We start from the raw sequence: 72,089 nt of genomic DNA on the forward strand, positions 1-72,089 counted from the left end.
GTAGTCCACACACAACCTCATAGTACCTTCTTTCTTCTTAACCAATAACACTGGTGCACCCCACGGTGACACACTCGGACGAATAAATTTCTTATCCAACAGATCTTCCAACTGACTCTTCAATTCAGCTAACTCAACAGCAGACATACGATACGGCGCCATCGATATCGGTCTAGTACCAGGTACCAAATCAATCGAGAACTCAACTTCACGCTCTGGTGGCAATTCATTCACTTCTTCCGGAAACACATCAGGAAAATCACACGCCACGGCTAGATCGCAAATCACCAGTTTATCTTTAGCCTCCAAAGTCGCTGACAGCATAAACAACTCTGCCCCATCTGCTACTGCCTCATTCACCTGCCTTGCTGATAGAAACAAACTCCTTCCTTCTTCAATCTCAGGAAATATCACAGTCTTATCAAAACAGTTGATAGAAACTCGGTTAAACACCAACCAGTTCATACCCAAGATAACATCAATCTGCACTAGTGGAAGACACACTAGGTCCATCCCAAAGTCTCTACCAAAAATACTCAAAGGACAATTTAAACAAACTGAAGTAGTAGTCACTGAACCCTTCGCAGGAGTATCAATCACCAAACTACCATGCATCTCAGATATCTCTAACTTAAGTTTCACAGTACAATCCAAAGATATAAAGGAATGAGTAGCACCGGTGTCAATAATAGCTACAAGAGGAAAGCCATTAATATAACACGTACCTCGGATCAAACGATCATCTGCAGAAGTCTCAGAACTCGATAAGGCAAAGACCTTGCCTCCTGACTGATTCTCTTTCTTCGGCTTAGGACACTGTGGACTGATATGACCCACCTCTCCACAGTTGAAACAAGTCACAGTCTTCAACCGGCAATCTGCAGCCAAATGACCACCTTTTCCACATTTGAAACACTTCTTCTCATTACTGGTGCACTCATGGATACGATGTCTAGCCTGACCACATCTGAAACACTTAGCAGGAGCACTAGAGTCTCCCCCACTAGGCCTCTTCATCCCACTCTGTCTCTGAAAACCTTTGCCAGCTGCATACGGTTTCCCACGATCATTCTGATTCTTGCCTTTTCTATCAACCCTCTGCTGATAGCTCTCCGCTCTGGCTTTGGAATCCTGTTCAAAAATCCTGCAACAGTCAACCAAGTCAGAAAACACTCTGATCCGCTGATATCCAATAGCCTGCTTGATCTCGGGACGTAACCCGTTCTCAAACTTCACGCATTTTGAAAATTCTCCAGCAGCCTCATTATAGGGAGTGTAATACTTTGACAGCTCTGTGAACTTAGCAGCATACTCCGTAACAGACCTGTTACCCTGCTTCAATTCCAAGAACTCTATCTCTTTCTTTCCTCTGACATCCTCTGGAAAGTACTTCCTCAGAAATCTCTCTCTGAACACCGCCCAAGTGATCTCAGCATTCTCAGCAGATTCCAACTCAGTGCGGGTAGCAACCCACCAATCATCAGCTTCCTCTGACAGCATATGCGTACCGAACCTGACCTTCTGGTTATCGGCACACTCAGTCACTCGGAAGATCCTCTCGATCTCCTTCAACCACTTCTGAGCACCATCTGGATCGTATGCTCCCTTGAACATTGGAGGATTGTTCTTCTGGAACTCACTCAGTTGACGAGCAGCTCCCATTCCTACAACATTCGGATTTCCTCCAAGTACTCCAGCTAGCATACCCAGAGCCTCAGCAATCGCAGCATCGTCTCTACCTCTTCCAGCCATCTCTATTCTGAAAACCCAACAAGCTAAAACAATCAGTACTGATAGGGTTACACAACACCTATCCCGTACAGGGAAACAGAATAATTACGACTCGACTCGACCCACTATGCTCTGATACCACTAATGTAACACCCTTCTAAAATACCCCAATTATTTAATTAAAATATCACAAATCAGAGTAATTATGCCCTTCAAGGGTGTCACACAACACTTCACACCGTTTTCCAAAATAACAGTCATGCTCTTTATTTCATCAAATAAACATTTGCATAAATCGCAGCGGATATAAATCAAATCAATCAAAACAGGTAACACATTACATGTAAAATGGTTCACAACCAACAGTAAAACATTTAAAACATCCCTTCCCGATGTTACATCTATCAGAGCATGACCCACTAAGGAACTACTCTAGACTCCAAGTACTAGCTCCTACTCAATCACTGCTCGTTACCTGAAAAACAGTTGTAAGGGTGAGTTCCTCAATCGATATAATAAGCATTATAAAATATCATGTCATGTTAAGTAATTTAACACACTTCATCACCCTAATCAAACATATATTCAGTAACAACACATCAACTCAACATAATACTCAACACCAACACAAACACACGTATAATATTGGAATACATCCATTCATATTATACGCCATACATATATTATGCAATGAGACTCCATGCATGCGGTACCGACTATTTGTGAACATACAGTTCAACCTCACCGTCCAAATCCAGGCACGGCTACCAAGCTCACTAGTCCCACTCATTTGAGACATAGTGACTCACTCACTAATTCCTCACCATGGGAATTAGCTACCACCCCAAGGGCTATGCTATGCACGCTAATCACCTAGCATGCAAACATCAACAACAATCAAAATGATTTACTCACTAATTCCTCACCATGGGAATTAGCTACCACCGTAAAGGCCACAATATGCATGCTAATCACCTAGCAATGCAACAACAACAACAATTCAAGAATAGACTTATGCTCACACTCTAAGCCGTAAAACAGTCTATTCACGAATGCATACATAACTGATACATTCACAGCATCATGCATACCATCACACATCATCAACACATTTTATCACAAAAGCATATCATATCATACCACATGATCAAACACAGTATTAGCACACTCTACTAATACCTATACTACCCAAAACAACGGGAAATGATCCCTACTACATCATACGTCAGCTAAGTTACATCACTCAGCCTAAACAACCAAAAACTGCACAACAACAGTTCTGAAAAACCACCAGTCTGCCCATACGCGTATTGCCTATGCCCATACGCGTATTGCCCATTCCTGACCAAGTCCATACGCGTATTGCCCACGCCCATACGCGTATGCTACGCGTACCACATCCTCATACGCGTACCAACAGAGACAATTTCACGTTCAAAACATCATCTTCCTCATTCATACGCGTATTGCCTAGTGCCATACGCGTACCAGACCATCTCATACGCGTATTGCCTAGTGCCATACGCGTATGACCAGAAACCAGAACTTCCAGATCTGCAATGGCTTTCTCTGCTACGAACCTATCCAAATTCAACCTTCCACAATCCAATTTTATACAATAATCGTTCATATCATCTAACACGAATCATATCTTATTCAATCTCACAAATCCTAACACTATTGCATCAAATTCCTACGAATTTCCTTCAATTTTAATCCAGATTCGTTCATCCCAAAAGTTCACAATTTTCAGCATAATTATTCCAATCAGAGGTAAATCAATGGTCTATCACTACCCATGACATATTATCCCATAATACCCGTTAAACGATGATAAACCCCCCTTACCTGAGTTAATCCGGCAAATCTCTGAGCTCCAAGCTTTTCCTTCCTTCAACCCTCGTTCTCTGGCTCTTTGCCCTTTTCCCTTTTCCACTTTTCTGTCTCTTTTTCCTTTTCACGTGAAAAATAACTCTTTTTACTCAATGGGACCTTTTTACTGATTTCTACTTTTATTCCAATTATAATAATAAAAATAATCCAATAATAATAATCCCAATAATATTCCAATAATTATTATTCCAATAATAATTCAAATTATTATTTAATTAAATTAATAAATATACTATTAACTTAATTTAAATAATTACTTTATTTTATCGGGGTGTTACACTTATCGCACTCTTTGATTAATTGTTGAGCATCTTTGAAAAGTGTAGGCCAGTATAAGCCTGATTGGAGGACTTTCGCTGCGGTTCTATCACCACTAAAGTGTCCACCATAGTCAGAGTCATGGCATACTTTTTGGACATCTCTCTATTCTTCTTCGGGCACACATCTTCTAACCAACCCGTCTACTCCTTTCTTATACAAGAATGGGTCATCCCACAAGTAAAACTTGCAATCATGCACAAACTTTTTCTTTTTGTTAGAGTCAAATTCGCTAGGGATCACCCCACCTACTAGATAGTTCGCGTAGTCTGTGAACCATGACATTCCAATAATAGCAAGGATGTGTTCGTCAGCAAACTCATCCTTTATTGGACGCTTTTCCTCATTCTCCTCTATAGGGGACATCCGAGAGAGGTGATCGGCCATAGTATTTTCACACCCTCTTTTGTCACGAATTTCCACATCAAACTCTTGGAGGAGTAAGATCCATCTCAATAGTCTTTGCTTAGAGTCCTGCTTAGCAAATAAATACTTCAAAGCAGCATGGTCAGTATAAACAATGACTCTAGAACCCAACAGATATTGCCTGAATTTATCAAAGGCATAAACCACCGCTAGCAACTCCTTCTCGGTAGTAGCATAGTTCATCTGTGCAGGGTTTAAAACATGACTAGCATAATATATGACATGCAACAGTTTATCTCTACGTTGCCCAAGAACTGCTCCCACTGCAATGTCACTCGCATCACACATGATCTCAAAAGGTAGAGACCAATCTGGGGCAATGACAATTGGTGCCGTCACCAATTTATTTTTTATAGTTTCAAATGCAACGGCACACTCTTTATCAAAAATAAATGCCTTGTCCTTAACCAAAAGGGTAGTTAAAGGTTTAGCTATCTTAGAAAAGTCTCTTATGAACCTGTGGTAGAAACCCGCATGCCCTAAGAAACTTCTTATACCTTTTTCGTTTATTGGAGGGGGCAGCTTTGCTATTACCTCGATCTTGGCTTGTGACCCAAGAATATGCCTTCGCGCACCATGAAGTGGCACTTCTCCCAGTTGAGAATCAAATTGGTCTGTTGGCATCTTTCTAAGACAAGGGAGAGGTTAGTCAAACAATTATCGAAAGAGAAACCAAATACCGAGAAGTCATCCATGAAGACCTCCATATGCTTTTCAAGCATGTCAGCAAAAATGGAAGTCATGCATCTTTGAAATGTGGCTGGCACATTACATAACCCAAATGGCATTCTTCTGTAAGAAAAAACACCATAGGGGCATGTAAAAGTTGTCTTCTCTTGATCTTCTGGTGCAACCGCTATCTGATTATATCCAGAGTAGCCATCAAGGAAACAATAGTAGTCATGACCAGCCAACCTTTCCAACATCTGATCGGTAAATGGTAAAGGAAAGTGATCCCTTCTTGTCGCCAAGTTCAACCTTCTGTAAACACGTCACCCTGTGACTGTCCTTGTAGGGAGAAACTCATTTTTTTCATTCTTTACCTCGATCTTGGCTTGGTCCACTTCTATTCCCTTGTGGGAAATTTTGTGACCCAAGACTATGCCTTCGCGCACCATGAAGTGGCACTTCTCCCAGTTGAGAATCAAATTGGTCTGTTGGCATCTTTCTAAGACAAGGGAGAGGTTAGTCAAACAATTATCAAAAGAGAAACCAAATACCGAGAAGTCATCCATGAAGACCTCCATATGCTTTTCAAGCATGTCAGCAAAAATGGAAGTCGTGCATCTTTGAAATGTGGCTGGCGCATTACATAACCCAAATGGCATTCTTCTGTAAGCAAAAACACCATAGGGGCATGTAAAAGTTGTCTTCTCTTGATCTTCTGGTGCAACCGCTATCTGATTATATCTAGAGTAGCCATCAAGGAAACAATAGTAGTCATTGTAACACCCTTCAAAAATACCCCAATAATTAATTAAAATAACAAAATATAAATCAGAGTAGATATGCAATTAAGGGTGTCACACTTGACACTTCACACCATTCACCAAAATAGTTTGTCATGCTCATTTATTAATCAGAATAAAATATTGCACAATTCGCAGCGGATGTAAATCTAACAACATGCAAATCCATGTAACACATTACATGTAAACTTGTTCAACAACCAACAATGAAAACAAGTAAAACATCCCGTCCCGATGTTACATATACCAGAGCATGACCCACTAAGGAACTACACTAGACTCCAAGTACTAGCTTCTACTCAATCACTGCTCGTTACCTGAAACATAGTTGTAAGGGTGAGTTCCTCAATCGATATAATAAGCATTATAAAATATCATGTAATGCTAAGTAAATTAACACCTTTCATCACCCTAGTCAGATCACACATTCAGTAACGGCAACACCAACTCATAATCACAATCATACTCAACACAAACACAAAACACACGTATAATATTGGAATACATCCATTCATATTATACGCCATACATACATTATGCAATGAGACTCCATGCATGCGGTACCGACTATTCGTGAACATATAGTTCAACCTCACCGATCAAACCCAGATACGGCTACCAAGCTCACTAGTCCCACTCATTTGAGACCTAGTGACTCACTCACTAATTCCTCACCATGGGAATTAGCTACCGCCCTAAAGGCTATGCTATGCACGCTAAATCACCTAGCATGCAAACATCAACAACAACCCACAACAACTCACTCACTAATTCCTCACCATGGGAATTAGCTACCACCATAAAGGCCATATTATGCACGCTAAATCACCTAGCATGAAAACATCAATAACAATCCACAATGGACATATGCTCACACTCTAAGCCATAAACAGTCCATCATACATCATACATACATAACACTCCAATCCACAATAGATATATTCACAGCATTATGCATACCATCATACATCATCAGCATATTTATCACAGAAGCATATCATGTCATGCCAATTAATAAATCACAATATTAGCACACTCTACTACTAATACCTATACTGCTCAAAACAACGGGAAATGATCCCTACTATATCATACACCAATATAGGCCAATCCTCAATTGTACACAATAATTAAATATCACTTTTTCCCTTTTCAAACAGTGTTAACCGGTTAACGCAACACAGAACACGCTTCCTGGCACATTTTAACAGTGTTAACCGGTTAACGCCCTGGGTTAACCAGTTAACGCAAGACAGACAGCAATTTTTCATAATTCATAACAGTGTTAACCGGTTAACACCCTGGGTTAACCGGTTAACGTAAGACAGAAAGCTGTTCCTGCGCTAACACGAACAGAATGCAGAATTCTCCGCATTTTTCACCGTTTGGAGGACTTCCGGACCTCCGATTCCAATTCCGTAAAAAGCTACACGTTCGGAAAATCACAACTCACCCAAACATAGATTCAATTACAGCTCTAACATAACTTATTCATCACAATTTTTCAGCACTCATCATCCCAATTAGGGTCAATTCAATGGCTTATTACTACCAATTACATGTTAACCCATAATACCCATTAAACGACGATAAACCCCCCTTACCTGAGTTAATCCGGCGAATCTTTTAGCTTCAAGCTCTTCCTTCTTCAACCTTCTTCTCCCGCTCTTCCTCTTTGCCCTTCTCTCACTTTTCTGTCGCTTCTCTGTTTTCACGTGAAAACCCTTTCTTTACCAAATGGAACTCTTTATATATATTCCAACTTTATTATTCCAATAATAATAATCCAATAATAATCCAATTATTTAATTAAATTAATAAATATACTATTAACTTAAATTAAATAATTATCATATTTTATCGGGGTGTTACAACTCTCCCCCACTAAAAGAGTTTTCGTCCTCGAAAACATACCTCAAGCGAATAACTCAGGATAAGACTCCTTCATCTGACTCTCAAGTTCCCAAGTCACATTGCCACCTGCTGGTCCTCCCCAAGCCACCTTTACCAAAGCAATCTCTTTACCCCGCAACTGCTTCAACTCTCGATACTCGATCCTCATAGGTGATGTTTCAACAGTCAGGTTATCTCTCATCTCTACATCATCTACTTGGACCACATGCGACGGATCAGGAATGTACCTCCTCAACTGAGACACATGAAAAACCTCATGCAAATTCGCAAGTGACGGCGGTAAAGCGATACGATAGGCTACCTCCCCTATCCTCTCCAAAATCTGATAAGGACCAATAAATCGAGGTGTCAACTTTTTCGACTTCAAAGCTCGACCAACCCCAGTTATCGGAGTAACACGAAGAAACACATGATCTCCCTCTTGAAACTCAAGTGACTTCCTCCTCTTGTCGTGATAACTCTTCTGACGACTCTGAGCAATTCTCATCTTATCCTGAATCATCTTAATCTTTTCCGTAGTCTGTTGAACAATTTCCGGTCCAACCACAACACTCTCGCCGGACTCATACCAACATAAAGGTGTCCGACATCTCCTACCATACAAAGCTTCAAACGGTGCCATACCAATGCTCGAATGAAAACTATTGTTGTAGGTAAACTCAATCAAAGGTAAATAACAATCCCAAGCACCTCCCTTTTCCAAAACACAAGCCCTCAAAAGATCCTCCAGTGACTGAATCGTCCTCTCAGTCTGACCATCAGTCTGCGGATGATATGCAGAACTCAATCTCAGCTTAGTTCCCAAAGCCCTCTGCAAACCTTCCCAGAACTTCGATGTAAATCTAGGATCTCTGTCCGAAACAATACTCGATGGAATACCATGCAAACTTACAATTTTCTCAATATACAACTCAGCTAATCTCTCTAACGGATAATCCATTCTGATCGGAATGAAATGAGCCGATTTTGTCAATCTGTCAACAATCACCCAAATAGCTTCAAAATTCTTAATTGTCCTCGGTAAACCAGAAACAAAATCCATACTGATACTATCCCACTTCCACTCTGGAATAGCCAACGGTTGCATTAGCCCAGACGGCTTCTGATGCTCAATCTTTGACTTCTGACAAGTCAAACAAGAATAAACAAAACTCGCAATTTCTCTTTTCATTCCCGGCCACCATAATAACTTTTTCAAATCATGATACATCTTCGTAGCCCCAGGATGAATACTCAGGCCACTACGATGTCCTTCCTCAAGAATACTCTTCTTAAGTTCGGTAACATCCGGAATACACACCCGATTACCAAATTTCAAAACACCATTCTCATCAACTCTGAATTCACCACCTTGACCTTGATTCACTAGAGTCAACTTATCAACCAAAAGCACATCGGATTTCTGACCCTCTCTAATCTCATCCAGAATACCACTCGTTAACTTCAACATTCCCAATTTAACACTATTGTGAGTACTCTCACACACCAAACTCAAGTCTCTAAACTGCTCAATTAAACCCAATTCCTTAATCATTAACATAGACATATGCAATGATTTCCGACTCAATGCATCATCCACTATGTTTGCTTTACCCGGATGGTAATTCAAACCAAAGTCATAATCCTTCAGAAACTCTAACCATCTCCTCTGTCTCATATTCAGCTCTTTCTGATCAAACAAATACTTTAAACTCTTATGGTCACTAAAAACCTCAAATCTTGACCCGTACAAGTAATGCCTCCATAACTTCAGAACAAATACCACAGCTGCCAACTCTAAATCGTGTGTCGGATAGTTCCTCTCATGAACCTTCAGTTGTCTCGAAGCATAAGCTACAACCTGCTTATTCTGCATCAAAACACCACCCAAACCCAACAATGAAGCATCACAGTAAACCTCAAATGGTTCCGACGGACTTGGTAATATCAGAATAGGAGCAGTAGTTAACCTTCTCTTTAACTCTTGGAAACCTTCTTCACATTTTGAGTCCCAAACAAACGCTTGCCCCTTTCTAGTCAACATCGTCAACGGTAACGCCAACTTAGAAAATCCCTCAATGAATTTCCTATAATAACCTGCAAGTCCAAGAAAACTCCTTATCTCAGAAACTGACTTCGGAGCTTCCCACTTAGATACCGCTTCTATCTTAGAAGGATCAACAGCAACACCACCTCTTGAAATCACATGACCAAGAAAACTAACCTCTTCTAACCAAAATTTACACTTGGACAGTTTAGCAAATAACTTCTTTTCTCGTAGAACCCCTAAAACCACTCTCAAATGTTCAGCATGCTCTTCTTCAGATTTCGAATACACCAAAATATCGTCAATAAACACCACAACAAACTTGTCTAGGTACGGATGGAAAATCCTATTCATATACTCCATAAATACCCCAGGCGCATTAGTCACACCAAAAGGCATTACAGAATACTCATAATGTCCATACCTTGTTCTGAAAGCAGTCTTCTGAATATCCTCAGTTTTCACACGTATCTGATGATACCCCGATCTCAAATCTATTTTGCTGAACACACTCGCACCAACCAACTGATCTATCAAATCATCAATCCTCGGCAAAGGATACCGATTCTTGATCGTCACTTTATCCAGTTGCCTGTAGTCCACACACAACCTCATAGTACCTTCTTTCTTCTTAACCAATAACACTGGTGCGCCCCACGATGACACACTCGGACGAATAAATTTCTTATCCAACAGATCTTCCAGTTGACTCTTCAATTCAGTTAACTCAACAGCAGACATACGGTACGGAGCCATCGATATCGGCCTAGTACGAGGTACCAAATCAATCGAGAACTCAACTTCACGTTCTGGCGGTAATTCATTCACTTCCTCAGGAAACACATCAGGAAAATCACACACCACGGCTAGATCGCAAATCACCAGTTTATCTTTAGCCTCTAAGGTTGCTAACAGCATAAACAACTCTGCCCCATCTGCTACTGCTTCATTCACCTGCCTTGCTGATAGAAACAAACTCTTTCCTTCCTCCATCTCAGGAAAGATCACAGTCTTATCAAAACAGTTGATAGAAACTCGGTTAAACACCAACCAGTTCATACCTAGGATAACATCAATCTGCACTAGTGGAAAACACACGAGGTCCATCCCAAAGTCTCTACCAAAAATACTCAAAGGACAATTTAAACAAACTGAAGTAGTAGTCACTGAACCCTTCGCAGGAGTATCAATCACCATACTTCTATGCATCTCAGATATCTCTAATTTAAGTTTCACAGCACAATCCAAAGATATAAAGGAATGAGTCGCACCTGTGTCAATAATAGCTACAAGAGGAAAGCCATTAATATAACACGTACCTCGGATCAAACGATCATCTGCAGAAGTCTCAGAACCCGATAAAGCAAAGACCTTACCTCCCGACTGGTTCTCCTTCTTCGGCTTAGGACACTGTGGACTGATATGACCCATCTCTCCACAGTTGAAACAAGTCACAGTCTTCAACCGGCACTCTGCAGCCAAGTGACCACCTTTTCCACACTTGAAACACTTCTTCTCAGTACTGGTACACTCATGGATACGATGTCCAGCCTGACCACATCTGTAACACTTAACAGGGGCACTGGAGTCTCCCCCACTAGGTCTCCTCATCCCACTCTGTCTCTGGAAACCCTTGCCAGCTGCATACGGTTTCCCACGATCATTCTGATTCTTGCCTTTCCTATCAACCCTCTGCTGATAGCTCTCTGCTCTGGCCTTGGTATCCTGTTCAAAAATTCTGCAACAGTCAACCAAGTCGGAAAACACTCTGATCCGCTGATACCCAATAGCCTGCTTGATCTCGGGACGTAACCCGTTCTCAAACTTCACACATTTTGAAAATTCCCCAGTAGCCTCATCATAGGGAGTGTAATACTTCGACAGCTCTGTGAACTTAGCAGCATACTCAGTAACAGACCGGTTGCCCTGCTTCAGTTCTAAGAACTCTATCTCTTTCTTTCCTCTGACATCCTCTGGAAAGTACTTCCTCAGGAATCTCTCTCTGAACACCGCCCAAGTGATCTCAGCACTCCCAGCAGCTTCCAACTCAGTGCGGGCAGCAACCCACCAATCATCTGCTTCCTCTGACAGCATATGCGTACCGAACCTGACCTTCTGGTTATCGGCACACTCAGTCACTCGGAAGATCCTCTCGATCTCCTTCAACCACTTCTGAGCACCATCTGGATCGTATGCTCCCTTGAACATTGGAGGATTGTTCTTCTGGAACTCACTCAGTTGACGAGCAGCTCCCAATCCCACAACATTCGGATTCCCTCCAAGTACTCCAGCTAGCATACCCAGAGCCTCAGCAATCGCAGCATCGTCTCTACCTCTTCTAGCCATCTCTATTCTGAGTTAATCCAACAAGCTAAAATAATAAGTACTGATAGGGTTACACAACACCTATCACATACCGGGAAACAGAATAATTACGACTCGACTCGACCGACTATGCTCTGATACCACTAATCTAACACCCTTCTAAAATACCCCAATAATTAATTAAAATAACAAAATATAAATCAGAGTAGATATGCAATTAAGGGTGTCACACTTGACACTTCACACCATTCACCAAAATAGTTTGTCATGCTCATTTATTAATCAGAATAAAATATTGCACAATTCGCAGCGGATGTAAATCTAACAACATGCAAATCCATGTAACACATTACATGTAAACTTGTTCAACAACCAACAATGAAAACAAGTAAAACATCCCGTCCCGATGTTACATATACCAGAGCATGACCCACTAAGGAACTACACTAGACTCCAAGCACTAGCTTCTACTCAATCATTGCGCGTTACCTGAAACATAGTTGTAAGGGTGAGTTCCTCAATCGATATAATAAGCATTATAAAATATCATGTAATGCTAAGTAAATTAACACCTTTCATCACCCTAGTCAGATCACACATTCAGTAACGGCAACACCAACTCATAATCACAATCATACTCAACACAAACACAAAACACACGTATAATATTGGAATACATCCATTCATATTATACGCCATACATACATTATGCAATGAGACTCCATGCATGCGGTACCGACTATTCGTGAACATATAGTTCAACCTCACCGATCAAACCCAGATACGGCTACCAAGCTCACTAGTCCCACTCATTTGAGACCTAGTGACTCACTCACTAATTCCTCACCATGGGAATTAGCTACCGCCCTAAAGGCTATGTTATGCACGCTAAATCACCTAGCATGCAAACATCAACAACAACCCACAACAACTCACTCACTAATTCCTCACCATGGGAATTAGCTACCACCATAAAGGCCATATTATGCACGCTAAATCACCTAGCATGCAAACATCAACAACAATCCACAATGGACATATGCTCACACTCTAAGCCATAAACAGTCCATCATACATCATACATACATAACACTCCAATCCACAATAGATATATTCACAGCATTATGCATACCATCATACATCATCAGCATATTTATCACAGAAGCATATCATGTCATGCCAATTAATAAATCACAGTATTAGCACACTCTACTACTAATACCTATACTGCTCAAAACAACGGGAAATGATCCCTACTATATCATACACCAATATAGGCCAATCCTCAATTGTACACAATAATTAAATATCACTTTTTCACTTTTCAAACAGTGTTAACCGGTTAACGCCCTGGGTTAACCGGTTAACGCAACACAGAACACGCTTCCTGGCACATTTTAACAGTGTTAACCGGTTAACGCCCTGGGTTAACCGGTTAACGCAAGACAGACAGCAATTTTTTCATAATTCATAACAGTGTTAACCGGTTTACACCCTGGGTTAACCGGTTAACGCAAGACAGAAAGCTGTTCCTGCGCTAACACGAACAGAATGCAGAATTCTCCGCATTTTTCACCGTTTGGAGGACTTCCGGACCTCCGATTCCAATTCCGTAAAAAGCTACACGTTCGGAAAATCACAACTCACCCAAACATAGATTCAATTACAGCTCTAACATAACTTCTTCATCACAATTTTTCAGCACTCATCATCCCAATTAGGGTCAATTCAATGGCTTATTACTAACCCATTACATGTTAACCCATAATACCCATTAAACGACGATAAACCCCCCTTACCTGAGTTAATCCGGCGAATCTTTTAGCTTCAAGCTCTTCCTTCTTCAACCTTCTTCTCCCGCTCTTCCTCTTTGCCCTTCTCTCACTTTTCTGTCGCTTCTCTGTTTTCACGTGAAAACCCTTTCTTTACCAAATGGAACTCTTTATATATATTCCAACTTTATTATTCCAATAATAATAATCCAATAATAATCCAATTATTTAATTAAATTAATAAATATACTATTAACTTAAATTAAATAATTATCATATTTTATCGGGGTGTTACAGTCATGACCAGCCAACCTTTCCAACATCTGATCGGTGAATGGTAAAGGAAAGTGATCCCTTCTTGTCGCCAAGTTCAACCTTCTGTAATCGATGCAAACACGTCACCCCGTGACTGTCCTTGTAGGGAGAAACTCATTTTTCTCATTCTTTATCACGATAGTCCCTCCTTTATTTGGAACCACATGAACATGACTTAACCAAGAGCTATCGAATATGGGATAAATTAACCCCGCATCTAATAGTTTAACAACCTCTTTCCTAACCACTTCCTTCATTGCAGGATTTAGTCTCCTTTGGGGTTGCACCACTGGTTTGTGACCATCCTCCATGAGAATTTTATGCATACATACCGTAGGACTAATCCCCTTCAAGTCTTCTATGGCCCATCCCATTGCACTTTTTTGCTTCTTCAGAACCTTGACGAGCTTGTCTTCTTGGGAACCTTCTAAATTAGAGCTTATACTAGTCGAGCATCTCCTTTCAGAATCTAGAAAAACATACTTGAGATTTTCAGGCAGTTGTTTTAGTTCAGCTACTTTCTTGGTCTTATCTTTCTTTTCCTCCAACTGAGGCTCCCTCAAGTTTTCCCACCGGAGTGATCGGGATCCTTTAAAGGGTGGTTGTGTTTCCATCATAGCTAACACTTCCCTCTCCTTTTCATCAACTTCTTGAGTGTCTTTAGAAATTGATAGACTTAGAACTCTCTCCAAGGGCAATTGTGGTTCACCTAAAGGATTTTCTTGCAGAACCACTTGATCAATCACCTCTATGTGTTGACTAGTGGCCACATCATCTTTGTATCTCATGGTGTTTCGCACATCAATTTTCAACTCTTCATCGTAAACTTTTAGAGTCATGGTGCCTTCTTCTATATCTATCAAACATCTTCCTATCTCCAAAAATGGTCTACCAAGAATGAGCGGTATCTCTTCATCTTCCGGCATTTCTAAGATGACAAAGTCCACCGAAAACACAAACTTATCAATATTCACAAGAATATCATCCACTACTCCATAGGGTCTCTTCACATAGTGGTCAGCAAATTGAAGTGTCATTCTGGTATCTTGCACTTTTCCGATCCCCAACCTCTTGTAAATGGATAACAGCATGAGACTCACACTTGCCCCCAAGTCTATAAGGGCCTTTTTGAAAGATCTATCCCCAATACTGCAAGGGATAGTTACCGAGCCTCGATCTTTCTTCTTCACCGGTATCTTCATACTGTCGCAACCTGAAAAATAAAGTGTGCGAAAAAACAACCGGCGAAAGAAAATGAATGAAGAGTCGCCACCGTGCGTTATTTATCGCAAAGGAAAGAAAGGAAACGCTCGAAGTAAACCTGAAAAGAGGAAAGGAAAAGACAAGGTCTCGCAACCAAATCTTGGGTTCGGGAATCGGTTACGCGAAGGGAAGGTATTAGCACCCCTACGCATCCGTAGTACTCTACGGGATCCACTTTTGTAGTTCTTGTCTAAAGGGTGTGAGTTTATCTTGTGCTGTTTACTAAAAAAGGGGTTAAATGAAAATGACTCGCACGGATGTCGCATCCACTACATACGTATCTCATTTGAATATGAGAATCAGAGTCTTCGTAGCTCGGCTACCTAGGGGTTAAGGGCAATTGTGCTCGCTAAGACATCGCGTCTTATGCCTACGTATCTCATCTGGAATGAGAATCAGAGCAAGCCGTAGTTCGGCTAACTACGGGGTTATGGATTGGGTTTTGGACGAACGACGTTACTACGCAATCTACCGGATGCTCGACCTTTGGAGACTTACTCGCCTGTAGTAGAAAGAGTAAACGTGTGTTTAGGAGAAGAAAAATCAATGAAGGGTTAGGGTTTGGGATGCTCATGCAAAAAGGCAATCCTTTACGAAGGAACCTATAAAAAAAATAAACACACAAAAACATTGCCTCCTATCGAGGTCTTCCAGCTAGGAAAGCAGTAAAATGCGGGAAAAATGTAAAAGTACCACGCGGATAAAGATCCGAAGTAACAACAATTAGAGGAATGGGAAACCCAAGGATCCTTCCAAGCTAAACACCATCAAAGAAAGTGAGTCAGTACAGGTAATCGGAATTAAACCTCCAGGCGGTATCTGTAACACCCTTCTAAATACCCCAAATTATTTAATTAAAATAATAATAAATCAATCAGAGTAATTATGCCCCGAAGGGTGTCACACAATCATTTCACAACCATCATCAGAATATCCTGTCATGCTCATTTATTTAATCCAAATTATAAAGTATCTGCATAATACGCAGCGGATAAAATCAATTCAATTATTCACATCATGTAACATATTACATGCAAAATGGTTCACAACCAATCAATAAAATATTCAAACAACCCATCCCGATGTTACATCTATCAGAGCATGACCCACTAGGAGACTACACTAGACTCCAAGCACTAGCTCCTACTCAACTCACTGCTCGTTACCTGAAAAATAGGTGTAAGGGTGAGTTCCTCAATCAATATAATAAGCATTATACAACATTATGTAATGTGAAGTAAATAACGCATCAAATCACCCTAACCAGACTACACACTCAATAACGGCAGCATCAATTCAAATATCATACTCAACCATAACATATCACATATGTATAATCTCCAACCATACTCAACATCAACAACACAACACACAACACACATATAATACTGGAATACATCCAATCATATTATATGCCATACATTCATTTATGCAATGAGACTCAACATATGCGGTACCGACTCTTCTCGAACATACAGTTCAAGCTCACCGATCCCTCCAGATACGGCTACTAAGCTCACTAGTCCCACTCATTGAGATCTAATGACTCACTCACTAATTCCTCACCGTGGGAATTAGCTACAGCCCCGAAGGCTAGACTATGCACACGACTCATCTAGTATGCAAACATCAACAACAATTCAACAAGAATTCACTCACTAATTCCTCACCATGGGAATTAGCTACAGCCCCACAGGCTATGCCATGCATGCTAATCATCTAGCAATGCAACATCAACAACAACTCAAGAATAGACAATATGCTCACACTATAAGTCATACAACAGTCTATTCACAATGCATGCATAACTGATACATTCACAGTATAATACACACCATCACATATCATCACATTTTATCACAAAAGCAACTCATATCATGCCATATAATCAATCATAGTATTAGCACACCTTACTAATACCTATGCCACTCAAAACAACGGGAAATGATCCCTATTACATCAGTCCCCAGCTAAGTCACATCACTCAGCCTAAACAGCCAAAAACTGCACCACCATAACACAGGAAATCACAATTTAATATCCACTTCTGCACAGCACAGTTCGCGCCGCGCAGCAGGGTTCGCGCCGCGAACGGTGTGTTACAGAACCCTTCTGGAATTGACAGTTCGCGCCGCGAACGGGGCTTCGCGCCGCGAATCGCGCGCGAACAGAACCCTCTGCTACAGAAAACAGATTTCAGGTCTACAATGGTTTTCCCTATTACGAAACCTATCCGATCCAACCTTCCACAGTCCAATTTACATCAATTAATCGTCCTCATTGTCAACACAATTCGTATCTTATTTGATTACACCAAACCTAACACGTTTACATCAAATTCCTACGAATTTCCTCTCGATTCTTCCCCAATTTCATTCATCCCAAAAGTTCACAATTTCACCCTAATCATCCAATTCGGAGGTAATTCAAAGGTCTATCACTACCCATGACATATTATCATATAATACCCGTTAAATCAACGATAAACCCCCCTTACCTGAGTTAATCCGGCAAATTCTGCAGCTTCAAGCTCTTCCTCTTCTCTTGTTCTGCCTTTTGCCCTTTTTCTCTTTCAGCCGCTTCTCTTTTCCTTTTCACGTGAAAACCCTTGTTCCAAAATTGGGACTTTTTATTCCAACTTATATATTCCAATAAATAATTATTCCAATAATTATTATTCCCAAAATAATAATAATAATCCAAAATTCCAATTATTCAATTAAATTAATAAATAAAATATTAATTTAAATTAAATAATTATCTTATTTTAATTGGGGTGTTACAACTCTCCCCCACTAAAAGAGTTTTCGTCCTCGAAAACATACCTCAAGCGAACAACTCTGGATAAGACTCCTTCATCTGACTCTCCAGTTCCCAAGTCACATTGCCACCTGCTGGTCCTCCCCAAGCTACCTTCACCAAGGCAATCTCTTTACCCCGCAACTGCTTCAACTCTCGATCCTCGATCCTCATAGGTGATGTTTCAACAGTCAGGTTATCTCTCACCTGTACATCATCTACTTGGACAACATGCGACGGATCATGAATGTATCTCCTCAACTGAGACACATGAAAAACATCATGCAAATTCGCAAGCGACGGCGGTAAAGCGATACGATAGGCTACCTCCCCTATCCTCTTCAAAATCTGATAAGGACCAATAAATCGAGGAGTCAACTTCTTTGACTTCAAAGCTCGACCAACACCAGTTATCGGAGTAACACGAAGAAACACATGATCTCCCTCTTGGAACTCAAGTGACTTCCTCCTCTTATCATGATAACTCTTCTGACGACTCTGAGCAATTCTCATCTTATCCTGAATCATCTTAATCTTTTCCGTAGTCTGTTGAACAATTTCCGGTCCAACCACAGCACTCTCGCCGGACTCATACCAACATAAAGGTGTCCGACATCTCCTACCATACAAAGCTTCAAACGGTGCCATACCAATGCTCGAATGAAAACTATTGTTGTAGGTAAACTCAACCAAAGGTAAATAACAATCCCAAGCACCTCCTTTTTCCAAAACACAAGCTCTCAAAAGATCCTCTAATGACTGAATCGTCCTCTCAGTCTGACCATCAGTCTGCGGATGATATGCAGAACTCAATCTCAACTTAGTTCCCAAAGCCTTCTGTAAACCTTCCCAGAACTTCGATGTAAATCTAGGATCTCTGTCCGAAACAATACTCAACGGAATACCATGCAAACTCACAATCTTCTCAATATACAACTCAGCTAATCTCTCCAACGGATAATCCATTCTGATCGGAATGAAATGAGCTGATTTCGTCAATCTATCAACAATCACCCAAATAGCCTCAAAATTCTTAACTGTTCTCGGTAAACCCGAAACAAAATCCATACTGATACTGTCCCACTTCCACTCTGGAATAGCCAACGGTTGCATTAGCCCAGACGGCTTCTGATGCTCAATCTTCGACTTCTGACAAGTCAAACAGGAATAAACAAAACTCGCAATTTCTCTTTTCATTCCCGGCCACCAAAACAACTTTTTCAAATCATGATACATCTTCGTAGCTCCAGGATGAATACTCAAACCACTACGATGTCCTTCCTCAATAATACTCTTCTTAAGTTCTGTGACATCCGGAACGCACGCCCGATTACCAAATCTCAAAATACCATTCCCATCAACTCTGAATTCACCACCCTGACCTTGATTTACTAAGGTCAACTTATCAACCAAAAGCATATCGGATTTCTGACCCTCTCTGATCTCATCCAAAATACCACTTGTTAGTTTCAACATTCCCAATTTAACACTATTGTGAGTACTCTCACACACCAAACTCAAGTCTCTAAACTGCTCAATTAACTCCAATTCCTTGACCATTAACATAGACATATGTAATGATTTCCGACTCAAAGCATCGGCCACTACATTTGCTTTACCCGGATGATAATTCAAACCAAAATCATAATCCTTCAAAAATTCTAACCATCTTCTGTGTCTCATATTCAACTCTTTCTGATCAAACAAATACTTTAAACTCTTATGGTCACTGAAAACTTCAAATCTTGACCCATATAAGTAATGCCTCCATAACTTAAGAACAAATACCACAGCTGCCAACTCTAAATCATGCGTCGGATAGTTCCTCTCATGAACCCTTAACTGTCTTGAAGCATAAGCTATAACCTGCTTATTCTGCATTAACACACCACCTAAACCCAACAATGAAGCATCACAATAAACCTCAAATAATTCCGACGAACTCGGTAATATCAGAATAGGAGCAGTAGTCAACCTTCTCTTCAACTCTTGGAAACCTTCTTCACATTTTGAGTCCCAAACAAACGCTTGCCCCTTTCTAGTCAACATCGTCAATGGTAACGCCAACTTAGAAAATCCCTCAATAAACTTCCTATAATAACCTGCAAGTCCCAGAAAACTCCTTATCTCAGAAACTGACTTCGGAGCTTCCCACATAGATACCGCTTCTATCTTAGAAGGATCAACAGCAATACCATCTCTGGAAATCACATGACCAAGAAAACTAACCTCTTCTAACCAAAATTCACACTTGGATAGTTTAGCGAATAACTTCTTTTCTCGTAGAACTCCCAAAACCACTCTCAAATGCTCAGCATGCTCTTCTTCAGATTTCGAATACACCAAAATATCATCAATAAACACCACAACAAATTGATCTAGGTACGGATGGAAAATCCTATTCATATACTCCATAAACACTCCAGGCGCATTAGTCACACCAAAAGGCATTACAGAATACTCATAATGTCCATACCTTGTTCTGAAAGCAGTCTTCTGAATATCCTCAGTCTTCACACGTATCTGATGATACCCAGATCTCAAATCTATTTTGCTGAACACGCTTGCACCAACCAACTGGTCCATCAAGTCATCAATCCTCGGTAACGGATACCGATTCTTGATCGTCACTTTATTCAGTTGCCTGTAGTCCACACACAACCTCATAGTACCTTCTTTCTTCTTAACCAATAACACTGGTGCACCCCACGGTGACACACTAGGACGAATAAATTTCTTATCCAACAAATCTTCCAACTGACTCTTCAATTCAGTTAACTCAACAGCAGACATACGATAAGGAGCCATCGATATCGGTCTAGTACCAGGTACCAATTCAATTGAGAACTCAACTTCACGCTCTGGCGGTAATTCATTCACTTCTTCAGGAAACACATCAGGAAAATCACACACCACGGCTAAGTCGCCAATCGCCAGTTTACCTTTAGCCTCCAAAGTCGCTAATAGCATAAACAGCTCTGCCCCATCAGCTACTTCCTCATTCACTTGCCTTGCTGATAAAAACAAACTCTTTTCTTCCTCAACTTCAGGAAATACCACAGTCTTATCAAAACAATTGATAGAAACTCGGTTAAACACCAACCAATTCATACCCAAGATAACATCAATTTGCACTAACGGGAGACACACAAGGTCTATCTCGATTTCTCTACCAAAAATACTCAAGGGACAACTTAAACAAACAGAAGTAGTAGTCACTGAACCCTTCGCAGGAGTATCAATCACCATACTACCAAACATCTCAGATATCTCTAACTTAAGTTTCACGGCACAATCCAAAGATATAAAAGAATGAGTCGCACCTGTGTCAATAATAGCTACAAGAGGAAAGCCATTAATACAACACGTACCTCGGATCAAACGATCATCTGCAGAAGTCTCAGAACCTGATAAAGCAAAAACCTTGCCTCCTGACTGATTCTCTTTCTTTGGCTTTGGACACTGTGGACTGATATGACCCGACTCTCCACAGTTGAAACAAGTCACAGTCTTCAACCGGCACTCTGCAGCCAAATGACCACCTTTTCCACACTTGAAACATTTCATCTCAGCACTGGTACACTCATGAACACGATGTCCAACTCGACCACATCTGTAACACTTAACAGGAGCACTAGAATCTCCCCCACTAGGCCTCTTCATCCCACTCTGCCTCTGAAAACCCTTGCCAGCTGCATACGGTTTTCAACGATCAATCTGATTCTTGCCCTTCCTATCGACTCTCTGCTGGTAGCTCTCAGCTCTGGCCTTGGAATCCTGTTCAAAAATCCTGCAACAGTCGACTAAATCAGAAAACACTCTAATCCTTTGATACCCAATCGCCTGCTTGATCTCGGGACGCAACCCGTTCTCAAACTTCACACACTTAGAAAATTCCCCAGCAGCCTCAGCATAGGGAGTGTAGTACTTCGACAGCTCTGTGAACTTAGCCGCATACTCCGTAACAGACCTGTTACCCTGCTTCAATTCCAAGAACTCTATCTCCTTCTTTCCTCTGACATCCTCGGGAAAATACTTCCTCAGAAATCTCTCTCTGAACACAGCCCAAGAAATCTCAGCATCTCCAGCAGCCTCCAACTCAGTGCGGGTAGCAACCCACCAATCATCGGCTTCTTCTGATAGCATATGCGTACCGAACCTGACCTTCTGGTTATCAGCACACTCAGTTACTCGGAAAATTCTCTCTATCTCTTTCAACCACTTCTGAGCACCATCTGGGTCGTATGCTCCCTTAAACATTGGAGGATTGTTCTTTTGGAACTCACTCAACTGACGAGCAGCTCCCATTCCCACAACATTCGGATTTCCTCCAAGTACTCCAGCCAGCATACCCAGAGCCTCAGCAATCGCAGCATCATCTCTACCTCTTCCAGCCATCTCTATTCTGAAAACCCAACAAGCCAAAACAATAAGTACTGATAGGGTCACACAACACCTATCCCGTACAGGGAAAACAGAATAATTACGACTCGACACGACCGACGATGCTCTGATACCACTAATGTAACACCCTTCTAAATACCCCAAATTATTTAATTAAAATAATAATAAATCAATCAGAGTAATTATGCCCCGAAGGGTGTCACACAATCATTTCACAACCATCATCAGAATATCCTGTCATGCTCATTTATTTAATCCAAATTATAAAGTATCTGCATAATACGCAGCGGATAAAATCAATTCAATTATTCACATCATGTAACATATTACATGCAAAATGGTTCACAACCAATCAATAAAATATTCAAACAACCCATCCCGATGTTACATCTATCAGAGCATGACCCACTAGGAGACTACACTAGACTCCAAGCACTAGCTCCTACTCAACTCACTGCTCGTTACCTGAAAAATAGGTGTAAGGGTGAGTTCCTCAATCAATATAATAAGCATTATACAACATTATGTAATGTTAAGTAAATAACGCATCAAATCACCCTAACCAGACTACACACTCAATAACGGCAGCATCAATTCAAATATCATACTCAACCATAACATATCACATATGTATAATCTCCAACCATACTCAACATCAACAACACAACACACAACACACATATAATACTGGAATACACCCAATCATATTATATGCCATACATTCATTTATGCAATGAGACTCAACATATGCGGTACCGACTCTTCTCGAACATACAGTTCAAGCTCACCAATCCCTCCAGATACGGCTACTAAGCTCACTAGTCCCACTCATTGAGATCTAATGACTCACTCACTAATTCCTCACCGTGGGAATTAGCTACAGCCCCGAAGGCTAGACTATGCACACGACTCATCTAGTATGCAAACATCAACAACAATTCAACAAGAATTCACTCACTAATTCCTCACCATGGGAATTAGCTACAGCCCCACAGGCTATGCCATGCATGCTAATCATCTAGCAATGCAACATCAACAACAACTCAAGAATAGACAATATGCTCACACTATAAGTCATACAACAGTCTATTCACAATGCATGCATAACTGATACATTCACAGTATAATACACACCATCACATATCATCACATTTTATCACAAAAGCAACTCATATCATGCCATATAATCAATCATAGTATTAGCACACCTTACTAATACCTATGCCACTCAAAACAACGGGAAATGATCCCTATTACATCAGTCCCCAGCTAAGTCACATCACTCAGCCTAAACAGCCAAAAACTGCACCACCATAACACAGGAAATCACAATTTAATATCCACTTCTGCACAGCACAGTTCGCGCCGCGCAGCAGGGTTCGCGCCGCGAACGGTGTGTTACAGAACCCTTCTGGAATTGACAGTTCGCGCCGCGAACGGGGCTTCGCGCCGCGAATCGCGCGCGAACAGAACCCTCTGCTACAGAAAACAGATTTCAGGTCTACAATGGTTTTCCCTATTACGAAACCTATCCGATCCAACCTTCCACAGTCCAATTTACATCAATTAATCGTCCTCATTGTCAACATAATTCGTATCTTATTTGATTACACCAAACCTAACACGTTTACATCAAATTCCTACGAATTTCCTCTCGATTCTTCCCCAATTTCATTCATCCCAAAAGTTCACAATTTCACCCTAATCATCCAATTCAGAGGCAATTCAAAGGTCTATCACTACCCATGACATATTATCATATAATACCCGTTAAATCAACGATAAACCCCCCTTACCTGAGTTAATCCGGCAAATTCTGCAGCTTCAAGCTCTTCCTCTTCTCTTGTTCTGCCTTTTGCCCTTTTTCTCTTTCAGCCGCTTCTCTTTTCCTTTTCACGTGAAAACCCTTGTTCCAAAATTGGGACTTTTTATTCCAACTTATATATTCCAATAAATAATTATTCCAATAATTATTATTCCCAAAATAATAATAATAATCCAAAATTCCAATTATTCAATTAAATTAATAAATAAAATATTAATTTAAATTAAATAATTATCTTATTTTAATTGGGGTGTTACAGTATCCCACAAATAAAGTGGAAAACCACACAAGTTATCCCTGCAAAAGTCATGTGAGCCCTCACAAAAACTCAACAAACAGGTTAGAGACCAAAAAAAAAGGTAATCAAGGGTTGCCCCCAAATCAAAATGTAACCACATGAATCATGCCATTAAAATTCACAAAAAAGACATGCATCAAAAGGGTATTAAATTCCCCCATAATACCTCAAACATTCAGAGTATTCAAATTCAAAGCTCAAAGGTAATGGGAATAAGGGCAAACCTGATTGGAGAGCTTGATTGAAATTGAGTTGCACCCGTGAGGTTTACAAAACAATCTTTAGGGTTTATGTGAGCCATAGGTGATTATGTGCAGTTGAGTTCCCTTCAGGGTTTGGAGGCTGCTCTGAACTCTGTTAGAAACTCTGAATTTATAACCTGATTTTTGTGGACCTGTGGGCTCAAATGAGAGAGGTCCAAGTCCAAGATTTTTTCTTTTATTTATTTATTTATTTATTTATTTTATTATTATTTTTATTATTATTTTATTTTTTTCGTTTTCCGTTTTTTTTTTCGCTTTTTTTTTTCGTTTTCGTTTTCCATTTTTTTTTTTCGAAAAAATATTCCGATTGCCGTGATGAAATGCAAATGCTAAATGACCTAAAAATGAATGCATGCATGAGGTGTAAAGCGTATGCTTCCAGGAAAAATGAAGGGTAAATTTTGGGGTATTACAGTTGCCCCTATTCAATCAACTGGAGACCTGGAAAGAAGATAGCAGCGACTTTCATGCTTTCGAGGTATCAAGGGATTGAATACAATAAAAGCCCGAAAATTTGCACTGAAGTGAAGTGAAGTAACAATGCCTGTCAGAATCGGCAAAGAGGTGGTCTTGAAAGAAGAATCCGTCTGGTACGGTGAGAGTCAGTCTGAATACCGAAAAAGAATGTTAACCTGGATACCAAAATAAATGGTAACACAGAAATAACCATGGCCTGAATGCCGCTCATCAGTCTGAATACTGGAAATAACTTCGATCTGAACATCGGGAGATATGAGATTATTAATATCGGTATGAACACCGAGGGGCTGGCCTGAATGCCACAAGTTGAGTCGACCTGAACGTCGGAAACTTCTTCGATCTGAACATCGGAAAATTGGCCTGGATGCCACAAGTTGCATCGACCTGAACGTCGGAAACTTCTTCGATCTGAACATCGGAAAACTGGCCTGAACGCCACAAGTTGCATCGACCTGAACGTCAGAAACTTCTTCGATCTGAACATCGGAAAACTGGCCTGAACGCCACAAGTTGCATCGACCTGAACGTCGGAAACTTCTTCGATCTGAACATCGAAAAACTGGCCTGAACGCCACAAGTTGCATCGACCTGAACGTCAGAAACTTCTTCGATCTGAACATCGGAAAACTGGCCTGAACGCCACAAGTTGCATCGACCTGAACGTCAGAAACTTCTTCGATCTGAACATCGGAAAACTGGCCTGAACGCCACAAGTTGCATCGACCTGAACGTCGGAAACTTCTTCGATCTGAACATCGAAAAACTGGCCTGAACGCCACAAGTTGCATCGACCTGAACGTCAGAAACTTCTTCGATCTGAACATCGGAAAACTGGCCTGAACGCCACAAGTTGCATCGACCTGAACGTCGGAAACTTCTTCGATCTGAACATCGGAAAACTGGCCTGAACGCCACTTCGGTCTGAATACCGGAAACTTCATGCCTGTCGGCATCAGCAGAAATAGGGAACGATAATAGAGGCGGCGCATGGGCCAATGACACTTGCTGGGGATAACAAAGGTAAGTCATGAACAATCTTCAGTCTGAGTACTGGAAACGACTTTTGGCTTATCACTTGGGATACCGAGAATGTTTTATACTTACATGCGTATGTTTGAATTTTTCAATGGTGTAATGCTCCATGAAAATGGAAATGCTACGCGATTTGCAATGCAATATGATTCTACATGCAGAGATGCGAAATGCTGGGTAGAATGCCAAGCTGAGGCAAGGGGATCTGCTGGGGAAATGATCACCATCTTCTGGACCCTGGCAAGGCTGTTGGAGATGCACAGCGCAAAGAATTCTGTGGGAAAATGACCCGCCACACGGTGTTCTAGCAATGACGAAATACCGAGATTCTGACTGGGGAGAGAACGACACTGAAAACCTACTGTTGGGGAAAGCGATAGTGGTTCTGGCAACCACGATCTGCGAGAGATGACTCAGCAGGGGAAGAAAACACCGATACGGTACCGAGGTTCTGCTTCAAGGAAAGAAACCATGGATCTGCCATCGAGATCATCGATCTGGCATCGAACCCTGAGGAGCAGTCGCTTCTGCTGGGAAGATACAGTCTGGCACTGTCAACTCCGTTGGGGGTATATAGTCTGACACTGTCAACTCTACTGGGGAGTGTATAATCTAAAACCACCGCTTGGGGGGGAGGTACAGTGGTGAGAACCTGCTGGGGATTGAAGAATCCAGCGCTCTGATCAGCTCTGCAGGGATAAGATACTGAATTCGTCTGTTGGCGACTTCACTGGGGAAAACATTCACGATCATCTGCAGGGGATTTTGAGGAAATGCCCCGAGGGTACCTGTTCTGACTAGACGATCCAAAGCACTTAAAATTTACAGCAATTTTAAATGTTTATTAAGCATGTACCTGTAAAGCTCTTATGTGTCATGATGCAATGTTTATCAAAAATTTGGACGTCATTTTTGCAAACAAAACAGAAAAATGAAAATGAAAACAGAGATATACTGAATAACATGATTTTATTGATTGAACGGCCTCTGAATAGGCATTTACATCAGGAAGCAATCCCTGGAAAGAGGTAATCGCACAACAGATAAAAACAGACATTAATCTAATGGCAATGTGAAATGGATTTCTATTGGGTTCCAATTCTGCTATGACTTGCTCGTCTTCAAGATCCTCCAGATGATCAGCTTTCTGAAAGAGTGATTGGACTGTTTCCTATCCTTCAAAAGTTTCCAGTCATTGACACGAGATGAGATTCAGAACTACTCAGAACGCAGTTATTCGCTTAATCCCTAACTTTTGCCTGGATCGCCCTTTTCGGGTTTTCAATCCACTGGGATACCCATTTTTGCCTAAGTTGCCTTTTCAGGTTTTCAACTTACCGGGTGTACGATCTTTTCATTTTTAATCCCTAATTTTTGCCCGAACCTTTTTCATTTTCTTGGTTCGCCGGGATGCCCATTTTTGCCTGGACTACTCTTTTTATTGTCCAGCGGGTCTATTTCATGCGAAGTATTTTTTAACTGCGTCTGAGTTCACGGGGGAAGTGAAGTTTTCACCATCCATCGTTGCAAGCATTAAGGCCCCACCATCAAAAACCTTGGTGACAATATACGGTCCATCATAGTTAGGAGTCCACTTGCCCCTGTGATCTGTCTGAGGAGGAAAGATCCTTTTCAACACCAAATCTCCGACCTGGAAGCATCGAGGACGCACTTTCTGATCAAAGGCTCTATTCATCCGACTTTGATACAACTACCCATGACAAATGGATTCCATTCGCTTCTCTTCGATAAGACTCAACTCATTGAACCTTGTTCGAATCCGTTCAGCTTCGTCTAACTTGACATCCAACAGGACTCTTAGAGAAGGAATCTCCACTTCAACAAGTAGGACTGCTTCCATACCATACACAAGGGAGTAAGGGGTTGCCCCGGTCGATGTAGGTACTGAAGTAAGGTACCCATGCAAGGCGAAGGGTAGCATCTCATGCCAATCTCTTTACGTAACGACCATCTTCTGCACAATCTTCTTTATGTTCTTATTTGCCGCTTCAACAGCACTGTTCATCTTAGGGCGGTAAGGGGAAGAATTGTGATGCTGAATGTTGAAGCTCTGGCACAACTCCTTCATCATTTTGTTATTGAGATTAGAACCATTATCAGTAATGATTCTTTCGGGAATCCCATAGCGACAAATGATTTCTTTCTTAATGAATCGGGCAACCACATGTCTGGTGACCTTCGCAAATGACGTTGCTTCGACCCACTTGGTGAAATAGTCGATGGCAACAAGGACGAAGCGATGCCCATTGGAAGCGGTCGGCTCAATCTTTCCAATCATATCAATGCCCCACATAGCAAAAGGCCACGGCAAAGACATCACATTCAAAGGATTCGGCGGCACATGCACCTTATCAGCATAAATCTAGCATTTATGGCACTTCCGAGCATATTTGAAACAATCAGATTCCATGGTCATCCAGTAATAACCTGCTCTCAACAATTTCTTAGCCATTGCATGTCCGCCGACATGAGTACCGAAGGAGCCTTCATGAACTTCCTGCATTAACATGTCTGCTTCGCGTCTGTCCACGCATCTGAGCAAAACCATGTCGAAGTTCCTCTTATACAGAACATCATCTTTGTTCAAGAAGAAACTGCCTGCCAATCTTCTCAAAGTATTTCTATCATTGTTGGATGCCCCTGCAGGGTACTCTTGATTCTTCAGAAAGCACTTGATGTCGTGATACCAGGGCTTGTCATCAACTACCAGTTCAGCAGAAAACACATACGCGGCCCTGTCGAGGCGTATCACATCGATTCCACTTCCTCTGGCGTTGACGGCCCCATCAAACATTAAAGTCCACTTTTCGTCTGGATCAGGTCCCTCTTCAACAACTGGCTCTTCACAGTCTTTCATCTTGAGGAACATGATGTCTTCATCTGGAAAATCAAACTTCATCGGCTCATAATCTTCAGTCGGCTGTTGAGCAAGATAGTCTGACAGAATACTCCCCTTGATGGCTTTCTGGGAAGTATATTGGATGTCGTACTCTGTCAGTACCATTTGCCAACGAGCAATTCTTCCGGTGAGAGTTGACTTCTCAAATATATACTTGACTGGATCCATTTTGGAGATCAGTAAGGTTGTGTGAGACAGCATGTATTGTCTCAATCGCTTCGCAGCCCATGCAAGTGCACAACATGTTTTTTCAAGCATTGAGTATCTCGACTCGTAATCTGTGAATTTCTTACTCAAGTAGTAGATGGCATGCTCTTTCCTACCTGTCTCATCGTGTTGACCGAGAACACAACCCATGGAATTGTCCAGTACTATCAAATACATAATCAGCGGTCTCCCTGGGACCGGAGGCACAAGGATAGGAGGAATTTGCAAATACTCTTTTATCTTCTCGAACGCCCTTTGACAATCATCATTCCACCTGATAGCCTGATCTTTTCTCAACAATTTGAATATTGGCTCACACGTGGTTGTTAGGTGAGAGATGAACCTTGCAATGTAGTTCAACCTCCCTAAGAAACCACAGACTTGTTTCTCTGTTCTTGGCTCAGGCATTTCCTGTACCGCTTTCACTTTGGCCGGATCCATCTCAATCCCTTTTTCACTAACAACAAAACCCAGTAGTTTTCAAGATCTCACCCCAAAAGTACACTTGTTCGGATTAAGCCTCAGCTTGAATTTCCTCAAACGCTCAAACAGTTTCTGCAAATTCACCAAATGTTCTTCTTCTATCTGAGATTTGGCAATCATATCATCAACATAAACCTCGATTTCATGATGAATCATATCATGGAACAGAGTCACCATCGCTCGCTGCTATGTTGCTCCGGCATTTTTCAGACCAAACGGCATCACCTTGTAGCAGAAGGTGCCCCATGGGGTTATGAATGTTGTCTTCTCCATGTCTTCTGGTGCCATCTTAATTTGATTATAGCCAGAAAAGCCATCCATGAAGGAGAATACCGAGAACTGAGCCGTGTTATCCACCAAAACGTCAATGTGAGGTAAGGGGAAATCATCTTTAGGACTAGCCCTGTTCAGATCCCGGTAGTCAACACACATCCATACCTTTCCATCCTTCTTAGGTACCGGAACGATATTTGCAACCCATGGCGGATAATTTGTGACTGCTAGAAACCCTGCATCCAACTGTTTTTGCACTTCTTCCTTTATCTTGACAGCCATCTCTGGTCTTGTTCTTCTGAGCTTCTGCTTGACCGGAGGACAACCTTCTTTGAGCGGCAAGCGATGTACCACGATGTCTATGTCAAGCCCTGGCATGTCCTGATAAGACAAAGCGAAGATGTCAACATACTCTTGCAGCAATTCAATCAACCCCTTCTTCACATTGTCTTCCAAAGCAGCCCCTATCTTGATTTCTCTCTTGGCGTCCTCGGTTCCGAGATTAATCACTTCAACAGACTCTTGATGCGGTTGAATGACCCTTTCCTCTTGTTTTAATAACCTGGTAAGTTCTTCAGAGAGTTCACAGTCTTCATCACCCTCTTCTTCAGCTTGAAAGATTGGATTTTCAAAGTCGAAGCGAGCCATAGCAGAACTGTTATCAATAGGATCCGGTGATGTGCATCTGCATGAGTGATGGTATGTGCTTATGAGTGTGAAAAAAAAGAAAAAAAGTGGAGACTACACAAAACATTGCCATTTTTTTTTGTAAAACTGCAAAAATAGAAAGACAGGGAACGAAATATTTGAATGCAAAAAGACGTCCTTTATTTATGATAAAAAATGCAAGTGTCACATAGATGAGCCTTACAATGAGTCATTACGCCCTGGCGGAACGTAAGACTTGGATATGCATGAATAAACAAAGAAAATTACTCCTCCAGACAAGTGGCTTGGACAATCTCCTCAGAAGACCAATTGTTGAGAACTACACCCGGGATCCTCGGACGCACCCAGTTATCGATGTCGCAATCACTATCCCCATCTTCATTGTTGACCGCAGAGACTAATTTGACTTCTCCTTCAACCATGTTAATGTTGGCTCCACCATGCTAAGGCATGGGATTGTTGACGACATTAGGAGCTGGTGCAAAGTTAACGGCCTTTGAATCAATGAGGTCCTGAACTACGTGCTTAAAAGCTTTGCAGTTCTCAATATTGTGGCCAGGTGCCCCAGAGTGGAAGCTACACCTAGAGTTGGCGTCATAACCCACCGGAAGCCTACCAACGGGAGGAGCCAGAGTGCACAACTGCACAAGTTGTAGTTGTTGAATACTAGAAAGCAACTGAGCGTATGACATTGGAAGAGGGTCGAAACGCCGGTCCATCGTCCTTGGCCTCGGTTGATAGGCAGGTCTGTTACCCGGTTGTTGTGGTTGGTACTGAGCTGGTTGACGTTGTGGTTGTTGTTGTTGTAGTGGTGTTGCAGCTGGAATGGTCACAGCCACAACATACGGTTGTTGATGATAGTTCTGAAAGTTATTCCTCCGGTTATCCCTGTTCTGATAAGAAGATATGGCACTTGCATCCCCTTCTCTCCTCTTTTGTCCCTAAATGAACGGCTTTTTCACCCCTGATGAAGATCCATCTCCGCTCTGGGTCTTGTATGTCCTCAGGTAATTCTCCACCCTCTCTCCGGTAGAGACTACATCAGCAAAATTGGAGGCATTACAACCCACCAGGCGCTCCAAATAAGGTCCTGGCAGAGTGTTCATGAACATGTTAGCCATTTCCTTCTCCAACATAGGAGGTTGAACACGGGAAGCTGTTTCTCTCCAGCGTTGAGCGTATTCTCTAAAGCACTCATTGCTTTTAAGAGACATATTTTGAAGTTGAGTTTTGTCTGGAGCCATGTCTGCATTATACTGATACTGCTTCACGAAAGCCTCAACCAAATCCCTCCAGCAACGGATGTGGGCTCTGTCCAGCCTCATATACCATTCCAGGGATGCCCCAGCTAGGTTGTCCTGGAAAAAGTACATAAGCAACTTTTCGTCATCGGAGTATGCAACCATTTTACGGAAATAGGCTTGCACATGGGTCTTCGGGCAAGAGTCGCCATTGTATTTGTCAAATATCGGGACCTTGAATTTCGGTGGCACTCTCACACCTGGGACCAGCCCCAAGTCAGCAACATCTACTCCCAGAGGATTTTGTCCTTCCACTGCCTTCAACCTCTCTTCCAATCTTCTAAACATGGGGTCCACACCATGACCCATACCAAAGTCTTCCTGCAGCAGGGGGAACTGATCGTCCTGATCATCATGAACGGGTTGTTGACCGGAGGTGACATGTAGGATTGGGATAGGCCCCGGTCCATTGGGTCCATTAGCCTCTCCAGCTGGAGGATCAGTCACCGTCTCTGGTTGAGCAGGGGGATTCCTCTGTATCATCTGCCTGAGCTTTTGTTGTCCCTGAGCCACCCCTTGAACCACATCCATGAATTGATTCATGCGGATTTTCATCTCGGCGAACTCTGCCTGTAGGCTTTCCATTACTCTCTGTTGGTTTCTGCGGGTACCGTACCGGTGAATGTTTGGGTTAGCTATCCTGATAATGGAACACCAAACAAACTGAGAACACTGTGGCGGTACCTGTTATGCAAGACATGCTAATGAATATGTAAATGCAATGACATGTTTATCAATTCCAAAGGTAATCTACCCCCTTGATTCCAGTCTCTCAATAGATAAACGATGTAAAAAAAAAAGACTAAGTCGTTGATGAGAACCAAGAAAATTCCGACTAGAATCAAGTAGAAGATATAAACCCCACAGAAATGGATAAACATGTGTGAATGATTATGAATGCAAAATGATGTGAATGCAGTGCAGTGGCATGGGAATCAGGATCGCTGTATCTGCTTGAACATCTATCAGGTTGCACTGTCTGGAGAGAAATTAAGAGCACACCAAAGAAAGGTCATGGGATGGATCATGTTATCCTTAATATCAACCACCCATTTTGGTGGATTATGGTTTACACCTTATCAACACCCAAGTTTCATTGATATTAAGGATACCTGATCGGATCAACCATGAATCAAGGGTTTGTTGCAAGTCACGAGCATGGAGTTTAGGTTAAGAACCACCCAAAAGGAGTGTACTAAGGTTTAAGCCTGCCAAACATGTTCTACAAAAGGTTCCCATAGTCATAATCCCATCTTTCGGATATTATCGGAGGAACGACTACTCGTATTCCAAAAATATTCTCAAGAGAGACTCTTATGAGTGTAGTATCGCGTAACAATCGTATCAAATCTTACACTTGAACGACTTTCGCACTACGTCCTACGAATAGGCCAAGATGGGTTTGGTAAACTAAGGTCCTCGGCTTCTAAGGTCTATATTGGAAAAAGTAATGTCTAACCACAACTTACTTGTGTGACATTATTGATCTCAACATGACCTCCACCAAGTGAATGGGCTTGCAAATCAACTTGCTAAGGAATAATTCCACACAAGTCGACAAGACTATGCCATTCTCCTATCTTAAGTGCACTCAAGTTCGGGTATAGAACTCATCTCACAAAGATCACCAAGCAGCCATAGCCAGCCAACAGATACAGCAATGATATGTACACAATGCAATAAGGTAAAGCAGGTAAATAAATAACTGTACAAAAGCATGAACATCCAATAAACAAACAAACTAAAAAGCTAGGAGGGACTCGCTTAGGGAAAACCGGGTCCCCAGCAGAGTCGCCAGCTGTCGCAACCTGAAAAATACAGTGTGCGAAAAAACAACCGGCGAAAGAAAATGACAGAAGAGTCGTCACCGTGCATTATTTATCCCAAAGGAGGGAAAGGAAACGCTCGAAGTAAACCTGAAAAGAGGAAAGGAAAAGACAAGGTCTCGCAACCAAATCTTGGGTTCGGGAGTCGGTTACGCGAAGGGAAGGTATTAGCACCCATACGCATCCGTAGTACTCTACGGGATCCACTTTTGTAGTTCTTGTCTAAAGGTGTGAGTTTATCTTGTGCTGTTTACTAAAAAAGGGTTAAATGAAAATGACTCGCACGAATGCCGCATCCACTGCATACGTATCTCATCTGAATATGAGAATCAGAGTCTTCGTAGCTCGACTACCTAGGGGTTAAGGGTAATTGTGCTCGCTAAGACATCGCGTCTTATGCCTACATATCTCATCTGGAATGAGAATCAGAGCAAGTCGTAGTTCGGCTAACTGCGGGGTTATGGATTGGGTTTTGGACTAACGACGTTACTACGCAATCTACCGGATACTCGACCTTTGGAGACTTACTCGCCTGTAGTAGAAGGAGTAAACGTGTGTTTAGGAGAAGAAAAATCAATGAAGGGTTAGGGTTTGGGATGCTCATGCAAAAAGGCAGTCCTTTACGAAGGAACCTATAAATAAAAAATAAACACACAAAAACATTGCCTCCTATCGAGGTCTTCCAGCTAGGAAAGCAGTAAAATGCGGGAAAAATGTAAAAGTACCACGCGGATAAAGATTCGAAGTAACAACAATTAGAGGAATGGGAAACCCAGGGATCCTTCCAAGCTAAACACCATCAAAGAAAGTGAGTCAGTACAGGTAATCGGAATGAAACCTCCAGGCGGTATCCCACAAATAAAGTGGAAAACCACGCAAGTTATCCCTGCAAAAGTCATGTGAGCCCTCACAAAAACTCAATAAACAGGTTAGAGACAAAAAAAAAGGGTAATCAAGGGTTGCCCCCAAATCAAAATGTAACCACATGAATCATGCCATTAAAATTCACAAAAAAGACATGCATCAAAAGGGTATCAAATTCACCCATAATACCTCAAACATTCAGAGTATTCAAATTCAAAGCTCAAAGGTAATGGGAATAAGGGCAAACCTGATTGGAGAGCTTGATTGAAATTGAGTTGCACCCGTGACGTTTACAAAACAATCTTTAGGGTTTATGTGAGGCAGAGGTGATTCTGTGTAGTTGAGTTCCCTTCAGGGTTTGGAGGCTGCTCTGAACTCTGTTAGCCCTTCTCTCACTATCTTTTTCCCCAGGGTTCTTCTCTCACTATCTTTTTCCCAGACAGGGTAATAGGAATAGAATATGAAAATTTGCTTCACTGAAACTCTGAATTTATAACCTGATTTTTGTGGACCTGTGGGCTCAAATGAGAGAGGTCCAAGTCCAAGATTTTTTCTTTTATTTATTTATTTATTTATTTATTTTATTATTATTATTATTATTATTATTATTATTTTATTTTTTTTCGTTTTTCGTTTTTTTTTTGTTCTTTTTTTTTTGTTCTTTTTTTTCGTTTTCGTTTTCCGTTTTTTTTTTTCAAAAAAATATTCCGTTTGCCATGATGAAATGCAAATGCTAAATGACTTAAAAATGAATGCATGCATGAGGTGTAAAGCGTATGCTTCCAAGAAAAATGAAGGGTAAATTTTGGGGTATTACACATACCCTGCAAAATTGCACTACAAGTTTCGGTTAGTACAATCGGGTCAGTATCGATGTTCCTCTTCTTTGAAATAATATCCTTCATAAATTTGGCATAAGAGGGCATTTGTTCAAGTGTCTCAAAGAATGGAATTTTAATCTCAAGCTTTTTGAACATCTCTAAGAATTTCTCAAAGTTCTTCTCATGTTGCGCTTTCTTCTTATTTCTTGTGGGGAAAGGGAGTTTGACAACTGGCTTTGGTTCACTAACTTTTTCTTTAACCACCAGTTTAGGCACCACCACCTCTTCACTCACAACCTCATTTTCTTTTATTTCCAACTCAACTTCAAGCAATTGGTCTTCTTGGTTGCCATCTTTCTCAGGGACTTCTTTCGATTTACCACTCCTTGTGGTTAGAACACTCACATTATTATGCTCTCTTAGATTTGTAACTGTAGCACTCGGTAATGCACCCGGTGCTTGAGAACCCGCGAGTTGTTGAGCAATCTGACTCATTTGCACTTCTAGATTGTTTATCGAAGCACCAGTGTTTCTTAGATTACTTCTAGTCTCCTATTGAAATTGGGAACTTTGAGTCGCCATTTTTTCAACGGCAATTTCCCAATATGCATTTCTTGGTACCTGTTGTTGAAATTGTTGTTGGGGTTGTTGAAACTGCTGCTGGTATGGTTGTTGTTGTTGTGGTCGATACTGTTGTTGTGGTTGGCTTTGATATTGATTGGGTGCTTGCTTATGAACATTTCCTTGCTGGTCCTTCTAGGAGAAATTTGGGTGATTTTTCCATCCAGGATTATATGTATTTGAGTAAGGGTTGTTCTGCTTCAGAAAATTAATCTCTTCTACCTGTTGTGCAGTTGCCATACAATGCATGGCGAAGTGAGATCCCCCACAAATTTCACAACTAACCGCTTGAATTGGTTGAACCGGTTGAACTTGGGCTACCGTTTGAGTGTCAAGAGCCATTTTCTTGATTCTTCTCTCTACTTCAGTTGTTATTTAATCTTCCATCTTCACAACTTTATTTGCTAGCTTGAGATCAATGATACCTTCAGGTTGACTTACATTGTGGTCGTAGAGCTTCAGATGCTCATTTGCTACAATGGCTTCGATGATTTTCTTTATTCTAGTGGCTGTTGTAAAATTTGTTGAGCCACCAACTGCCATGTCTATGAGTTTCTTAGTTTTCATTCTAAGTCCATTCACAAAATTTTGCATCTATTCAGTTGCATCCATGTTATGAGTAGGACATGCAACCAACAATCGCTTGAACCTCTTGTAAGCATCTCTAAGTGACTCTCCTTCCTTCTGTTTGAAATTAACTATGTCATATCTCTTACGGATATAAACAGAAGCAGGGAAGTACTCATTCAAAAATGTTGTCTCCATTTGTTGCCAAGTTGTAATGCTTCCCGCGGGTAAAGAGTAAAACCACTCTTCGGCATCTTCCGATAATGTAAACGGAAACATCACCAACTTTTTAGCTTCCTCTGAGTGTCCCTCAATTTTCAACGATGTCGTCATGGTCAGAAATCTTTGTAAATGCTTGTTGGCATATTCATTGATTTTTCCAGAGAACGGTCTCCTTTCGAGTTGACGAATCGTTGAAGGGTGTAGCTGAAAATGATCAACATTCACCGGTTGATTTACTATTGTTAACCTTCCAGTTGGAGAATTTGCACCTCCATAGTCACCCAGAAGTCTTTCCACGGGAGGTGGAACTTCAGCCATCGTTTCAGATACGGTGTCAGAGTCTTCCGAATGAACTGAAACAACTTCTTCTTTTTCAGACTCAGAAACAATGGGGGTCGCTTCTAATAGTTCCAGTCTAGCTTTTCGGTGTCTTGCACGCAATAATCTTTCTGGTTCTGTGTCAAAAAGAAATTCAGCCGAGGCCTTACCTCGCATACAAAGATTAGACAATTATTAGAATTTATAAAAGGAAACAATAGTACAGAGAAATAAAATTTTGGTTGCAGAGCAACAAAATTTCAATTGAATTATTATTCAACTTATACTTTGGCAATCCCCGGCAACGGCGCCAAAAACTTGATCGGTAAAATAGCAAGTGTACTATTTGCACCGATGTAGTAATAAAATGGGAGTTATCCCGAGTATCAATCTCGAGGACTGCGTATTAAGTACAAACCTCTATAATAATTCCATTGAACAAAAGATCAAAGGGGGTTTGTTGATTGTTTTTGAAATGATAATTACGAGAATAAATTACACAAAGCGTATAAAAAATCTGTTAATCGATATAAGAAAGCATGCTAGGGCAAGATGTATGAATTGCTTTGTACTACACTACTTCCACATTATATAATATCTACGTTGTAATCATTCAAATCCGATTCTCAAGAATTATTTTCTCTAATTCCTTAGCCGAAAACCATTAACAGTCAATTTCAATCCTAATTCCTTAGCTATTCAAAATGACGTTAAGAAATATGCAATTGAACAAGAATTAACGGCTTCTACGGTTTGATCCTTATTCCTAAGCGATTATACCGAAGTATTATTATACAAAAAGCGATAAGGTGGTTTGTCCGACCTAAACCTTAACCATAGATCAAAATTCTATTTGTCCGATAAAATAAAGCATTAAGAACTTTGTATAATAATTTGAATTAAGAACAACGTTGATGATCATAAAAACATAGAAATATTGTTCATACATTAGCAATTCAGGGAAACCCCCTAACATTGGGGGGTTTAGCTTCTCATAGTATTCAAAGAAAGCAAATTACAAAATAGAGACATTACAATTCTTTGGTGATGAAGTTTGATCTTCAATCTCTTCCGATCTTGAAAATCTCTTCTTCTCCAAACCCCTTGAAAACTCTCTTCTCTTTTTTTTTTGTCTATTCTTCGTACGATCCAAAAGTCCCTTTTATCTTTACCAATAGTAGACTAAATAGTTCTAAATCATCTAAAAGCATCGTGAAATACCAAGACTTCCCTCCGGACTTACAAAGAGATTTGAACAATAAAAATCAACAAAAGGGGCGAATTGGCCAACACGGGCACCCGTGTTAGCTCTCTATTAACTCTTTTTCCTTCAGCCTTTGCTGACACGAGCCGTGTCAGCCCCCTATTTTCTGCTTCCTTGCTCTCCACTCCTGCACATGCTGACACGGGCCGTGTCAGCTAACACGGGCCCCCGTGTCAGCACTCTGTTTTTACGCGTATTTCGCTTTGCAAACTATTTTTGACTCCCGTTCTTCCCTTATGTGTCTTTAGGGCTTATTGCTGGACCTGGAAACCAAATAGAACTACCACGGAAACACATAAAATGCGACAAGAAGAGATGAATCACTAATAAACATAAAAAAAGAAGGAAATTATGAAATGCAATAAAACTTAGGAAATCAACTAAAAGAAAGAACAAAGTGTTACCGATTCTTGAAGATTCATGCTGGATGGATGATGAAAACTGAGTGCAAATGGTGATCAATCAAGCACCATAATAAAAAAACCCAAAACCCTTATATTTCACACACATTCTTTTGAAAAATAAAATAATAACGAGATAAATCCTCACATACATAAATAACCAAAATGGTTCCCATGGAGTACCATGGATGTGAGGGGTGATAATACCTTCCCCTTGCATATCCGACTTCCGAAACCAAGTCTCGGTCGCGAGAGTGATTCCTTATCCCTTTTTAGCGCTTCCCGTGCGCGTACCTTTTCCGAGGGTTTTATGGACTATTTTCCCTCGCCTCTCCGATAGAGGCACTCAAATAAAATTCGGTGGCGACTCTTCAGTTTTCTCTTTAAAAAAGACGACAATCCTGGTTCTTCGTTATCCGTGTTGGAAACCTCGATAGTAATAATGGTGACTCTATGATTTTTTCCAATCGCGACACCATGACTCCCTAGGAAATAGGCAGTCAACAACTTCCCCTAGTCAAGGGGGAGAGATTACCACTTGAGGGTTTCTTGAATCCTAGGCCTATACGCCTCTATAAATACATCATCGCTAGCAGGTGAGGCGAAAAAATCATAAATACACACGACACACCCCTAAAAAGCCACAAATTTTCTCACCTCATGTGAGCTTGCCCTCTCATCACCATAAACACCATTAAACAGAGCCTTTCTCTTCCGCGAGAAAGTCCTAAACCACCAAAAAAATACTAAGGCCTATGTTCACCCTTACTGGCTTAGGGGTACCATACATCTTGTACTTTTTGACAAGTACACAAATCTTAGAATAAAAGCACTTCATTCATACATGGGAAACCAAGGAAGTCTAACATTCCTTTCCCTACAATTTTTCATTTAGCTCCATCACCAAATGTGACATAGCTGTTAGAGTAAGATTTAATGTCCTTCAGGTAATTACTTTCTCCATTAATATGTCTAGAACACCCACTATCAAAATATAAATCTTCATGAGATGAGACCCTCAAAGGTGTGTAGGAAACATGACTTAGGGTCTTAGCCTTGGCTTGCCAAACTTGTCAAGAACATATATTATCTCTTACCTTTCTTTGAGGAGAGACATGTAAGATAGTCTATCATATAATCTATAGCAATAAGGTCATATATGACCTTGAAGACCACAATAGTGATAAACACAAGATGATATGGAATGAACATTATGATGTTGGTCACGATGTTTGACAAGATTTTGAGACATGAAGGAAGATATTATGAATTCAGTTTTCTTGATAGGTTCAACAAACATGTTTTTAGAGTGGAATGACCCATAAGTGTATCCAATTCCTTTCATGTCTTTTGATGTCTTTCACTCCCTTAGAATTTCCTTAAGGTTTTCAGTTCTAGAGTTTACCATGCGAACATATTTGGTCATACCTTCAAGTTTGGAATTAAGATGTTCAATTTCTTCCTTCAAATATGTGATAGTAGTCATCAGACAAGCCTTATCATGAAGAAGGACTTCAATTTTATATTTTTCCTCTCACCAGTTTTGCATCGATCCTTCCATTTGAGATATAAAATCTTGTAAGCTTCACCAAGAGCCTCATTAAACAAGTCATCCTCGCTTGTGTCGCCGTCATTTTACATATTTGATATTCACAATATATAAGTTGTGAATGCAATCACATTGTTGGCTTGATCATATTAACTTTCCACATCATACTCATCATGAAAAAACATGGCATTGTTGTCCTTTTTTATTTTCTAAGAAAAGTGTACATTTAGCCTGAATATATCCAAAGCCTTCACATTCATGGCATTGGATTCCCTTCTCTTTGTTTTGTTTTTATCCATCCTTTCCTTTGCGCTGAAAGTTGGATGCATTGGACTTTTTGTGATGATTATCTTTGACATTTGGTATTGACATTTCTTCTAGACATTTTGTGTAGTCTTCTCATGAATTTGTAAAATCTTTAGCCAAAAGCATAATGGATTTAGTTAAGTTTTCATATGTATCCCTTCTACCTGATCAGCATCTTCTTCAACATTTTCTTTGAAAGCTACACTTTTACTCTTATTTGATTTACCATCAATAGCCATGTCAAAGGCGACGAGAGATCCAAATTGCTCACCAAAATTCATTTTGGATGCATAATGGGCTTCTTTAATGGATGTGACATCATATCAAACCTCTTTGGAAGATATTAGAGGATTTTTCTTATCAAATTTTCTTCCAACATCTTTTCACAAAGGGCAAAGAGTTGTTAGCAATGTAACAAAGTTGGACATTAAATTTAGAGATGGTTTCTTCCTCCTTCATTTTAAATTTTCAAATTTTATTGTAAGGAGTTGAAGTCTTAACAAACTTTGGATGTACTTTCATGAGGAATTTCAAGAGTTTCCCAAGCTTCTTTGACATCGGTGCAAATGTTGATGATTCTGAAAAGATTTTTGTCATCTCTATTGTAAATAGAAATGATAGCACAAGAATTATCAAGTTTCTTTTTATCTTCTTCCTTTGACCGGTCCTTTTTAGGCTTCACAATTTCAGAGTTATCTTTAGTTATGATCTTTGGAGGATTCCATCCTTTTATGACTACTTTCAAACTCTTGTTTTCCAATGACTTAAGAAAGACAATCATACGATCCTTCCAATAATCATAGTTTGTACCATCAAGAATTTGTGTTCAATTTATAAATCATCCTTATTTTGCATTATCCATCTTGAACAGGATGTACAGAAAACCCTAAAGCTCATTAAACCAGAACAGGATGCCTTCTCTGATGCCAATTGAAATTGTGTTCAATAGGTGAAAGGATGTCACACACAATGTTGGAATAATATATATGACAACAAAAATGTGTAGAAAAAATATCAAACAAGGAAAATAAATCACATATGTAATTGTTAACCTAGTTTGGTGCAAAGTGACCTACGTCTAGAGGGTATTAACCCAATAATAGGATATTCACTCTTAGTAGTCAATAGTACACAACAGTCTGATATAGATCTCCTAATTTAGTTTCCTTTTCCTAATAATACCTATGATTTTCAATACAGGCACCCTAAATATGAGACCCCTCTACCTTTCACTCAACCACTCTCCCAAGTGTTTATATAGTTACAAAAATATAAGAAGTGGTAAATCACAGTTACAAAGAAAATACTTTATCATTATATCGTAGAAAGGTAAAAACCATAACAGAGTATTATAAACCCATAATATAAGAGTCAGTGAAAACTTATAAAATGGAAAGCTTCAAAATACAAGGTATTATTCTTCACAAAAGGTAGAACTCCTCCTTAATAGCAACAACAACCAACATAAAAGCCCATTAGGATTTTTGGTACGAAAGCGATTGGATTCCAAAAAGCACAAGAAATATTAATCCTCATAATGCCAATAATGAATATTGATTAAAATAAAATTTAATTAAAATTTAGTTTTATATAAATAGGAATTTGAATCACTATAAAAAAGAATTATGAATAAAATCTTTTCCACGAAAAAATACTTTAAATCAAATATTTGATTGAAAAAAAAGGAAACAAAACTTAATAGAGCGAAATTCAATCCATTAAGACACATGCGACACTTAATCAGCTTGAGACAATATGTCTCACAAAATATTAAAACATATTTCTTAACATGTTGGATACAAAAATTGTGTCATGAAGCCACTCCTGACAAATTATCTTGCATAACGTCAAATTATCTTGCTTAATATTTTGCCTACAAAATTTTGATAATCAAATGTATGGAAAGAATAACTTATAACACATACATAATATACTATATATTATTCTAATGGCGAGTTAATATAGTATAAAATATTACTCATAATATTTATACTCATGTGAAGATTTGATATTTCATATCCATAACTTATGAGATATGATTATTAGTCAACTCACATAATAGTCTCTACACATTACTATTGTCTCATTTGACTGTAAAGCTTAAATACATATAATTTAGAATTGTAATCCTTATATTCAAATGTGTCTTGCATTTAAGTCATATTTAATGTTTCATTAAATAGTTAAATATTTTAGGGACCGTACTACTTAGAAACAAACATAAGAAAAAATAACCTTCTATTTTAAATGATTAACATGATATTAGTTCTTAGTTTAAACATAAAATAAGTGATCTCTAAGATTTACACCAACAAAATATTGAGATGGGATGAGATTAAGAGAACAATCTTAAAGTTGATCAAATTGTAAAAAGGCATCTTCAATTTGGGGCCTTTATCCGGGACCTTTATCGTATCTAAAATAATGTCTTAAAGGAGAATTTTGATGATTATACTATTTAATAATTTAAACTCGAGAGAATATCTAAGATAAAAATAAACTCAAAAAACTATTGGAACTATTGGTTGAGAAGGCTAAGACACGCCCTAATAAAGAATTCACCCAAAAACATCTTAAAGAGGTCCTTTCTAAGGTAGTTGGTCAAGTTTTTGATCAAATAAAATTTGAGGATAAAACCTATCTTTAATTTTTGGCCTTAAGACACTTATTTTAATTTCAATATTTAAAATATTGTACGATGATAGACAAACTCGATTACTTATGCCTATATATTTAATTAAATGCACATTATTAAAAATAACGGCTTCAACAACAAAAAGTCCTTTGTTGTTTGGATATATTTTTCAAATCATTGAATCTTAGTATCAATAAACATAATACTTTTTTATTCTAACTCTTCTATGTGAAAAATCATATTTTTTAGCTTATTGTCATAGAACCTTCTAACTCTTTATTTTCGTCGAATAATTTTATTTAATAACAATTTTTTCTTCATTCTGATCATTTAGTTCATCATACATTTTGTTTCAATAATATTGATTTAGCAGTTTATTTTTCCTTTGCAACTTCAAAGATTTTAAATTTAATTCAGTTTAAAATATCGCACCTAAAGGGTGAATTTACGTAAGCCCACAATATTTGATTTAGTGTTTCATGCTAATTTCAAGGTTTATGGTTAATTTTTACATCAATCAAATTAATCAAGATTTTATTAATTGCCTTAAATTTCTTATTTTTTTTAGCATGCTAAGGCAATCAGGCCAACAAATTTATATTTATTAACTCAACATATTTTACCATTTTCTTACCCAATGATAACAGTTCCTCTATATGTGGTTATATTTTAGGCAATTCTAAAATGAAAAATGATATAATTTATAATAAAGTCTATCACATCATATTGTTCCACTTATTTTATTAGAACATCATCCACCCATTTCGAAAGATGATTTACATCCATATATATATATATATATATATATATATATATATATATATATATATATATATATATATGGCTTTTCTAAGATGTTGGGTGAATTTAACCAATTAAGTATAGACTCTATCCTCGAAATGACCAAATTTTGATGACTTAGTGTAATTCATTTGTCGATATAAAATGTACATTATCATGTTCTCTCTTAAAAACTCTTGTAATTTTATCCCATGCTTAGTGTGCTCCATATATTCCTTCATATACTTCATATAAGATCATATAAGTCTCATTTTGTACTAAGCATATTGCAAAGGTTACATTTGATAACTGGTTACAATGTTAATCCCTAAGTAATATAAAAAATAGTGCCTTATTTTTAATTTCTTATCAAAACTCAAACTAGGGTTTCTTAAGTATCATGCGCTACTCTTTATCCAATTCCATGGTTCAATTTCATTTATTTTCACCAATAAGAATTCATATTCAGTAATGGCTCTTTGAGGTTCAATTACTTTTTCGAAATGCGTGTTTTTAAGATTTTATATCCAGAAGTTTTTTGAGCCAATTAATTTTCTTTGAAATTTAATTAGATGAATATATTTTAAGCTTAATTCATTAAATCTTGAAAATAACTTATTATAAATATCATAGTACCTTAGTAAATTTAGGCTTTTACATCTATAGTCTTTCTTCAACATACTGACTAAGAACTAAGAATCTCCTCAATCAAGTAATGTTCCTTTCCTTGAAACCTAGCAGCAACTCAAATCTCACAATAAAAGTCACATATTTTACTTCACTACTTCAACATTTAGTGGTTAATTTATACATGAATTTAGTAGAAAACCCTTGGGAAGATATCACTAGTACTCCGATACCACTAACTTTCTTATGGTAGTAGCCATCAAAGTAAAGTTTCCAAGAGATTGAAACAATGTACTTTTGTTTGAAATTTGTATTATTGTCCAAAGAGTAATTAGAAATAATTTTTTATCACTTGGTCTTTCGATCCTTTCAATGCGGCATATGTTAAACCGAATTCAATAAAGGTCAGATATCTTGTTTTTATTCTATTATGCAAGGTATGTCTCAATAACATATGTTTTATTACTTAAAAATGAGAAGTTTCAATAATTTTTAAATTTTTTATATTATAATTTAATTCAATTATGGCCAAATATTATTGCTTTTCTATAGAAATTTGTCTAATTTATGCATATATTAGGGTTTTACTTTAAATAAATGATTGTTTCGTTATTCTCTTAATTCTTTTAAGTTAGTAGGCTTTGATCGTGTATTTTGAGGCAAACACATATGTTTTAATTATTTTATTTTCATACGAGGTGTTTTAAGAATTGATTACACACCTCTTAATCTCTTTTAATTTATTTTATTGTTTTGACTCCAATAAACAAGATATTCCTCTTTTTTTAGCTTTAACAAAGGAATAAACACCTTTTTTTTCTTCTAAATAGAAATAATCCAAAAAAATTCAACCTTATCTAAAATTGATGGAAGATTATTTTTATTCTTTGGAAGGGAAGCAACCAAATTGGCATTTGCTTAGATTGTGTTCACTTACATCCTTTCTATTGAGTTAGAAATCTTAAAAACGTTTATGCAGATACACTAAACTCGTATTTAAGGAGATTCATTTTCAAATTGTATTTTCTCTTCCTTTCGAATGCATTTCTTAATTGTGTTAAGTGAATTTTCTTTGATTTAAATTTTACGATTATATTATCAATATAGACTTGAATGAAGTATTCAATAAAATTATGATCGGTTTAATTGATTGTCCTTTCTAATTTGCCCAAACTTTCTTTAACCCTATCAAAATCATAGTCCAATTGAAGGTTCCAAGGAACCATGGCATATAAATGCAGCTTTTGGAATATCTTCTTCTACAATAAAAATTTATTTATATGTTTATACGGGTTACTGATCTTTTAGAGCATAAGAATTTTAATCTTTAAGTTCTATGTGTGCTCTTGAAAAATATTATTTATTGTTGATTCTATGTTATAAACCCATTCTACATACCCATTTATTCTAATGAACCGGCCTCTAAGAATCTCTAAAAAAAATCATTTGATCTTTGAAATGATCTTTTGCATGACTCTTTGAGGATTGTGTGTGATATACTTATTTCCAAGTGTTATGGTAAAATATGTGCTACCAATCTTCAATCAAATACATGGATATATTTGTATTCCAACACAAAGGATCAATATGACCTCTTTCTTCAATTATTCTTCTAACAAACTACTTTAATATATGAGTTTAGATTTTCCTCTACCAAGTTAACTTCCTCAAGTGGGTCATATGCTTCGAGCTTCCCAACTTTATCATACTACCCATTATCAAACTCTAGAGGCGGGTCTTCGAGAATGAAGTCAATAATTTTATCCAAAGGAATAACTTAAACTTTTCTTCAAAGTTTTATCTTCTCTTGATTGATGTGTTGATGGTTTCTTGATAATATTCCATTGAGATTATTTTAGGTTCAAACTCTCCATCCTTTTCGAACTCATTATATTTCATTGGGTTGACTCCATCAATGTTTCTTCAAGATTGAATACAACAACCAACTCTTTTTTTTCGGCCTTCAAAGTGTCTTGTAATTTATTTTTTGCAATGTAAGCCAAAATTCGAGCAATAAAGTTTGAAGTTCTCAAATTAGGCACATTTGTATGTTGAATTAAAACCTTTTTGTTCTTCTGGTCTATTACTTCTCAATCTAAAACCTGGGTGTGGTTTAATGATAGCCTTTACACATTTTCTGGTTTTGTAAAACACCTTTGCCACTATTATTATTTTTTATTTCTGTATTGCACTGGCCTACGTTGTCCTGAAGTTTCTCAATATTGAGTATAACAACAATTGCAATTTTGAATGCGGTGTCCTCAATTTTTTGTGTGCTTAATGCATCATTTTTCACCACAAATGACCATTATCTAATGGATTGTATATGGTATAACCCACATGACATGTATCCATTCATGCTCAAGTAACAAATTATTGTTTGTCTTCAAATGAACTATAACAAAAATAGTGGATTGTATAACCAATTATATGCCTTGAACTTCAACGCTACTACCCCCATTTAATTTATAAGTTTTCATATTAAAAAAATTTATCGGCATGTCACGAGGTACTGAGTCCTCTTATATTTTTCTTAAATTGCTTCATCAACAAATCATACATTAGATTCATTACCACCCATATATCTATCAACACCTTGTTTCCTTTTATTTCTTCTTACACTTATATAACAGAGTTTTTAAATGCCCCTTTCATTTTTCCGTTAGGAGGATTAAATTATGAAGAATTCCTACTTGCATATAACCTTGGAACATACTCTACCATACTAGCGACTTCCTTGTTCTTTTTTGAATTGGTCCCCTAAGGCCTTGAGGCCTAACACTTTCTCATATCATAAGGGTGATACTGATATTTCCATAAATATATTTAATATCATCATTGAAGCCATATTCAAACTTTTTAGTTATTAGGCCACCCTCGTAAACTTTGTAGTCTACCAATTTATTATCTTTATGTTTGGTCTCAGCTCATATTATTCCCCCCAATATTTTGATACATTACCTTGGTATCTCCTTGATGTTTTATAATGACATTAATAGGCTTGATGTTGTCCTCAATTTTTTTATATTTTATTTTCACACCCTTTAAGATACTTTTGTTCTTTTATATAAGAGACAACTCACTTTTTAGATTCATTGAATAATCAGTGTATCTAGTCTATAAACTGACCAAATACATTGGTTATTCAATGAAACTGAAAAATGAGTTGTCTTTTATATAAAGGAATGGATGTAGTATTTGATATGATTCATTTCTACAAAATTGCATAGCCCTAAAAGGTTGTTTTTAAGTCAACACCTCTAAAGGGTTGTGTGCATCCCGAGAATTTTATGAGGTCGAGGAATTCTTATGAAACCAAACAACGGATATCGTACTCATCCCGAATGTAATTTACCAGGCTCTGAAAGGACCGTCCAAGTTAGAGCCGTTATGGTATTCCAATGGATGAATCTGTTATATAACGATTATTGATGAGCAGTTATAAATGAGTAATGGTTACTAAAACCCATTAACCACACCTCTTCAAATTTAGGGAGAGGGGAAGGTTTATGATATAAATAGGTCTTGAGACAAAACAGAGAATGCACATCACATCGATGAATAGCATAAAAATGAGAAACACTTGTGAATCCTTCCTAACATGCCTCCTACCAAACAGGACGATTGTGATCTCACCTGGCTAGCTTTAGGGAGATTTCTCCAAATAATATTTAGCAAGAATAAATTGATATGCACAATCCTTTGGGGAAAAAAATTAAGTTTGATTACTTCTCTTAGAAAACTTATACAAAAAATTTCTCCTATATATAAGGTTTGTAGTTGGATAAATCATCATGATTTGAGGATGATCGGTAGGAAACCTATTATTCATAAACCATTGACATGATAGTAATCCTATATGGTGGAATATTTGATTTCCCCGTGTAAGGGGTTTGTAAGTACGATTACGAGGAAAAAGTTTATGTTTAATCTTAATACTTATTTCATGTGTTGAGGGAAGCTCACCCTACACCTTTTCCTTTAACTCTTTCTTTTCAAGTGTTTTCTTTCTCCCGGATACCTTGAATGCCTTTGTTGAACCTTTATCAAATATGGAGCTACACCTAGGACACATTATTACTTCTTCATTTGTGTTGCATTTCTTGTGCTAGAATTTAACTCATGTTTCCCCTACTTGGAGATAAATTATGTTAGTTGCATATTCTTCTCATTTTTTGATGGTTGTATCAATCTATTCCTTTCTTCAACAGGATTTCATTCGACCATACATATACTTAGGTCAAATTCTACATAATTAGTAGCCACTTAAAAGAGATATTTGTCTATCTTCATCGAAGGTTTAGGTTTCTCTTTGAAGACCATTCGACCTTCTTTCATAGCTTTCTTGATAGTGTCCTTTAAAAGAATACATGTATAAGTATTATGATTGAATGTGCTGTGAATTTTGCAATATTTCCTTCCTCAAATTATCAATAAATAAAATTTGTTTATCTTTTAATGAGACGTCAAGCATTTGATTTGCTTTATTTATATCAAACTCATATATTTTTAAAATACTATTAGACACAATTTTAAATTCGAAGATTTAAAAAGTTGGTTTTATCTTAGGGCCAGTTTGTTTGAATTTTTTGTTTAAGTATTTTTTTCTTTGTATTTTTAAAAATGAATTTTATAAAATCGTTTTTAAAAATATTATAATTTTTTATATTCGTTATTTTTAATTGAAAGACTAATTTTGACATCATATAACATAAACATACATTAGTGAAGATCAAAACATATTCGAAATTGCAATACTTTCAAAAAATTATATCTCAAAATTGATTTTATGAAAAACTATTTGAAATAGCTTCAAAATTAAATGATTTTTAAAAAATTTAATATCCAGAAAAGTTTTAATAAAATGATGAAATATCTAAAATAATATTTTAAAAATAATTATTCAGATCAAATTTTTATTTAAAGCATTTATAAAAAGAAAAATTGTAAAATTGTTTATAAAAATCATTTTTTAAAAAAGATAAAACAAATGGACCATAAATCATGTTTACTCCCATGCCTCATTTCATTTGAATCTTCGTCTAATACCTTCCTTTTTAGTGGTATATTTCTTTCTTCTTTGGCTTTATTTCTTATATTTAGTTTCTCGATCATTTTAATGCTACCAACCAACTGAGACATATCTTTTAATTGTTAATTCCCCAGCTTCTTTCGAAAAACACAATACAACCTTGTTGTGCCCATATAGACCAATTCATATTCAAGGATAATGGTTACACAACAAGCTTTTGTTGGATAGAATTATTTTGTTTTTTTACCGAGATAACCCACATTTTCGAAAAAAATTCCCAAAATACCCCATTTTTCAGGAAAATTCCCAAAATACCCCACTTTTAGGAGGAGGCGCCAATTGGATTGGCGACCCCTCTTAAAAATTGCAAGGAGGTGTAACACCCCGATAAAATATGATAATTATTTAATTTAAGTTAATAGTATATTTATTAATTTAATTAAATAATTGGATTATTATTATTATTATTATTGGAATAATATAAATTGGAATATAAGGTTGGAATCAGAAAAGAGTCTCATTTGGAAAAGAGGGTTTTTCACGTGAAACAGAGAAGCGATTGAGAAGTGGAGAAAAGGCAAAAAGAGGAAGAGCATGAGAAGAAGGTTGAAGAAGGAAGAGCTTGAGGCTAAAGGATTTGCCGGATTAACTCAGGTAAGGGGGGTTTATCGCCGTTTAATGGGTATTATGGGTTAACATGTAATGGGTAGTGATAAGCCGTTGAATTGACCCTAATTCGGATTATGAATGCTAAAAATTGTGATGGATGAGTTATGTTAAAAACTGAAATTGAATCGATAGTAGTGTGAGTCGTAATTTGCTGGACGTGTAGCTTTTTACGGAATTGGAATCGGAGGTCCGGAAGTCCTCCAACGGCGGAAAATGCGGAGAATTTTGCATTCTGCTTCGTGTTAGCGCAGGAACAGCTTTCTGTCTTGTGTTAACCGGTTAACCCAGGGTGTTAACCGGTTAACACTGTTGTGAATTGTGAAGTATTGCTGTCTGTCTTGCGTTAACCGGTTAACCCAGGGTGTTAACCGGTTAACACTGTTGTGAATTGTGAAGTATTGCTGTCTGTCTTGCGTTAACCGGTTAACCCAGGGTGTTAACCGGTTAACACTGTTAAAATGTGCCAGGAAGCGTGTTCTGTTTGCGTTAACCGGTTAACCCAGGGCGTTAACCGGTTAACACTGTTTGAAAAGTAGAAAAACTGATATTTTAAATATTGTGAACAATTGATGATTGGCCTATATTGGTGTATGATATAGGAGGGATCAATTTCCCGTTGTTTTGAGCAGTGTAGGTATTAGTAGAGTGTGCTAATACTGTGATTGATTATGTGGCATGACATGATATGATTATGTGATAAATATGCTGATGATGTATGATTGTATGCATAATGCTGTGAATGTATCTATTATGTATGCTATTGTGAATGGACTGTTTATGGCTTAGAGTGTGAGCATATGTCCATTGTGGATTGTTGATGGTTGCATTGCTAGGTGATTTAGCGTGCATAATATGGCCTTTATGGTGGTAGCTAATTCTCATGGTGAGGAATTAGTGATGAGTTGTTGTGGATTATTGTTGATGTTTGCATGCTAGGTGATTTAGCGTGCATAGCATAGCCCTTGGGGTGGTAGCTAATTCCCATGGTGAGGAATTAGTGATGTGAGTCACTAGGTCTCAAATGAGTGGGACTAGTGAGCTTGGTAGCCGTATCTGGATTTGATCGGTGAGGTTGAACTATATGTTCACGAATAGTCGGTACCGCATGCATGGAGTCTCATTGCATAATGTATGTATGGCGTATAATATGAATGGATGTATTCCAATATTATACGTGTGTTTTGTGGTTGTGTTGAGTATGAGTATGAGTATGAGTATGAATATTAGTTGATGTTGCCGTTGCTGAATGTGTGTTATGATTAGGGTGATGAAATGTGTTAATTTACTTAACATTACATGATATTTTATAATGCTTATTATATCGATTGAGGAACTCACCCTTACAACTATGTTTTCAGGTAACGAGCAGCGATTGAGTAGAAGCTAGTGCTTGGAGTCTAGTGTAGTTCCTTAGTGGGTCATGCTCTGGTAGATGTAACATCGGGACGGGATGTTTTACTTGTTTTTCATTGATGATTGTTGAACAAGTTTACATGTAATGTGTTACATGTTTTGCATTGTTGTTAGACTTTATCCGCTGCGAATTATGCAAATGTTTTATTTTGATTAAATAAATGAGCATGACAGGATATTTTGGAAAACGGTGTGAAGTGTCAAGTGTGACACCCTTAAATTGCATATCTACTCTGATTCATTATTTGTTGTTTTAATTAATTATTGGGGTATTTTAGAAGGATGTTACATTAGTGGTATCAGAGCATAGTCGGTCGAGTCGAGTCGTAATTATTCTGTTTCCCCTGTACGGGATAGGTGTTGTGTAACCCTATCAGTACTTATTGTTTTAGCTTGTTGGGCTTTCAGAATAGAGATGGCTGGAAGAGGTAGAGACGATGCTGCGATTGCTGAGGCTCTGGGTATGCTAGCTGGAGTACTTGGAGGGAATCCGAATGTTGTGGGATCGGGAGCTGCTCGTCAACTGAGTGAGTTTCAGAAGAACAATCCTCCAATGTTCAAGGGAGCATACGATCCAGATGGTGCTCAGAAGTGGTTGAAGGAGATCGAGAGGATCTTCCGAGTGACTGAGTGTGCCGATAACCAGAAGGTCAGGTTCGGTACGCATATGCTGTCAGAGGAAGCAGATGATTGGTGGGTTGCTACCCGCACTGAGTTGGAAGCTGCTGGGAGTGCTGAGATCACTTGGGCGGTGTTCAGGGAGAGATTCCTGAGGAAGTACTTTCCAGAGGATGTTAGAGGAAAGAAAGAGATAGAGTTTTTAGAATTGAAGCAGGGAAATCGGTATGTTACTGAGTATGCTGCTAAGTTCACAGAGCTGTCGAAGTACTACACTCCCTATGATGAGGCTACTGGGGAATTTTCAAAATGTGTGAAGTTTGAGAACGGGTTACGTCCCGAGATCAAGCAGGCTATTGGGTATCAGCGGATTAGAGTGTTTTCTGATTTGGTTGACTGTTGTAGGATTTTTGAACAGGATACCAAGGCTAGAGCAGAGAGCTATCAGCAAAGGGTTGATAGGAAAGGCAAGAATCAGAATGATCGTGGGAAACCGTATGCGGCTGGCAAAGGTTTACAGAGACAGAGTGGGATGAGAAGGCCTAGTGGGGGAGACTCCAGTGCCCCTGCTAAGTGTTACAGATGTGGTCAGGCTGGACATCGTTTCCATGAGTGTACCAGTACTGAGAAGAAGTGTTTCAAGTGTGGAAAAGGTGGTCACTTGGCTGCAGAGTGCCGGTTGAAGAGTGTGACTTGTTTCAACTATGGAGAGGTGGGTCATATTAGTCCACAGTGTCCTAAGCCGAAGAAGGAGAACCAGTCGGGAGGCAAGGTCTTTGCTCTATCGGGTTCTGAGACTTCTGCAGATGATCGTTTGATCCGAGGTACGTGTTATATTAATGGCTTTCCTCTTGTAGCTATTATTGACACAGGTGCGACTCATTCCTTTATATCTTTGGATTGTGCTGTGAAACTTAGATTAGAGATATCTGAGATGCATGGAAGTATGGTGATTGATACTCCTGCGAAGGGTTCAGTGACTACTACTTCAGTTTGTTTAAATTGTCCTTTGAGTATTTTTGGTAGAGACTTTGGGATGGACCTCGTGTGTCTTCCACTAGTGCAGATTGACGTTATCCTGGGTATGAACTGGTTGGTGTTTAACCGAGTTTATATCAACTGTTTTGATAAGACTGTGATCTTTCCTGAGATTGAGGAAGGAAAGAGTTTGTTTCTATCAGCAAGGCAGGTGAATGAAGCAGTAGCAGATGGGGCAGAGTTGTTTATGCTGTTAGCGACTTTGGAGGCTAAAGATAAACTGGTGATTTGCGATCTAGCCGTGGTGTGTGATTTTCCTGATGTGTTTCCTGAAGAAGTGAATGAATTACCACCAGAGCGTGAAGTTGAGTTCTCGATTGATTTGGTACCTGGTACTAGGCCGATGTCGATGGCTCCGTACCGTATGTCTGCTGTTGAGTTAACTGAATTGAAGAGTCAGCTGGAAGATCTATTGGATAAGAAATTTATTCGTCCGAGTGTGTCACCGTGGGGTGCACCAGTGTTATTGGTTAAGAAGAAAGAAGGTACTATGAGGTTGTGTGTGGACTACAGGCAACTGAATAAAGTGACGATCAAGAATCGGTATCCTTTGCCGATGATTGATGATTTGATGGATCAGTTGGTTGGGGCGAGTGTGTTCAGCAAAATCGATTTGAGATCGGGGTATCATCAGATACGTGTGAAAACTGAGGATATTCAGAAGACTGCTTTCAGAACAAGGTATGGACATTATGAGTATTTTGTAATGCCTTTTGGTGTGACTAATGCGCCTGGGATATTTATGGAGTATATGAATAGGATTTTCCATCCGTACCTAGACAAGTTTGTTGTGGTGTTTATTGACGATATTTTGGTGTATTCGAAATCTGAAGAAGAGCATGTTGAACATTTGAGAGTGGTTTTAGGAGTTCTACGAGAAAAGAAGTTATTTGCTAAACTGTCTAAGTGTGAATTTTGGTTAGAAGAGGTTAGTTTTCTTGGTCATGTGATTTCAAGAGGTGGTATTGCTGTTGATCCTTCTAAGATAGAAGCGGTATCTAAGTGGGAAGCTCCGAAGTCAGTTTCTGAGATAAGGAGTTTTCTTGGACTTGCAGGTTATTATAGGAAATTCATTGAGGGATTTTCTAAGTTGGCGTTACCGTTGACGATGTTGACTAGAAAGGGGCAAGCGTTTGTTTGGGACTCAAAATGTGAAGAAGGTTTCCAAGAGTTAAAGAGAAGGTTAACTACGGCTCCTATTCTGATATTACCGAGTCCGTCGGAACTATTTGAGGTTTACTGTGATGCTTCATTGTTGGGTTTGGGTAGTGTTTTGATGCAGAATAAGCAGGTTGTAGCTTATGCTTCGAGACAACTGAAGGTTCATGAGAGGAACTATCCGACACACGATTTAGAGTTGGCAGCTGTGGTATTTGTTCTGAAGTTATGGAGGCATTACTTGTACGGGTCAAGATTTGAGGTTTTCAGTGACCATAAAAGTTTAAAGTATTTGTTTGATCAGAAAGAGCTGAATATGAGACAGAGGAGATGGTTAGAGTTTCTGAAGGATTATGACTTTGGTTTGTATTACCATCCGGGTAAAGCAAACGTAGTGGCTGATGCATTGAGTCGGAAATCATTGCATATGTCTATGTTAATGGTTAAGGAATTGGATTTAATTGAGCAGTTTAGAGACTTGAGTTTGGTGTGTGAGAGTACTCACAATAGTGTTAAATTGGGAATGTTGAAGTTAACGAGTGGTATTCTGGATGAGATTAGAGAGGGTTAGAAATCCGATGTGCTTTTGGTTGATAAGTTGACTCTAGTGAATCAAGGTCAAGGTGGTGAATTCAGAGTTGATGAGAATGGTGTTTTGAAATTTGGTAATCGGGTGTGTATTCCGGATGTTACCGAACTTAAGAAGAGTATTCTTGAGGAAGGACATCGTAGTGGCCTGAGTATTCATCCTGGGGCTACGAAGATGTATCATGATTTGAAAAAGTTATTTTGGTGGCCGGGAATGAAAAGAGAAATTGCGAGTTTTGTTTATTCTTGTTTGACTTGTCAGAAGTCAAAGATTGAGCATCAGAAGCCATTTGGGCTAATGCAACCGTTGGCTATTCCAGAGTGGAAGTGGGATAGTATCAGTATGGATTTTGTTTCTGGTTTACCGAGGACAAGTAAGAATTTTGAAGCTATTTGGGTGATTGTTGACAGATTGACAAAATTGGCTCATTTCATTCCGATCAGAATGGATTATCCGTTAGAGAGATTAGCTGAGTTGTATATTGAGAAGATTGTAAGTTTGCATGGTATTCCGTCGAGTATTGTTTCGGACAGAGATCCTAGATTTACATCGAAGTTCTGGGAAGGTTTGCAGAGGGCTTTGGGAACTAAGCTGAGATTGAGTTCTGCATATCATCCGCAGACTGATGGTCAGACTGAGAGGACGATTCAGTCACTGGAGGATCTTTTGAGGGCTTGTGTTTTGGAAAAGGGAGGTGCTTGGGATTGTTATTTACCTTTGATTGAGTTTACCTACAACAATAGTTTTCATTCGAGCATTGGTATGGCACCGTTTGAAGCTTTGTATGGTAGGAGATGTCGGACACCTTTATGTTGGTATGAGTCCGGTGAGAGTGTTGTGGTTGGACCGGAGATTGTTCAACAAACTACAGAAAAGATTAAGATGATTCAGGAGAAGATGAGGATTGCTCAGAGTCGTCAGAAGAGTTATCACGACAAGAGGAGGAAGTCACTTGAGTTTCAAGAGGGAGATCATGTGTTTCTTCGTGTTACTCCGATAACTGGGGTTGGTCGAGCTTTGAAGTCGAAGAAGTTGACACCTCGATTTATTGGTCCTTATCAGATTTTGGAGAGGATAGGGGAGGTAGCCTATCGTATCGCTTTACCGCCGTCACTTGCAAATTTGCATGAGGTTTTTCATGTGTCTCAGTTGAGGAGGTACATTCCTGATCCGTCGCATGTAGTCCAAGTAGATGATGTACAGATGAGAGATAACCTGACTGTTGAAACATCACCTATGAGGATCGAGGATCGAGAGTTGAAGCAGTTGCGGGGTAAAGAGATTGCTTTGGTAAAGGTAGCTTGGGGAGGACCAGCAGGTGGCAATGTGACTTGGGAACTTGAGAGTCAGATGAAGGAGTCTTATCCAGAGTTATTCACCTGAGGTATGTTTTCGAGGACGAAAACTCTTTTAGTGGGGGAGAGTTGTAACACCCCGATAAAATATGATAATTATTTAATTTAAGTTAATAGTATATTTATTAATTTAATTAAATAATTGGATTATTATTATTATTATTATTATTGGAATAATATAAATTGGAATATAAGGTTGGAATCAGAAAAGAGTCTCATTTGGAAAAGAGGGTTTTTCACGTGAAACAGAGAAGCGATTGAGAAGTGGAGAAAAGGCAAAAAGAGGAAGAGCAGGAGAAGAAGGTTGAAGAAGGAAGAGCTTGAGGCTAAAGGATTTGCCGGATTAACTCAGGTAAGGGGGGTTTATCGTCGTTTAATGGGTATTATGGGTTAACATGTAATGGGTAGTGATAAGCCGTTGAATTGACCCTAATTCGGATTATGAATGCTGAAAATTGTGATGGATGAGTTATGTTAAAAACTGAAATTGAATCGATATTAGTGTGAGTCGTAATTTGCTGGACGTGTAGCTTTTTACGGAATTGGAATCGGAGGTCCGGAAGTCCTCCAACGGCGGAAAATGCGGAGAATTCTGCATTCTGCTTCGTGTTAGCGCAGGAACAGCTTTCTGTCTTGCGTTAACCGGTTAACCCAGGGTGTTAACCGGTTAACACTATTGTGAATTGTGAAGTATTGCTGTCTGTCTTGCGTTAACCGGTTAACCCAGGGTGTTAACCGGTTAACACTGTTAAAATGTGCCAGGAAGCGTGTTCTGTTTGCGTTAACCGGTTAACCCAGGGCGTTAACCGGTTAACACTGTTTGAAAAGTAGAAAAACTGATATTTTAAATATTGTGAACAATTGATGATTGGCCTATATTGGTGTATGATATAGGAGGGATCAATTTCCCGTTGTTTTGAGCAGTGTAGGTATTAGTAGAGTGTGCTAATACTGTGATTGATTATGTGGCATGACATGATATGATTATGTGATAAATATGCTGATGATGTATGATTGTATGCATAATATTGTGAATGTATCTATTATGTATGCTATTGTGAATGGACTGTTTATGGCTTAGAGTGTGAGCATATGTCCATTGTGGATTGTTGATGGTTGCATTGCTAGGTGATTTAGCGTGCATAATATGGCCTTTATGGTGGTAGCTAATTCCCATGGTGAGGAATTAGTGATGAGTTGTTGTGGATTATTGTTGATGTTTGCATGCTAGGTGATTTAGCGTGCATAGCATAGCCCTTGGGGTGGTAGCTAATTCCCATGGTGAGGAATTAGTGATGTGAGTCACTAGGTCTCAAATGAGTGGGACTAGTGAGCTTGGTAGCCGTATCTGGATTTGATCGTTGAGGTTGAACTATATGTTCACGAATAGTCGGTACCGCATGCATGGAGTCTCATTGCATAATGTATGTATGGCGTATAATATGAATGGATGTATTCCAATATTATACGTGTATTTTGTGGTTGTGTTGAGTATGAGTATGAATATTAGTTGATGTTGTCGTTGCTGAATGTGTGTTATGATTAGGGTGATGAAATGTGTTAATTTACTTAACATTACATGATATTTTATAATGCTTATTATATCGATTGAGGAACTCACCCTTACAACTATGTTTTCAGGTAACGAGCAGCGATTGAGTAGAAGCTAGTGCTTGGAGTCTAGTGTAGTTCCTTAGTGGGTCATGCTCTGGTAGATGTAACATCGGGACGGGATGTTTTACTTGTTTTTCATTGATGATTGTTGAACAAGTTTACATGTAATGTGTTACATGTTTTGCATTGTTGTTAGACTTTATCCGCTGCGAATTATGCAAATGTTTTATTTTGATTAAATAAATGAGCATGACAGGATATTTTGGAAAACGGTGTGAAGTGTCAAGTGTGACACCCTTAAATTTCATATCTACTCTGATTCATTATTTGTTGTTTTAATTAATTATTGGGGTATTTTAGAAGGATGTTACAGGAGGCGCCAATCCAATTGGCGCCTATGTGTAATTTTTAAGAGGAGGCGCCAATCCAATTGGCGACTCCCTTAAAAAAGTATCAAATGAAAAACCCTCCAACATGAAAGTTGTAGATCTTTTCAAGACAATGAATTTGGATATAAATTTTGCATCATTTGGATTTTTTATGAGAAAGTTATGGGCAGTTGAAGTTGGACTTCTGAGTTTTTCAACTATAATCTGACCTATAATGTCTTGCATTATTTCATGTGTTTCTTTTAGAGTTATGAAATTTTGTCCAACATAATAACTGAATTAGACATCTTAAATTTTCCAATGCACTTGGTCCCACCTCAAAATAATTAAAAATGAGTGAGTTAGGTCCTTGTGAAGTTGACCCAAAATTAGGGTTTCTGCCAAAATGACCTATAATGTTTTGAAATGAATGATGAGCTTCCAAATTTCAAATGGATTTTTGATGAACATGAAAGTTTTTCATATGGCGACTGTTGTTAAAACTTGAATGGAGGCGCCAATTGGATTGGCTAGGGCAGGTGCCTTAGCCAATCCAATTGGCGCCTTTGTGTAGGTTTTAAAAGGAGGCGCCAACTCAATTGGCGAGTCCCTCATAAAATGCCTTTTTTGTCTTATAAATAGATGCGTTGTGTGACCTATTGTTACACAACTCATATAATCATTTGGCTATCATGTTTGGTGTTCGTCGCCGATACGGTAAGGTGATTTATGCGAGAGACAAACCTCAATTGGTGATGCTGTTTTGGAACATCACCACGTTAGATCAACTGAAGAGGGAGCTGGTTCGATGGTTAGACGGGAAAATACCAGAAGGGGAAAAAATCAGAAGTATTGAGAGACTTGACAGTATCTTTGGTTGGGTGCGATTGAAGACTGATAAGGATGCTAGGAAAATGATGTTCGGTCGAGACGACATTAATTTGATTGTTGTAATCAGTTAGAATTATTTATGTTTTCAGATGTTTTGTACTGATGTTGGTTATGAAACTCGTTGTAACAAGAACTTAATGATATATAATGATTGATTGTTACAGAAATACAATGTTACAAAAAGCTTAAGATCTAGATAAAATGTTACAAAAAGCTTAAGATATAGATAAAATGTTACAAAAATCTTAAGATCTAGATGATGCTCCTTGATTGGGACAGTTGTTTTTGTTGTGTCCTGGTTGACGACAGATACTACATAATCTTATCATTTTATCTGTGGAATCCATCTATGTTCTGATACGTGTGCTGTTTGGCCTTCCTTTCTTCTTTCTACGCATCTGTTCATTGTGCCAAACAATATCTCCTTCATATGGAGGCCAGTAATCCTCCATTGGTAGTACTGAAAAGCTTTGACTATATACATTCATGATGGTGTTGGCCTTGTACACATCAGATAAATGGGTGTAAGCGTCTTGACGAGTATAAGCGCATGCTGCAATGACATGGGAGCAAGGTATGCGGAAGACCTAAAATTTTCCACAATCGCACCAACTCCTGTGTAGTCTAACAGCGTAGGATAAATTTGGTCTCCCCTCGTTGTTGCCCATTGTTTCCTGGACGCTGAAATTTTGTCTATGACGGTCAAACACTTTTACAGCGTGTGTCGTAGCTTTGATGCTCTCCTCTTTCATGACCTTCATGCAACACTCACTGAATACTTGTCCGGACATTAACACTGCACTCCATCTTTCACCTCTGGTTGCGAACATAGAAGCCAACCTATAATAGGTTGATCTTACCAAGGCGGTTATCGGCAGATTTCGAATCCCTTTGAAAACCCCGTTCATGCATTTTACAATGTTTATTGTCATGTGGCCCCATCGACAACCACCGTCAAATGCTCTTGTCCACTGCTCTACTGGGATGTTATTTATCCATCTCCCCGCGTCTTCATTAGACAGTCGAATCTCATCACGATAATATTGAAATGACGGTTGAGTTAAAGCATACCCAGCATTCACCACCTTCTTGCGAAGATTCTTATCTTTTATAGCACGCATGAAGTTTTGTGCAATGTGTCTGATACAGTAGACATGTGTAGAAGGAGGATCATGCCATCCGTTGTCATGGTTGTTGTAGGCACTTTCAATGGCAGCATGTCTATCTGAAATCAAACATAGATTGGCTTGTGGAGCGACATGCGTTCTGAGATGTCGAAGAAAGAAACCCCATCCACCAGCCGTTTCACCTTCAACAAGAGCAAAGGCAATGGGAAATACATTGTTGTTACCGTCTTGTGCAACTGCAATGAGCAAAGTACCCTTGTATTTTCCGTATAACCAGGTGCCATCAATTTGCAGGAGAGGTTTGCAGAAAGCGAAACCTTTGATGCACGGGTCAAATGCCTAAAAGAGACAGTGAAATATTCTATTACCTATAGCACAGGTTCTGTCTGGCATCATTGCTGGCACTGTCTCCAGAATTGCCACAGTTCCTGGGACATAAGTTTTTAGTGCCCATAAAAACCGTGGTAATTCCTTGAATGAATCCTCCCAGTTGCCGAAAACCTGTTCAACAGCCTTTGTCCTCGCAATCCATGCTTTCTTGTAAGATGGAGTATAATTATATGTTGTTCGGATATGGGATATAATTATACTCACCTTCACTGATGGGTCTTTATTTACCAATGGCAGAATGTCTTGACATATCAAAGCTGTGCTCAGTTTACGGTGATCTTGTTCAACGTTAGTTGCAACGCAACTGTGTGGTGGGTCTATTGAAGCGATCTCCCAAGAGTCATTTTTCTTCTTGTAAGATGCAGCCAAACGAAACTTACAAAGTATGTTACGACATTCGATAACATACCTTCTAGAATCAGTGCGTTTCACTGTAAAGTCAGCAAAGTTGTTCATGTGGAATTTTTTGATTGCCAAGACACATTCTTCTTTGGTACGAAACATGTCTCCCACCTTTAATTCGCCTACTGGTCTCGGATACGGATTATAGAAGACACTGTCGGACGTTTCATCGTCGTGAAGATCCATATTTGTCATATGTTGAGGAGGATTGTAGGCATGACTAGGAGGTATTGGTGGTGGTTGAGCCTCATCTTCATCGTCGTTGTTCAGGATGTGATCAACCTGTATCTTAGTCTCCTTTTCTTCTTCATCAACAACGTCGACTTCTACTTCTGCTTCTGGGTTGAGTTTATCTGACCATTGTGCATCATCTGCAGCATCTTCACCAGCTGCATCCTGATCGGTTAGTTGAGACTGTTGAGACGGTATACATGGTTGTAGAGTAATGTACAACTCGATACAATCCATGCCTGAATGTTCATGACTAAGAAACATGTTTTGAACATCTTCATCGTCTCGTATCTTAAGGGGGAAAAACTTGCATTGACCATTCTCAAAAAATATAGGATTTTGATATGTCATCTTTGACACAATACCTGATCCTATAAAGGATTGTATTCTTTTTTTCAAATGCAAAAAGGTTGCATTTCTCTTCATCGTGACTCTAATGGTATCAGTGTTTCTCAAACAAAAACCATGAAGCTCAGACTCAAAAGTTTCACCGTTGCAGTGAACGTTGACACTGTATAATGATGAAGATGACATTTTGGAGATGAAAACTATTTTATAAGTGCAGATGAATGTGAGTGAAGTGTCTTGGATGTTGATAGTAAGACACTTAAATAGATGGTATCAGTGTCTCACATGCTATCTAGTTCTGAGATGATGTGTCGAACATTGAAGCTACTCTGAGATAATGTGTCAAGCATGCAAGTCAGTTCTGAGATGAGGTGTCTGTCATGCAATACAGTGTGAGTTGATGTGTCAAGCATGCTAGCTAGTCATGAGTTAATGTGTCTGTCATGCAAGACAGTGTGAGTTGATGTGTCAAGCATGCTAGATAGTCAAGACAGAAGTGAGTCTTCAGCATGCAGGATACTAGAGAGCCACGTGACTGAGATGATGTATCAATCTACAAGACAGTGTGAGTTGATGTGTCAACCAAGCAAGCTATCAAGAAGTGACTCTTCAGTATGCAGGAGACAAGATAGCCATGTGTCGGACATGTAAGACAGTTCTGAGATGATGTGTCAGTCAGGCAAGACAGTGTGAGTTGATGTGTCAGACAGGCAACCTATCAAGAAGTGAGTCTTCAGCATGCAGGATACTAGAGAGCCACGTGTCTGAGATGATGTGTCAATCCTGCAAGACAGTGTGAGTTGATGTGTCAACCAGGCAAGCTATCAAGAAGTTAGTCATCAGCATGCAGGAGACAAGACAACCACGTGTCGGACACCTAAGATGGTCAGACATGATGTGTCAACCATGCAAGCTATCAAGAAGCTAGTCATCAGCATGCAGGAGACAAGACAGACACGTGTCAGACACCTAAGATGGTCAGAGATGATGTGTCAATCATGTAAGCCATCCATAAGTGAGTTGTTCAGCATGCAGGAGACAACAATGCCACGTGTCAGACATGCAGATGGTGGCGCCAATTGGTTTGGCGCCTACACTTAAGGCTTGTACATGGTCGCCAATTTGAATGGCGCCCTCATGGAGTCAGTCCTCGAAACCAAGCATTCAGAACTAGCCTTGCATGCATGTACCCTATGGTGTCGCCAATTTGAATGGCGCCCCCTCTTTATTATTGTACATGGTCGCCAAATGAGGTGGAGACACCATGCAAACACAATTTTTTATGCTCTCCTCCATTTGCCTATAAATTCATCCACTCCTTCAACAATTCTTCCACACCAACATTCTCACTACTTCATCTACATTACTTCTTTTACAATTTCATCTTCAACAAAATCTTCCAATTTCATCTACACCAACTCCCCAATAATATGTCTTTACCCACAATGGGCGAAGCACACAGAGGAACAGTTGCAAACATCGCAACATACGTAAGTTTTTTCTTATACTAATTTTTTATGTTTCATCTCCACCAACCCCATTTTATTTTGAAATACCAACTTAGTCAAGTGTTATATTATTTCTATTATAGGATGTATCAAGGTTTCGAACTCGAGTCCACGAATTTGTCCCAATGGACCCGATGATTCAACCTTATGTTGAACTCGCCGGTTTTGGTCACATTAGCAAGATTATGTCTTGGTCTATAGATAACAAGTTCATTCTAGCCTTATGCGAAAGATGGAGGCCAGAGACACACACATTTTGGTTTCCAACCGGTGAGTGTACCGTGACGTTAGAAGACGTCTACATGCTTTTAGGACTACGAATTGAAGGCAAAGTTGTTAATGGTAAGACCAACTATGCAAATTCAATTTGCATGGAGCTTTTAGACACTGATTTGTTAGATGATAATGCTAGAGGTCAAGGTATACTACTCTCACGCCTAAAGTCATATTATAATAGTTTATATTTAGATGAGCATTCTACCGAAGATGCTCGAATAATCAAAACTAGATGTTACATTATGTTGTTACTAGGATCCTTTTTATTTCCCGAAGATAGTGGTTCTAGCATGCATATTATGTACTTACCTTTACTTAGACATATAGATAGAATAGGTAGTTACAGTTGGGGATCCGCATGTCTAGCCTATCTCTATAGTTCGTTGTGCAAAAACTCCCACAAAGACACATCTACATTTTCTGGATGTGCTGTTTTGCTACAAGCATGGGGATGGTCAAGACTACCGTCTCTAGCACCAGTCAATAACAACCCCTTCACTTTTCCATATGCAAAAAAGTAAGTTGTTTAAATTTCTATATCTTTACTTACTTCCTTACAGTTTAGTACCCATAACTAATTTATTTTAACTTTTTGGTGTAGATGGTTGGCACGTGGTATGAATTATAGCAGATGTCCGAGACACTGTATTACTCAGTATCGCAACCTGTTGGATCACCTTCGACCGACAGACGTAAGCAAAATAACTTCATTAATTCGTCATATTATGTTGACTTTTTCTACATTCATTTAAATCCTATCGTCTTTAACATTTCAGTTCATTTGGCGTCCATAACTTAATATGGATCATGAGTATCAGGTCAACCCTGAAGACGCAGCCGTATGGACAGCATGCACACCGATAATACGGTTCATAATAGTGGAGATGCACAACACCGATCGTGTGAAGCTGCAGTTCGGTATGGTCCAGAATATCCCAGACCCCCCAGCTAGCCTAGGAGAATGGCATATGCGTAAAGTGAACGACTAATGGAACTACAACCCTTGGCAAACCTTCGCAAGATCAGAGTGTCGCAAGTGGAAGCACCGTCATGACCATGTCTTAACTGACGCAGTCATGCCAAATGAGGTAAAACCAAGTCGTACTTATATGGCTTGGTACAGATCAGTTGGATTTCAATTCATCGCCGATGATATGTACCTCTACGACCCACGCCAGACAAGTTACACACAAGAAGGATCAACATCTAACCCCCAACAACATTCTCATCCCGGTTACTCACAACCACCTATCCGTCAAACTTTCCGTTCCATAAACACACAAACATACAACCAAAACATGTCATTCACCCAACCCCAATACCAAGAACATCCCCCATACCACCACCAACAAATGGACCATCAACCTCAGACCGAACATCGCTTCGCACCCACACCATCACCCTACCAAAGTCGCCTTAGCCAAAACACTAACCGCCCCTCCTCCTACCGTAGCCAAGAACCCCAAACATCACAATACCAAAACATCCCACAACCATATATCTTCCAAACACCCCAACAACCTTTCCAACCGTTCCTAGACCCATCATTCACACCCATGTCTCCCTTCAACTGTCCCGGTCGCTCATCCATGAGTCAACCACACCCCAACTTCTCTGGCATGGGTCATGAGCTCAACTACGCCGGTACACCATCATTGAATACTGAAGACTATGCTGAGTTGGCTGAATACCTCAACGGATCTTCTCCTGTAGGAGGTAATGACGCTCCTGGACCATCAGATGAACAAACACCGGTGCAGAATCGTCAACGTGGGTTAGGGCCAAGGGTTAGGGTAGCTAGGGGATGTGGGACCGGAGGTCGGTTAGGTGATCCCGGTCATCACCATTAGGATTCTTTGTGTAAAATCCAAATTTTATTAATATCAATTCGTATTATATCAAATTTATCTTTGTGTAAACTCCAAACATTAGGTTTCTTTGTCTAAACTCCATTTTGGCAAAATTCACATACACATGTTTTGACTGAAACTCCATTGAGATGTCTACTTAAATTGTTATGTTGGACAAAATTTCATAATTCTAAAATAAACACATATGATAATACAAAACATTATAGGTCAGATAACAATTGAAATGTCAAAGAGTCCAAGTTCAGGTGCCCATACCTTTCTCATAAAAAATGCAAATGATGCAAAACTTTTGTCCAAATTCATTATCTTGAAAAGATCTAAAACTTTTATGTTGAAGGTTTTGTCATTTAAGGCTTTTATCATTCAAACAGAAGGGCTTGAATTCGGTCCCTTTTGGCAAAATTCACATACACATGTTTTGACAAAAACCCTAATTTTGGGTCAAGTTCGCAAGGACCTAACTCATTCATTTTTAATTATTTTGAGGTGGGACCAAGTGCATTGGAAAATTTAAGATGTCTACTTCACTTGTTATGTTGTACAAAAATTCATAACTCTAACACAAACACATGCAATAATACAAAACATTATAGGTCAGATAACAGTTAAAATGTCAAAGAGTCCAAGTTCAGGTGCCCATACCTTTCTCATAAAAATTGTAAATGATGCAAAACTTTAGTCCAAATTCATTATCTTGAAAAGATCTACAACTTTTATGTTGAGGGTTTTGTCATTTGAGGATTTTATCATTCAAACAGAAGGGCTTGAAGTTGGTCCCTTTTGGCAAAATTCACATACTCATGTTTTGACATAAACCCTAATTTTGGGTCAAGTTCGCAAAGACCTAACTCACTCATTTTTAATTATTTTGAAGTGGGACCAAGTGCATTGGAAAATTTAAGATGTCTACTTCAAATGTTATGTTGGACAAAAATTCATATTCCTAAAAGAAACACATGCAATACTACAAAACATTATAGGTCAGATAATAGTTGAAAAACTCAGAAGTCCAACTTCAACTGCCCATAACTTTCTCATAAAAAATCCAAATGATGCAAACTTTATATCCAAATTCATTGTCTTGAAAAGATCTACAACTTTCATGTTGGAGGTTTTTCATTTGAGGCTTTTTTAAGGGAGGCGCCAATTGGATTGGCGCCCCCTCTTAAAAATTACACATAGGCGCCAATTGGATTGGCTAGGGCAAGTGCCCTAGCCAATCCAATTGGCGCCTCCTTGCAATTTTTAAGAGGGGTCGCCAATCCAATTGGCGCCTCCTCCTAAAAGTGAGGTATTTTGGGAATTTTCCTGAAAAGTTGGGTATTTTGGGAATTTTTTCGAAAAAGTGGGTTATCTCGGTAAAAAAACCGAATTATTTTCATAGAATATTTGGTCCGGTTTGTTTTGACTTTTTTTTAAATGATTTTTATAGTGTTACATATTTTAGTGTAAAAGAAATTTATAAAGAAACTTTTAATAAAAGTTTCAAATGAAAATTTGGTTTGAATCGTTATTCTTAAAATATTATTTTAGGTATTTTATCGAGAAAAAAAATTGGATATCGAACTTTTAAAAAATCACTTAATCTTGAAGCTATATCAAATAGTTTTTCATAAAAGTCATTTTTAAGATATAACTTTTTGAAAAAATTGTGATTTTGACTATGTTTTGATCTTCAATAATATATATTTATGTTATAGAATGAATAATTCAATCTTTTAATTTATAAAAAACAAATTTAAAAAAACTTTTAATACTTTAAAAAATATTTTTGTAAAATCCATTTTTAAAAATATAAAAAAAAATCTATTATTTTAAAGTTAAAACAAACTAGTATATGATCTTCGGTTGACCCAAATTAAGAATTGTATAAGTGGGCATACACCTTAAACACGAGAATGCATCCTTAATTAATGATGCATATTTACCTCTTGTTCATTTTGATTAGGATAATTATTAAATTGTTGTTTATATCAAAGGTGTACTTCCTTTAAATCGGAAATGAGAAAGGGAAGTTAATCCATCTGAAATGAAATGGGTTCAGAGTAGGGGTGACAATTGGATCCATTAACACAAAATCCATCCAATCCATCCATCAAAAAATCCATCCAATCCATCCACTAAATAAAAATTAAGTTAATGGATTGATCCAATCCATCCATTTATAAACATGGATTGATCCAATCCATCCAACACATTTTAATGATCCAATGGATTTTTTTATTTAATTTAAAAAAAATAAATTTTTTCAAATATTAAAAAAAAATTGAAAAAAAAACATTTTTTTTTGAAAAAAAAATAATAATTTTTGAAAAAAAAATATTTTTTTTTTCGAAAAAAAAAATATTTTTTTGAAAATTCAAAAAATATTAAATTTTTTTATCTAATGTTAAAAAAATAAAAAATATTTTTTTATGGTCAAATAATTTTTTTATCTAATGTTAAAAAAATAAATTTTTTCAAATATCAAATTCTTTTTTTTGAAAAATAAAAAATATTTTTTTTTCGAATTTTTTTTTTTTTAAATATCAAAATTTGATTTTATTTTCAATTTTTTTTACGAATATAAAAAAAAAATATTTTTAAATTTTTTTTTTTGAAAAAAAAAACTGATATTGTTTTATTAAAAAAAAGTAAAAAAAATTTTTTAAAAAATAAATTTTAAAGGAAAATAAAATGGATGGATGGATATCTGGATGGATTGGATTGGATATTTTTAAAAAACTTTTAATGGATTGTTAATGGATAATGGATTGTTTTGATCCATCCATTAACGATCCAATCCATATCTATCCAATCCATCCATTTTGCCCCCCCTAATTCAGAGTTTAGTCAAAAATTCCAATTATTGTAAGCTATCAAAATAATAAAGAGACAAGAATTATTTATAAAAAGAATTTTGAGTACATTATTTGCGAGAACAGAAGATGTTTTGTCTTTTGTAGCATGGAGGATGTTAAGGTTTAGATGGGAAACAGTTGACACCACATTGGTGTCCTACAAGAACGACTAGTGAGGAATAGTTATCTGTACTACTAAATGGGCAAAAACTAAGAAAAAAAAAAGTTGAAATGAACAGGACGCCACTGTTTAGTTGTATTCAGGTCTGCCCAATATATGTGGTTGCGTCGTTTTTCTGCAAACTGTACGGATATGCGAAACTTACACTTTTTCTCTCTGTTTCTTTTGACCTTTGAGCACCCACTCATAAATTATTCTCAATATATAAAATTCATTTTCATCATTTAAATGTTTATTTTATATAAATTTATTGTTCAATTCATTTGAATTTAAATACATCTAAATAAAAACTATTTTATGTTTATTCAAAATTACTTGATGAACCAAACATTTTGAGCTTTAAAATATTACAATCATCGCATTAAAAATGATTTATTTGTACTAATAAAAAAATTAAATATGGTGAAATGGAGTAAGAGTCTTAAAAATTTAAATAATATTTGAGTTAAGATATAATTGAAAGAAAAAAATTGATGAAAAGAATAGTAATATGATGTTATACTCTTTCTATACATTATAATGGATGATAAATCTTTATGAAGATCACAACAAAAATATGATTTTTTAATAAGATCAAAGATTGGTTAATTTTAGAATTAAGAGAGCAAAACTCTCAAATTTATATGATGTAAGTTTGTTTAACAAAATTTAACTTGTTTTTCTATTCATCATTTTCTCTTTATTTGTAGATTAAATGACAATTCGTTGATTTTACAATAATAACACATAAAATGGTACATATTCAGTCCACTAAAACCTAATGGAGGGAGTCACTATTCATTGCTTTTAGTGGTTACAATAGGTAAATTGGGTTGATCACATATGATGAGTAATAGCAATTCATAGACATCTCTCTCTCCTTTTTAATGTTTTGAATTATCTGCTTTAGCTTAATATTTGTATAGAAAGGAAAATTTCACGCTAATTTAAAATGATTAAAAACACACAATTAAAATTATATATTTAGATCAAATTTGAATAAGTTGAACCTAACACATCTACTTTTAATTTTAATATATAAAAGTTAATTACTACCATACTTATTTAATTACCCTAATTACAATCCATAATACAGCTACATTCATGTTCCTATAAATAATTTCGTACTAAACTCTATTTATACTACTAAAAAATATTACATATATTTTATTGTTGTTGCAATCTTATCATTCCAAAATGAAATCAATATTCCGAAATCAAATTAATTATTATTGTAGTTTTTTTTGTCAAATATTATCGTTATTTGATTTTCTTTAAATGACAAAATGAATATTTAATTGTATAATTATATGTTATTAAATTATAACTTTAAAATTAAAAATAACTATTTAATATAGTTGATTAATATTAATTGAGTAATTTAATATTATTGTTAATTTACCTACCAATTAATTATTATTATTATTGTTATTATTATTATTGATATTTACCCGCCATATATGATAAGAATATTTTTAAAATTTAAATAGTATATTTATTATTTGATTTGATTTGATTTAATTGAGATCCAAACTCTATAAATTAAAATCGGTTACTTATTATGAACAATAATATAGGGTCATTCCAATGTCAATCTATTATTATTTGAATTTTACATAGATGTAATTTTGCAATAAGACACTGGCATATTGAATCTTATACCGCTGTTATCTTTGCACTAACATATTTTATCCTTTCAACAGAATAATTATAGTAAATACGTACGTTCTGTATACCGAATTATAATAAAAATGTATTAAAATCAAAAGCAATAAAACTGTTTACAGTAAATAAAAATATAGAATAACATCTTAAAATTCTATTCTATTTGATTATTCATTTACTTATTACTAATTTATTTATTATATAAAAATATATCAAATAAAATTTTAAATATATGTTGTGTCATTAGCATTTATTTCAACTTTTGATTTATTATTGATTTTTTATTTTAATGAATTTTTCTTTAAATATTTATGATCATGAAGAAATTAGACTATATTTTTATTTATTGTAAACAATTTTATTGCTTTTGATTTTAATACATTTTTATTATAATTCGGTATACAGAATGTACGTATTTACTATAATTATTCTGTTGAAAGGATAAAATATGTTAGTGCAAAGATAACAGCGGTATAAGATTCAATATGCCAGCGTGTTATTGCAAAATTACATCTATGTAAAATTTAATTAATAATAGATTGACATTGGAATGACCCTATATTATTGTTCATAATAAGTAACCGATTTTAATTTATAGAGTTTGGATCTTAATTAAATCAAATCAAATCAAATAATAAATATACTATTTAAATTTTAAAAATATTCTTATCATATATGGCGGGTAAATATCAATAATAATAATAACAATAATAATAATTAATTGGTAGTTAAATTAATAATAATATTAAATTACTCAATTAATATTAATCAACTATATTAAATAGTTATTTTTAATTTAAAGTTATAATTTAATAACATATAATTATACAATCAAAACGATGTTATATATGTGTAACATCAAAGGTTGGATCCTTTTCAGCATTTTGCCATACACCTCTATCAAATTTATATACTCTTTTTTTTCCAGGTTATTAGGTTTGTAATTTTATAGTCATCTAAATTTGCAGTTACATTAATTTTTGAATTTTTTTTCAGTGAAAATGAGTAGAAAGGTTGATTCTGTGAAAGACATCAATGACTCAAAAGAAACTTGGCGTCTTGCTGTTCGAATAATGGATGTTTGGAGTGTTGTGAATAATAAGGGTATTGAACATTTGGAGATGATTGTTATGGATTCCTTGGTAAATTGCTTTTCTTTTTTTAAGTATAGATTTTTGTATGATAGTTAGTAATTACAACAAAATGCTTTTTTGTATAACATATAAAAGAAGATTATTTTCATTTTGTTAGGGTGATCGGATTCAGGTCCTTATTCGTCATGACCATTTACTGAAATGGAAAGAGGTCATTAAGGAGAA

The 72,089-nt window shown here is 37.9% G+C and overlaps 1 protein-coding gene across 1 annotated transcript; it reads right to left on the reverse strand.

The window, feature by feature from the left end:
- Nucleotides 1-14,272: 14,272 nt before the first annotated feature.
- On the reverse strand, nt 14,273-36,412 carry LOC127122832 (uncharacterized). The gene is made up of 2 exons (XM_051053111.1): nt 35,920-36,412; nt 14,273-15,402 (listed from the first exon to the last, which is right to left on the reverse strand). Exons 1-2 carry the CDS (start codon nt 36,410-36,412, stop codon nt 14,273-14,275), a joined length of 1,623 nt encoding a protein of 540 aa, XP_050909068.1.
- Between the last annotated feature and the right edge of the window lie 35,677 nt (nt 36,413-72,089).

This window comes from Lathyrus oleraceus, chromosome 2 (genome assembly GCF_024323335.1).
Source record: "Lathyrus oleraceus cultivar Zhongwan6 chromosome 2, CAAS_Psat_ZW6_1.0, whole genome shotgun sequence".
Lineage (NCBI taxonomy): Eukaryota > Viridiplantae > Streptophyta > Magnoliopsida > Fabales > Fabaceae > Lathyrus > Lathyrus oleraceus.

What these genes read in the sequence shown, in the direction of transcription:
- LOC127122832 (XM_051053111.1), bottom strand. Translation starts at nt 36,412, where the DNA reads ATGAGTCAGATTGCTCAACAACTCGCGGGTTCTCAAGCACCGGGTGCA. An exon ending in TTGTAGTGCAATTTTGCAGG is followed by an intron (nt 15,403 to 35,919) that starts GTATGTGTAATA and finishes TTTATTTTTCAG; the next exon opens with GTTGCGACAGTATGAAGATA.